General features: G+C 52.5%; 3 protein-coding genes across 3 annotated transcripts in view; 2 read left to right on the top strand and 1 right to left on the bottom strand.

Moving 5' to 3' along the window:
- Window positions 1-19,621: 19,621 nt before the first annotated feature.
- SUN5 (Sad1 and UNC84 domain containing 5) lies at window positions 19,622-40,169 on the bottom strand. Its single transcript, XM_010360607.1, has 13 exons — window positions 39,999-40,169; window positions 38,598-38,656; window positions 38,324-38,398; window positions 37,044-37,110; window positions 35,929-35,990; window positions 33,518-33,567; window positions 32,207-32,241; window positions 31,505-31,613; window positions 25,188-25,266; window positions 23,489-23,604; window positions 21,574-21,741; window positions 20,937-21,023; window positions 19,622-19,798 (listed from the first exon to the last, which is right to left on the bottom strand). Exons 1-13 carry the CDS (start codon window positions 40,073-40,075, stop codon window positions 19,643-19,645), a joined length of 1,140 nt encoding a protein of 379 aa, XP_010358909.1. The 5' UTR covers window positions 40,076-40,169; the 3' UTR covers window positions 19,622-19,642.
- Window positions 40,170-43,301: 3,132 nt separating this feature from the next.
- BPIFB2 (BPI fold containing family B member 2) lies at window positions 43,302-60,126 on the top strand. The gene is made up of 16 exons (XM_010360606.2): window positions 43,302-43,484; window positions 44,255-44,397; window positions 47,104-47,197; window positions 49,236-49,340; window positions 50,210-50,356; window positions 51,848-51,908; window positions 53,452-53,512; window positions 54,718-54,809; window positions 55,097-55,282; window positions 55,522-55,575; window positions 56,018-56,188; window positions 56,763-56,830; window positions 56,972-57,017; window positions 57,715-57,778; window positions 58,135-58,211; window positions 59,759-60,126. Exons 2-16 carry the CDS (start codon window positions 44,289-44,291, stop codon window positions 59,798-59,800), a joined length of 1,377 nt encoding a protein of 458 aa, XP_010358908.1. The 5' UTR covers window positions 43,302-43,484; window positions 44,255-44,288; the 3' UTR covers window positions 59,801-60,126.
- A 7,881-nt stretch (window positions 60,127-68,007) lies between these two features.
- BPIFB6 (BPI fold containing family B member 6) overlaps window positions 68,008-69,222 on the top strand; it is a 12,354-nt gene continuing 11,139 nt past the window's right edge. Inside the window, exon 1 of the mRNA XM_010360605.1 lies at window positions 68,008-68,104. Within this exon, the coding sequence (XP_010358907.1) occupies window positions 68,008-68,104 (97 nt within the window). The remainder of the gene's footprint in view (window positions 68,105-69,222) is intronic.

Below are 69,222 nucleotides of genomic sequence, written 5' to 3'. Positions count from 1 at the left end.
GAAGCCAACGTCCCCCAGGAGCCGGCATGAGGAAGCTGGATGGAGGCCCTGCCTCCTGGTCACCGGTCACCCTGGTGCCTCCTCGAGTGCCCATGCCCTCCTCGCCTGCTCTCTGCTTTTTGGACCAATGGTGTAAACCCCACTTGGAGTTAGCTCTTTTCTGATTCTAAAAGTAGCACAGACTGAGTATAGAACTTTAGCAAAACACAGAAAAGCATCAAAGTCAATAAAAACCGTCTGGACTCTTACCACCCAGAGATCATTTTGGTGCAATTTTCTTCTAGATTTCTTACCCCCCCCCCCCCCCCCCCAGGGTTCATTTGCCTGGCGAGCCGCAAACAGCTCTCTGCGAGCACTCGGGCTTTGGTCAGTAGGAGCTTCATTCCTTGGCACAAGTAAGGAGGGTGCTGGGTGTATTCTCCAAAGCATGGTCTCCCTGAGGGAAAGTGACGGGGGGCTTTCTGGGTGATGGAGAGGGGAGAGGGTGCGCCACAGCACATAGAGGAGCGGTCTCAGTGGCATAGATGCAGTGAGTCGTCATGCGGCACACAGGTCTCATGTGCGGGTGATGAGGCTGCAGCTCCTTCCGGGCAGGAGACTTCAGCACGGTCGTGAGAAAGTTCACTGGGGTCCATCTGTACGTTGCCAGTGTCTGCGTGGTGCCCATTTTAACCGACTAGGTGACTGCATCCCACATAGGGTTGTTTTTTTTTAGAGATACAGTCTCGCTCTTGTCACCCAGGCTGGAGTGCAATGGCGTGATCTCGGCTCACTGCAACCTCTGCCTCCTGGGTCCAAGCGGTTCTCCTGCCTCAGCCTCCTGAGTAGCTGGGATTGCAGGCGTAAGTCACCATGCCTGGCTAATTTTTGTATTTTTGGTAGAGACGGGGTTTCACCATGTTGGCCAGGTTGGTCTCGAACTCCTGACCTTGGGTGGTCCGCCCACCTCGGCCTCCCAAAGTGCTGGGATGACAGGAATGAGCCACCACACCCGGCCCCACAGAGGGTTTAGGAGGACATGGGCTGCAGAGTGGGAGGCTGTCCAACAGGTTGACTGCCAAGTTGGTCATGAAATTCCTATTGTCCCTGGAACTCTCCCTGTCTGTGTACAGAGACTTTTCTGTTTTTATGTGAATTTGTGCACACACCCACATACACACCCATGCATACCCTTACACTCACACACACGCACACTCAGACTCACACACACTCATTCACTCACTAAGATACTCACACACATGCACGACTCATAATCTTCAAACACATCATTCTTCATGTGATGAGTAAATGCCTCAGTGCTGCAATTCCTGGAGGCGTCGCCCATGATGGCTGCTCCTTGGGGGCTGAACCTTCTCCAGGATCTAGAGCCACTGCCCAGCTACTCTTGAAAGGAGCGGGCAGACGTGGGAGAAGCAATCCAAGATGGCTTCCTGGAGGAGGGGGTCTATAAGCCCAGGGCCAATCAGGACCTTTGTGTTTGGAGAACAGGGCCCTATTCTCTGCCTGAAGAGGCCTTCCCCCAGATGGAATGGCCTCTCCCTCAGGCTCTGCTTAGATATCCCCTCAGATACCCTGTCACCCCTGGCCTACTTTATCCTCTGATAAGCCCTGACTTTAGGGAGGATGGGGGTGGGGGAGGGAAGGTGGTTCATTGAAGGTGCCTGGGCACACAGGAAGTTCTCACCAGTTGCCAACAGTCCATGGGATAGGTCGGCTAGAAGCCTGGCCTTGCCTGTAACCCACAGAAAGCAGTGAGAAGGCAGGGGGCCGCCGGCTGACTCAGCCTATGCCCTGTCTCACGGCAGTCTCCTGGCCACGCATGTCCAAATCCTGGTCTCCAAAAGCATGCGGGAGCTGCTGTCCTGCCTGGTGAGCCCTGGGGCCCTTGCAGTTCCACTCATTCCCGTTGAGCCCGGAAAGGCTGAGCCATGGCCAGGGGTCATAGAGCACCCCGGAGAGTGTCCAGCAGGCCACCATGACCAGGGACACACTCCTACTTTGCCCAGGCTGGTGGTGCCGCTTGTGGGAAGAGAAACATCCCAGGACCCAGAAACTGCTCGAGGCACCCAGAGGCTGTGCTCAGTCCCCCAGAATACTGCAAGGAAGGAGGAGAATAATGCAATGGGCTGAGCTGCGCCCATTATTCAGATGAGGAAACTGAGGCTCAGGAGGTGATGAGGACCAGGTGGTCTTGGGACATGGATAGTTTGGAAAGTAGGGAAACTGAGCAGACCCAGGGGCCCAGGGACGTAGGCACAACTCTTGCTCACTTGCCCGATTCTCAGGTGGGAAGAGAGCTGTGCTTTGTGTTGGTGGCGTGGCCTAGCACCCTAACCCCGTTTCCTCAGAGTTCACAGCAACACTGCAGGTCAGGGCAGTGACCCAGAGATGGAATGGCACCAGGCAGGGGCCACACAATGAATCAATGGCAGGGCCGGGTCCAGGTCTCAGCCCCATCCTGGCTCCCCACTTCAGACGCCAGCCCTGTCTCCGGCCTCCTGAGCCCCTGGCTTGAGGCTGGGTTGGGGAGGCTTGGGGGTGGGATTCCTCTTCCACAGTGGGCTTGTCTTGGTCTGGGTGGGGCTAAAGTGCTGAGCCGCAGGGTCCAGGGGATACCAAGCCCCCTTTCCACCCTCTGGTTTTCTTGTCAGTCTTGGGGAAAGAGCTTGGGATCTGGGGCTAGCAAGGCTGGGTTCGAGTCCTGGTTATGTGACCTCAGGTCAGAGATAGCTCCTTGCTGAGCCTCATCTGCAAAACCAGGGTGACAAAACTGCCTGTCTCATGCCCGTTATGCCTGGGCATGCCGCCTGGCACACAGCAGCTACTGGGGAGAGGCCATTATGCCCGGGCATGCCACCTGGCACACAGCAGCTGCTGGGGAAGAGCTGTGAGGTGCTTTCCTTTCCTCCGAGTGCCATGGGCAGCACGGAGTGGGCCCAGCTGTGGGCTCCAGCTCCCTCTTTGAGGTGCTGTGGGACCCCTATGAGGCCCTTCCCTCCCTGAACCTGTCTCCCTAGATGGGGTACCGGCAGGCGGGGGCCTCTGTGCTCAACCGTGAACCAACATGAGCATGGGGTGGGGGTGGGAGACAAGGTGGGGGGCCCAGGGCGGGAGGTGAGGGGCTGAGGGTTCAGCTGGGACAGGGAGGCAGCCACAGGGTCTGTGGATTGCCCCCAGTGAGGCAGGAAAATAGGGTCTGAAGGCAGAGAACATAAGGCCAATTCCCACTTCAGCTAGGACAGGAAATATCCTCTCCATGGGGTGTAGGCCAAGTAAATACCTTTGTGATTTTACTTCATCCTCTCTGTTTGCATAGGGTGTACCCCAAGTCACCCATGGAATGCTCTAAAGGGTATTTAAACTCCCAAAAATTCTGTAACGGGGCCCTTGAACCCCTATGCTCGGGCTCCTCCCACACTGTGGAGTGTACTTTGATTTTCAATAAATCTCTTCATTCCTTCCTTGCTTTGTTTGTGTGTTTTGTCCAATTCTTCGTTCAAGATGCCAAGAACCTGGACACCCTCCACCATTAACGCCATCTCCCTGTCCCATTCCACTTCCTGCCTCTCTTTCCCCGTCTCTGTGTCTCTAGCTGTGACTCTGTCTTCCTGTTTCTCCGTCCATTCTCTTTCTGCTTCAGTCTCACTGCCTCCTGTCTTTGGCCTTGTGTTTTCTCTGTCTCCACCTCTCTGCTCTCTCAGGCGCTGCTTCTCACCCTTATTCTCTCTCCTCTCAGGCATCCCGAGGTTCTAGTGTTATCGTCGCCCTGGGTTCTTGTAATCTGCCAGGATAGAAATCAAGAGCAATCACCAGACATAGCAGCAAAGAGAAAGAGCTTTATTTAGCTTGTGCATGGGAGTGTGTGAGTTAGATTTCTAGGGCCTTTCTATAGGGAAGGGCTTCGGCAGGGCGTGGACAGGAGGAGGGGTTTCTCTAGCATTTGCACAGTGGCTCAACACATTTTTTCAAATATTGCATGTAACATCAGCATTTTAAATCTCCACCCTTGTGTGTGATTTGTAGCATTAAATGAAGAAGTGAAGTCTAACTGCACCTGCGGAGCCCCAGGGAAGTCCCTAGCCCCCGAAGCAGAAGCTCGTGGTTAATAGCTTCCTGGGTCTTTGGGTGCTGACTGGTTGGAAGTTAGGTGAGCTACAGCCTGATAAGGGGTTTTTGTACTTTTTCTTTAAACTACATCAAAACCAGGAAACCAGTCAGCCTACTTGTGTCACTAGCCCTTATTTCCTGTTGTAGATGGTGACCAGTTTGTCCTGGTTCGCTTGGAACTGTCCTGGTTTTCAAACGTAAGGTTCCACATCCTGGGCACACCCGAGTCCTGGGCAAACCAGAATGGTTGGCCAGACGGTTGCTGTGACTGGGGTGGGGCATATCCTGCCTGCTTTTCTCTGGGCCTTACCTGCTAAGTGGTGTCCAAGGAGAGGCCCTGGGGGTCCAGCTGTGGGATGGGCTTGTGACTCGTCCCTCCCTGCCCTTCCCACCCACTCTTGCCCTTAGTGCTGGTGCCCCTGGGCACCTGGGCATCCCGGACACTGTCCAGGGCATCCTGGTTGGATGGCCCATTTTCATGGGCCATGGTGCAGGGCTCAGGCTAGAGATGAGTGGGGGATGGGGGGTCCAAAGCCCCTGCTGTGCCTGATGTGCCTTCGGTGTGTCCCCTGTCCCCAGGTGGCTCTGCACTTGATGTCAAGGAACACAGCCATTGCCCCACAGCTTGGTCCTCTGACAGTGGCCCAGCCATGGCTCCAAGGAGGTTGTGGGGTTGTGGGGGGATGGGGTGGAGGTGCCAAGGGTGGCAAGTGAAATAAATTTTTATTAGTTGAGGAGACGACAGTTGAGTTATGCACACCTAAAAGATAAAAAAAAAAAAAGTAAACTTTGACTAGGTGACAAGCTTTTGTTTTTGGGGTTTGGCAAAGGCAAAAAATGCGCCCTCCCTGGGCATTTCCAGGCCTTGCTGTTGGCTTTGCTCTCTGTCCTGATCAACGTCCCCCGTGCAGATCCCTCCCTGCACGCAGAAGTTGGTGGTGAGGGGATGGCCCTGTGCTTCAGCCTCTAGAGTCTCCGTGCAGCAATCACAGCCCAACCACAAACTCCTCACTCATCAGGAGCTCACAATTGCTGCAACCTCAGGCTTCTAGACTTTGGCTTGGGCCATGGATCACGGCCTCTGAACTCCACAGGTCCTCATGCATGATGTAGGTGAGATGTGTTTTAAGTCCTCTCTCGGTGCCAATTTGTTCAATATGTTCACAGAGTTCTAACCACCTTGGATACGGGTTTTTCAAAGCTCAGAGCATGTTAGGCTGGTGATGTAGTATAGCTGTTAAGGACATGGACTCAGATGGCCTGAAACTGAATTTGAATTCTGCCCGGTATTATACCTTTTTTTCTAAGCCTCAGTTTTCTCATCTATAAAATGGGTTCAATGGTATTACCTATCCCATGAGATGTTGTGAGTATTCAATGAGATCGTCATAGTGCCTGGCATGGAAAAATAACAATTTTTTATTGAGTAGTTGTTTTATGCAAGGCATGACTACATTTAACCCCTGCACCCATGGGATTTGGAGAGGTCAGGTAATTGGTCCAAGGTCACACAGTTAGGAGGAAGCTACATCCCTAACCAGCAGGCTATCCTGCCTCTGCAGTAGTAATGACTAACATTTACAGACCACTTGTTATGTACCAAGCACTATTCAAAAGGTTTGATATGTTCTAAAGATTTTACTTTTAATCCTCACAATGCTAAGAGGTAGCTACTCATATTATTCCAATCAGTTAGATAAGGAAACTGAGGCATGGGTAGGTAAAGTCTCTTGCCAAAGGGTCACCTAGCTGGTTAGTGGTGAAGCTGGGATTTGAACCCAGGAAGAAGTCTAGCTACAGAGATTGTTTTTCTTTTTCCTTTTTTTTAGGTGATACTTTTAACCACACTGTTTTTTCTTTTAAAACATCCTGTGTTTTTATCTTGATCCTCTGAGGGTGCCTAATGCCCAATAATTATGAGCTGCTATTATTATTATCATTATTATAGACAAGAAGCTGGAGGAAGGTGCAGGAGGCTTTGAGGGGAGGGGCATGCTGACAGCAGAGCGTGGAAAACTAAGAGCGGAACTCAGGTGCACAGGCTGGACATGGCACCACGGCTCAGCAGGTGAAGGGGCTAACAGCTCTTCTTCATGGCTGAGGGAGCTACGTCCTTTCTGGAAAGACTTCCATCAAGACAGGGAGAACAAACAGAGATGTGACACCATCAGAGTGGGCCCGTGAGGACAAGAAATTGACACAGGGGATGTAGCCATGAAGTGGTGACTGCCAACGCCCCTCTGATGTTTGCTCAGAACTTTGTTCCTCTTTCCGTAGCCTCATGGCCGCAGTCCCATTTGATTCTCAGAATGGTCCCTGTCAGGCAAAATGACTGCTCTGTTTTATAGATTAGCAAACTGAGGCTCAGAGGGGAGCTGTGACTTGCTCAGTGGCACACTGGCTCCTGTGCTGAGCTCCAGCCCCAGGCTGGAATGCTCACACACCCAAAAGTGGGCACTGTGATCCTGGTTTCACAGGCCTGGGGTGTAGAGAGAAGTCAAACATGGCTTCCCGTGTAAACTGCAAGTATTGAGGCCGAGACAGGGTTTAACTATCAGGGCCTGGCAAGTTCAGTTTTCAGTGCTGCTGAATCTTTATCCCAATGGTAGAATTACAGGAAGAAAAGGCCCGTGGAAGCTTGCAGTTATGCCCATATGCCCATTTCTACCATAGACACGCTGTGTACCCTTAGGCAAGACCTTGCTCCTCTCTGGGCCTCTGTTTGCCACATGGGGCTTGAATTAGATCAGTGTTTCTCAACATGAGGACTCATTTTCTCAACATGAGATGTCAGGATGGGGAGGACCCTAAAACGGGTAGTGTCTCAGGGTTGAGCTGATGCTCTGCAGAACGTGGGCTCTGGACTTGAACTGACTGACTTGGGTTCAAATCCCAGCTTCTCTACTCACTCCTGGTGTGACCCTGAGGAAGTGTCTACACCTCTTAGAGCCTCAGTTTCCACATTCATAAAATGGGGATGCATGATTGGCAGCTGAATTCCCTGGTGAGGAGAAGACATGGGCTGGTGGCAGGGCCCTTGGGCTCTCATAGGGCTGAGGACAGTCGCAGGTACCCCCCAGTGCTTCTCACACTCGCCAGCAGTGACCGTGGGGCTAAAGCTGACTTGGGCGCCCCCATGGTGCTGTTGGAGGAGGCCGGTGGGTGGTAGAGATGTGCGCCCTTGTGGAGCTGCTGCTATGTGGACCCAACGGCTTGACTCACTGCCATTCCTGCTGCTTGGACTCCAAGAGGTGAGTGCTGCACCAGGCACCCTCACCCTCCAGTTCCTCCCCTCACTGTCCCTGTGCCATAGGCCCTGCCGGACTCGTCTCCACTGAGGAGTGAGTGACCAAGAGCAGCACAGACAGGGACAGAGCTTCAGGCCAAAGGCTCGTGATAGGAATGGAATTATCTCAGCAGCAGGCCCAGATCACGGTGCCGGGTGGGGGTGGGGGCCAGGGAGGGTCCTGAGGGGTGCGGTGACTCCTGGGTATCACCTGCATGAACCTTGGGGGACTGAACAAAGGATGACAAACATGGTAATAAAGATAAAGACAAAAGAGTATATTTGGAAGAAGGGGTCAGGGGCCTCCTTGCTTCTAGTGAACAAGGGCCCTGAGCTTTAGAGCCCTTTACATTTTATTGGGTAAAGGAGATAGGGAGAAGGCGGGGTGGTTGTCATTCAGTGACTTGATTTACAGCAGGCTTTCAAGACTGCATTCTTTGAACAATAGGCTCTAGATGTCCCAGTAGATAACCTCAATGAGCACAGCTCCAGGGCCCTCAGCAAACCTTCTGGCAGTAGGCGCAGTCCTGAGTTTGCCCACATCCTGCATTCGTGATAAACAGTTTGCTGTTTGATCATATAGCCTCCAGTGGAATGCTGAGTTGGTCTGGATTCCTTTGGCCTTTTTAGCTCCCAACACTTGGGAGCTCCTCTTTGCCTCAGTCCCGATCCCCTTTGCAGGATCTGGTCCTCACAGCCATGTTTGTGGTTGATGGATGCAAACTCACAGTCCCTGTGGACGTGAAGAGATGAGCAGGATGGCTGCAGGCACGGCCCAGACTTCCTGGGGAGCAGAGGTTAGGCAGCTGGCAGGCTCCGCAGTCACAGCTGCTCAGGGAGTCCTCTCATTGCTGTTGTTCCCAGGAGGCTACCTCTCTTTCTGTCCCTCTTTCCCTGTGGATCCAGGGACTGGCTCCAAACCTTGCAGGGCCAGAGCTCACTCCCTCCTTGCTCCCAGGGAGTCTGGTCACATTGGTGGAAACGGAGGCTCAGAGAGGTTGAGACTTGCCCTCAGCCACACAGCGAGTGAGCAGGGCTGAGTGCTGGATTCCTGTCCCAGGCTGTTCCAAGGCAGTCCCTCTTGGGGAGAGCCTCAGAGACGCTCTTTCTCTGCTGTGCCTCCCTCACCAGATCCTCACCTTTCAGGAGGAATGTTCCTGTAAGTGAGGCCCTTGAGGATTCAGGCACATTCCCTCTGAAGGATGAAGGGTTGGTGGTGGAGGGAGATTCCCTCTGATGCCTCCTCTTTCACCAGCCCAGGTGTCAGACCTCAGCCTATGAATTGCCCAGCTCCAGTGTGACCTCCTGGTGCCCAGCACTGATGGTCAGCTCCGACCCTGGCCTTCCTGGTGGGGTTGTGGTCGATAGCACTGCCCTGCCTGCCTGAGCCCCATGGCCGACCCCTGAGCTAGCTCCACTGGCTTCAGGACCCCACACAGTGCCCAGCAGGCCACTCAGTCATCCACACCTGAACGGAAGGGGAGGCATTGGTCTAGTCCTTCCTGAATGAACAAAGGCCCTGCGAGGGGTAGGGACTGGTGAGTGGTCACATAGCTGGGAGGTGGCCGAGCTGAGGTGTTACTTACCCAGCTTCACCCTGGCAGTGCCGGAGTGCTCATGTCCTGCAGTCCAGCAGCCTGCACGTAGCAGGGCTCTTGTGATCACCAGATCCTGCAGAGACCTCTGGACTCGGGAAAGGGGGAATGAACTAGCCTTGCCTGGTGTGGACACCGAAGGCAGAACCTGGACTCGGTGCCTCAGATACTGGCTGAGGCCCCCCAGCTCATGAGGGCAAGGGAGAGGTATTTGGAGGGTGATGAGAAGGTTGGCCAGTGTGGGTCTGATCTCAGTCTCTCTGAAGGCAGCTGGCCGGGAACCCACTGGAGACATAGCCCAAAAGAGTGCAGCAGAAGGCTCTGATTATTTTACATAGATTAGCCTGATTTTGGCCTTCTACCCCATAACATAATTTAATATGAAAACACTGCTTAACAGCTGGGCGTGGTGGCTCATGCCTGTAATCCCAGCACTTTGAGAGGCTGGGGGCAGGCAGATCGCTTGAGGTCAGGAATTCCAGACCAGCCTGTCCAACATGGTGAAATCCCGTTTCCACTAAAAAATAAAAATTAGCCAGGTGTGTTCGTGCACACGTGTAATCCCAACTACTTGGGAGGCTGAGGCAGGAGGATTGCTGGAACCCAGGAGGCAGAGGTTGCAGTGAGAAGAGATCGCACCACTGCACTCCAGCCTGGGCGACAGAGTGAGCCTCCATCTAAAAAAAAAAAAAAAAAAAGAAAGAAAACACTGCTTAAGTGCTTACAGGTCAACTTCTTTACCTTTCTCTGCGTGGGATTGCTACCCCGTGTCTTCCCAACTTGCTGGCCTGGCCAGGGCATTCCTAGATGTTTTGGGGGCCAGTGGGTGTCATGGTTTGTGGGGGTAGGTTCTAAGTCTTGATGACTTAATTTTTTTTTTCCTGAAATGGAGTCTCGCTCTGACACTTGGGCAGGAGTGCCGTGGCGTAATCTCGGCTCACTGCGAACCTCTGCTTCCCAGGTTCAAGCGATTCTCCTGCCTTAGCCTTTTGAGTAGCTAGGATTACAGGTGTGCACCACCATGCCCAGCTACTTTTTTGTGTTTTTAGCAGAGACAGGGCTTTGCCATCTTGACCAGGCTGGTCTCAAACTCCTGGCCTCAAGTGATCCGCCCGCCTCTGTCTCCCAAACTGCTGGGATTACAGGTGTGAACCACTGTGCTGGCCGACTTTACACTTTCTAACTCTGGTCAGGATTAATAGGGTTGGCCTTTTTCTTTCTTTTCTTTTCTTTTCTTTTCTTTTCTTTTTCTTTTCTCTTTCTTCTTTCTCTTCTCTTCTCTTCTCTTCTCTTCTCTTCTCTTCTCTTCCCTTCCCTTCCTTCCTTCCTTCCTTCCTTCCTCTTCCTCTCTTTCTTTCTCTTTCTTTCTTTCTTTCTTTCTTTCTTTCTTTCTTTCTTTCTTTCTTTCTTTCTTTCTTTCTTTCTTTCTTTCTTTCTTTCTTTCTTTCTTTCTTTCTTTCTTCATTTCCTTTCCTTTCCTTTCTTTTCTTTCTTCTTTTCCTTTCTTTTTTCCCCCCTCTCTCTGCCCAACATCCTGGGTGTCAGCTGGTAGGCACCATTGTGAGGCCGATAGAGTAGGAGGTGGTGTGCCCATTGTGTAGATGGGGAAACTGAGGCCCAGAGAGGGCTTTGGCTGGACCCCAGGCCTCCCACTTCTCAGCCCTTGCTTTCCTCCCCACCCATTTGTGGATGAGCCACCATGAGATTGTCACCCTGAGATTGTCTTGTCCAAGGAATGCTGCTGGTGTGCTTGTGACCCTGAACCTAGCCTCAGTGAGGACTCTCAAGGAATGTCCCTGGGGACTTGGGTGAGGGCAGGCCATGCCAGCCCCCTGCCCATCCACAGCGGGCCTTATGCTGCAAATAAACGTCACTGTTTGCTCTGGTTCCCAGAGTCTGAAGCTGTGCCATCTCCCCCGCTGGCAGCTCCGGTTCCCAGAGTCTGAAGCTGTGCCATCTCCCCCGCTGGCAGCTCCCGGCGTCGAGAGCCCTCCTGTTCACTCATCCGCTTCTATTTATGGAGCAGCTCTTGCGTGACAGGCTCTGTGCTAGGCTCTGGGGACCCCACTTATCACACAGCCAGCAAGAGCCTTTCACACCGGCATCCTGGGGGCCTCAGGCCACCTCTGGCAGGGAGAAGGTGCGGACAGGCATCTCCTGGTGCAGATGAGGAAAGTGAGGCTCAAAGACTGACTCCCCTGGGTACTCGGTGAAGGGGCACAGGCCAGGGGAAGGGCCTAGGCTCTGTCTCATCACTGAGGCCTCGTCATCGTCTGTCCAGGGCTCTCGTGCAGGGGTCTCTGAGTCTCATCACTGAGGCCTCGTCATCGTCTGTCCAGGGCTCTCGTGCAGGGGTCTCTGAGTCTCATCACTGAGGCCTCGTCATCGTCTGTCCAGGGCTCTCGTGCAGGGGTCTCTGAGTCTCATCACTGAGGGCCCTCGTCATCGTCTGTCCAGGGCTCTCGTGCAGGGGGTCTCTGAGTCTCATCACTGAGGCCTCGTCATCGTCTGTCCAGGGCTCTCGTGCAGGGGTCTCTGAGTCTCATCACTGAGGCCTCGTCATCGTCTGTCCAGGGCTCTCGTGCAGGGGTCTCTGAGTCTCATCACTGAGGCCTCGTCATCGTCTGTCCAGGGCTCTCGTGCAGGGGTCTCTGAGTCTCATCACTGAGGCCCTCGTCATCGTCTGTCCAGGGCTCTCGTGCAGGGGTCTCTGAGTCTCATCACTGAGGCCTCGTCATCGTCTGTCCAGGGCTCTCGTGCAGGGGCCTCTGAGTCTCATCACTGAGGCCTCGTCATCGTCTGTCCAGGGCTCTCGTGCAGGGGCCTCTGAGTCTCATCACTGAGGCCTCGTCATCGTCTGTCCAGGGCTCTCGTGCAGGGGTCTCTGAGTCTCATCACTGAGGCCTCGTCATCGTCTGTCCAGGGCTCTCGTGCAGGGGCCTCTGAGTCTCATCACTGAGGCCTCGTCATCGTCTGTCCAGGGCTCTCGTGCAGGGTCTCTGAGTCTCATCACTGAGGCCTCGTCATCGTCTGTCCAGGGCTCTCGTGCAGGGGTCTCTGAGTCTCATCACTGAGGCCTCGTCATCGTCTGTCCAGGGCTCTCGTGCAGGGGTCTCTGAGTCTCATCACTGAGGCCTCGTCATCGCTGTCCAGGGCTCTCGTGCAGGGGTCTCTGAGTCTCATCACTGAGGCCTCGTCATCGTCTGTCCAGGGCTCTCGTGCAGGGGTCTCTGAGTCTCATCACTGAGGCCTCGTCATCGTCTGTCCAGGGCTCTCGTGCAGGGTCTCTGAGTCTCATCACTGAGGCCTCGTCATCGTCTGTCCAGGGCTCTCGTGCAGGGGTCTCTGAGTCTCATCACTGAGGCCTCGTCATCGTCTGTCCAGGGCTCTCGTGCAGGGGCCTCTGAGTCTCATCACTGAGGCCTCGTCATCGTCTGTCCAGGGCTCTCGTGCAGGGGTCCTCTGAGTCTCATCACTGAGGCCTCGTCATCGTCTGTCCAGGGCTCTCGTGCAGGGGCCTCTGAGTCTCATCACTGAGGCCTCGTCATCGTCTGTCCAGGGCTCTCGTGCAGGGGCCTCTGAGTCTCATCACTGAGGCCTCGTCATCGTCTGTCCAGGGCTCTCGTGCAGGGGCCTCTGAGTCTCATCACTGAGGCCTCGTCATCGTCTGTCCAGGGCTCTCGTGCAGGGGCCTCTGAGTCTCATCACTGAGGCCTCGTCATCGTCTGTCCAGGGCTCTCGTGCAGGGGCCTCTGAGTCTCATCACTGAGGCCTCGTCATCGTCTGTCCAGGCTCTCGTGCAGGGTCTCTGAGTCTCATCACTGAGGCCTCGTCATCGTCTGTCCAGGGCTCTCGTGCAGGGGTCTCTGAGTCTCATCACTGAGGCCTCGTCATCGTCTGTCCAGGGCTCTCGTGCAGGGGTCTCTGAGTCTCATCACTGAGGCCTCGTCATCGTCTGTCCAGGGCTCTCGTGCAGGGGTCTCTGAGTCTCATCACTGAGGCCTCGTCATCGTCTGTCCAGGGCTCTCGTGCAGGGGTCTCTGAGTCTCATCACTGAGGCCTCGTCATCGTCTGTCCAGGGCTCTCGTGCAGGGGTCTCTGAGTCTCATCACTGAGGCCTCGTCATCGTCTGTCCAGGGCTCTCGTGCAGGGGTCTCTGAGTCTCATCACTGAGGCCTCGTCATCGTCTGTCCAGGGCTCTCGTGCAGGGGCCTCTGAGTCTCATCACTGAGGCCTCGTCATCGTCTGTCCAGGGCTCTCGTGCAGGGGCTCTGAGTCTCATCACTGAGGCCTCGTCATCGTCTGTCCAGGGCTCTCGTGCAGGGGTCTCTGAGTCTCATCACTGAGGCCTCGTCATCGTCTGTCCAGGGCTCTCGTGCAGGGGTCTCTGAGTCTCATCACTGAGGCCTCGTCATCGTCTGTCCAGGGCTCTCGTGCAGGGGTCTCTGAGTCTCATCACTGAGGCCTCGTCATCGTCTGTCAGGGCTCTCGTGCAGGGGTCTCTGAGTCTCATCACTGAGGCCTCGTCATCGTCTGTCCAGGGCTCTCGTGCAGGGGTCTCTGAGTCTCATCACTGAGGCCTCGTCATCGTCTGTCCAGGGCTCTCGTGCAGGGGGTCTCTGAGTCTCATCACTGAGGCCTCGTCATCGTCTGTCCAGGGCTCTCGTGCAGGGGCCTCTGAGTCTCATCACTGAGGCCTCGTCATCGTCTGTCCAGGGCTCTCGTGCAGGGGTCTCTGAGTCTCATCACTGAGGCCTCGTCATCGTCTGTCCCAGGGCTCTCGTGCAGGGGTCTCTGAGTCTCATCACTGAGGCCTCGTCATCGTCTGTCCAGGGCTCTCGTGCAGGGTCTCTGAGTCTCATCACTGAGGCCTCGTCATCGTCTGTCCAGGGCTCTCGTGCAGGGGTCTCTGAGTCTCATCACTGAGGCCTCGTCATCGTCTGTCCAGGGCTCTCGTGCAGGGGTCTCTGAGTCTCATCACTGAGGCCTCGTCATCGTCTGTCCAGGGCTCTCGTGCAGGGGCCTCTGAGTCTCATCACTGAGGCCTCGTCATCGTCTGTCCAGGGCTCTCGTGCAGGGGCCTCTGAGTCTCATCACTGAGGCCTCGTCATCGTCTGTCCAGGGCTCTCGTGCAGGGGCCTCTGAGTCTCATCACTGAGGCCTCGTCATCGTCTGTCCAGGGCTCTCGTGCAGGGGTCTCTGAGTCTCATCACTGAGGCCTCGTCATCGTCTGTCCAGGGCTCTCGTGCAGGGCCTCTGAGTCTCATCACTGAGGCCGTCGTCATCGTCTGTCCAGGGCTCTCGTGCAGGGGTCTCTGAGTCTCATCACTGAGGCCTCGTCATCGTCTGTCCAGGGCTCTCGTGCAGGGTCTCTGAGTCTCATCACTGAGGCCTCGTCATCGTCTGTCCAGGGCTCTCGTGCAGGGGTCTCTGAGTCTCATCACTGAGGCCTCGTCATCGTCTGTCCAGGGCTCTCGTGCAGGGGTCTCTGAGTCTCATCACTGAGGCCTCGTCATCGTCTGTCCAGGGCTCTCGTGCAGGGGTCTCTGAGTCTCATCACTGAGGCCTCGTCATCGTCTGTCCAGGGCTCTCGTGCAGGGGTCTCTGAGTCTCATCACTGAGGCCTCGTCATCGTCTGTCCAGGGCTCTCGTGCCAGGGGTCTCTGAGTCTCATCACTGAGGCCTCGTCATCGTCTGTCCAGGGCTCTCGTGCAGGGGCCTCTGAGTCTCATCACTGAGGCCTCGTCATCGTCTGTCCAGGGCTCTCGTGCAGGGGTCTCTGAGTCTCATCACTGAGGCCTCGTCATCGTCTGTCCAGGGCTCTCGTGCAGGGGTCTCTGAGTCTCATCACTGAGGCCTCGTCATCGTCTGTCCAGGGCTCTCGTGCAGGGGTCTCTGAGTCTCATCACTGAGGCCTCGTCATCGTCTGTCCAGGGCTCTCGTGCAGGGGTCTCTGAGTCTCATCACTGAGGCCTCGTCATCGTCTGTCCAGGGCTCTCGTGCAGGGGTCTCTGAGTCTCATCACTGAGGCCTCGTCATCGTCTGTCCAGGGCTCTCGTGCAGGGGTCTCTGAGTCTCATCACTGAGCCCTAGCCACTGTCTGTCCGGGGGTCTCTGAGTCTCATCACTGAGCCCTAGCCACTGTCTGTCGGGGGTCTCTGAGTCTCATCACTGAGCCCTAGCCACTGTCTGTCCGGGGGTCTCTGAGTCTCATCACTGAGCCCTAGCCACTGTCTGTCCGGGGGTCTCTGAGTCTCATCACTGAGCCCTAGCCACTGTCTGTCCGGGGGTCTCTGAGTCTCATCACTGAGCCCTAGCCACTGTCTGTTCCGGGGGCTCTGAGTCTTTCATCACTGAGCCCTAGCCACTGTCTGTCGGGGGTCTCTGAGTCTCATCACTGCGCCCTAGCCACTGTCTGTCGGGGGGGTCTCTGAGTCTCATCACTGAGCCCTAGCCCACTGTCTGTCCGTGCGGGTCTCTGAGTTCATCACTGAGCCCTAGCCACTGTCTGTCGGGGGTCTCTGAGTCTCATCACTGAGCCCTAGCCACTGTCTGTCGGGGGTCTCTGAGTCTCATCCACTGAGCCCTAGCACTGTTCTGTCCGGGGGGTCTCTGAGTCTCATCACTGAGCCCTAGCCACTGTCTGTCCGGGGGTCTCTGAGTCTCATCACTGAGCCCTAGCCACTGTCTGTCCGGGGGTCTCTGAGTCTCATCACTGAGCCCTAGCCACTGTCTGTCGGGGGTCTCTGAGTCTCATCACTGAGCCCTAGCCACTGTCTGTCCGGGGGTCTCTGAGTCTCATCACTGAGCCCTAGCCACTGTCTGTCGGGGGTCTCTGAGTCTCATCACTGAGCCCTAGCCACTGTCTGTCCGGGGGTCTCTGAGTCTCATCACTGAGCCCTAGCCACTGTCTGTCGGGGGTCTCTGAGTCTCATCACTGAGCCCTAGCCACTGTCTGTCGGGGGTCTCTGAGTCTCATCACTAGGTCCTTGCCACTGTCTGTCTGGGAGTCTCTGAGTCTCATCACTGGGCCCTTGCCACCATCTGTCCGGGGGTCTCTGAGTCTCATCATGGCCTCGTCACCATCTATCCAGGGGTCTCATCCAGGGGTCTCTGAGTCTCTTCACTGGGCTCTTGCCACCATCTGTATGGGTCTCATCACTGAGGCCCTCACCACCGTCTGTCAAGGGGTCTCTGAGTCTCAGAGAAGCAGCCTGCCCCAGCCATGCCTGGTCTAGTCTCCAGGGATTAGCGGATTAGCTAAAACCTCAGGGCTTGAACTGGGCTTAACGGAGGCGCCACTCTGGGGCCCTGTGGGTGATTGGCACTCTGCACCTCCGGTTCTTGTCTTGGTTGCCTTGGATCCCACCCTGGCTGGCAGCCGACTCCTCTGCTGTAATCCAGTGGGTGGGCTGAGTGGCGGGCAGGCGGCCAGCCTTGTGCATTGTGGACCTGGACTGGGGGTGGGTGGGAGGGAGACCTTTGTTCTGCTGCTGCCCCAGAAACGAGTCCCTGTCCCTGCTGGGCTGAATCAAGGTCCTGTTGTGGGACTTGGGTGAGACTGGGTCCCTCGCAGGGCCTCAGCCTCTTTGTCTACACAGAGGGGCTATTCGACTGCACTGTGAACTGTAATGCTCCATCCAGGGACTGCTGACCTTGGAGGACGGGAGGGATGTGGGGAAGGGGTGGGTGGATAAAGGGGACCTGATCATCTGGGCAGGGGGCTGAGCTGCACGCAGTGGGGCTCCTCAGATGTATGACAGAACTCCCATTCATCGAGCACCTGTACATTGTTTGTGTGACGGTATCAGCCATCTGGGTTGGGGGGGCACCATCTGCTCCCTGGGACATCACTGTAAGAATCAAGGTTCAACCTTCTACTCACGGCTCCACAGAGTTGGCTCAGCCAAACCCACTGGGACCTGAATGGCTGTAGGAAGGGTTGAGCAGGGACCAAGCATTCTGGGGCCTGGCAGGTCTGGATTGGGGGTCAGAGCATCACTGTGCCTGACTGTGTGACCTTGGGAAGCTGCCACATCTTTCTGTGCCTTGGTTTCCTTGTTTAGGGGAATGTTCAGTCCCTGTGGTGGGGTAGGGGGGGGAGATGTGGTGACAGGTGTGACACACTGTGGATTACGTAGTGTTTGTGTACCAGGTGTCCATCTGGGAGAATTACGTGAACCCTCAGGAGGGTGACATGGGGTTGGGGCGAGTGCCACATGAGTGTCAGGCAGCAGGAGCTTCCTCCACCACAGCCCTGACCATAGAGAATGTCACCAAGGGTAAGGATCCCATTCATCACAGCCCTAAAACTGGTAAAGTATCCAGGATTAAATCTGGCAAGAAAAGTACAGAATTCATATGAAAAAAGTGAGGACACCTGACTGAAGGATGTTGAAGGAAAATCATAAGAAATGGGAGAAGAGTCCATGTTTTGAGAAGAGCTAACGTGGCCAAGAGATTTGTTCTTCATGCATAAAACCAGTGTCAATTCAGCAGCATTTTAAAAATGCAAGTTGACAAGCTGATCCTCAGTTTGCCTGGAAAAGAAAGTGGATGAGAATGGCCAAGAAAGTTTTGAAACAGGAAGAAAGATGGGGTGCTGGCACGTACCAAATGTATTCCAAAGCTGGAGTCACAGAGCATGGTGCTGATGCAGGACCAGACAGGCCTCAATGAAACAAAAAAGAGGCCAGGCACTGCATGGAGAGTGTTTCCAAGCTCTGGGAAAAGATGAACCATTCAATGATGATCCCATATTGTGGTCTTTGGGTAGTAACATACAAAAATTAAATTGGATTCCCTACCTCACACCATGCAAAAATAAATTCCAAATGCGTTAAGGAGGTATTATACATTTATATCTTGTGTGGGTTTATGCACTAACAAGTGTATATATATTCATATATATGTATGTATAAAATATGTGTATAATCAAATTAATAGAAGACAAGCCTGGCCAACATTGTGAAACCCCGTCTCTACCAAAAAGTATAAAAATTAGCTGGGTGTGGTGGTGGGCGCATGTAGTCCCAGCTACTTAGGAGGCTGAGGCAGGAGAATTGCTTGAACCTGGGAGGCAGAGGTTGCAGGGAGCCGAGATCACACCACTGCACTCCAGCCTAGACGACAGAGTGAGATCCTGTTTCCAAAAAAAAAAAAAAAGATTAGTAGAAGAAAATACAGGAGTATATGTCTATAAACTTGGAACTGGGGATGTCCTTCCCAACAATGTACACAACTTAGATGCCATAAAGAAAAACATTGAGTTGATAATATTTTCGAGAAAATCTGTTGAACAAAAGACACTTAAAAGACAAGTGATTGGGAAAAAACACACACCAGTTAGAGGAGTGAGCCTGGGAGGGGCAGGAGGGCGTGGGGGAAGTGGGGTTTCTCAATGGATTCGCTTTTTAGCAAACCTCAGTTTGATTTGGCTTTCTAATAACAAGAATGGTTTACAGAAAAACTGCCCTAATGATACCAGGCTGGACGTGTGTGGCTTCCAGGTCCCCTGATGGCTGGGAGGAGCAGGGAGCAGCAGGGATGTGAGGTGACCCCTTGAAGCCCATTCCACTGTGAGGTCCATCAGAGATGGGCCTGGGCCAGGTGCTGGAGGAGTCCTGGGTGCTGGCATGGAGGCCTGGCAGATGGCCAGAGTGGCAGACTCTGCAGCAGGGAGGGCTGGTGCAGGGTGCCCTCCCTGGAGACAAGCATATTTCTGATCTGTCCACCCTTCTAATGCCCAGCTGGCCCTGTGCCAGCATCTCCACTTCCCTGCCCCTGCCTGCTAGGAATTCCCTCCTTCGAAGGCTCCAGTTCCTGCTGCCATTCCGGCTGGGCCAGTCTGCCCTATTCTGGAGCTCAGCCCCTCCCAGAGGACTAGGCCTCCTATCACTTGTGTGGGGCCAGAGGTTGACAATAACCTCGAGGATCATTTACCCAGCACCCATCGTGTGTCATGCTCTGTGCTGAGAGCCTTGTGCACACAGCTGCTGTAGGTACCAGGAATAGGCACTGTTTTTAGCACCTCTATAAGCTCTCAAGACAATGCTAGAGCAGGAGGGACCTCAGCTATGGCAAAGATTACACGGACAAAATATGAGTGACTGAAGTTTGCAAAACAATACTTACATACCTGGAAAAACTGAAGTCGAGAGAGGGTGTCTGACTTGCTCAATGTCACACAGTAAATTGTCAGTATGATGTTGAAACACTCCACAGTGGGTAGGGTTGGGACCTCTGATCTATCACCTTGTCTGACACAATAACCGTAATCCTGTCCATATTTTATGGGTAGGGAGACCGAGGCTCCTAGAGGGTAGGGTCTTGGCCGATGTCACACACAGTTTGGGGACAGAGCTTAACTTGAAGCAAGAAAGGCTTCTCATGTGCAGGAGTCAGACTGCTTGGGTTTGAATCCTGGAGCTGCCATTTGTTGGCTGTCACCTGCGGCAAGTCAGTTTGCTGCTTGGAGCCTTCACTGTCCTCATCTGTGAATGGGGTCTCCTGGGGCTGTTGAGAAGGTGCCTGGGCACCCAGCATGGGATCAACCATTGCTAACCATCAAATGCTCAGAGGTCAAAGGCTAGCCCACTCTCTCTCTTTGGGGCCAAAAGACACTTAGACTTGGTCTGGGGGTAAAGAATAAATTTTAATCTCTCTCAGGTAGGGGTTCTGGTGAGGCTTGCTCTCTGGGCGGGGCCACAGAGCCATGCACTCGCACGCGGTACAGGCAAGTGAAGGCTGGGTTCCCCCAGTTGCTTGAGATCTTCACCTTGACCGTACTGAAAGCCCGGGCCGGTTGGTTCTGGAAGAGAATCAGTCACGGAGACAGCTCGCCCATAGACTCCCACCGTGCCTGTCCAAAGGTGGGAACTTTCCCATTTCATAGGTGGGAAAACTAAGGCCCAGAGAGGAGGATGGACTGTCCCAAGGCCTCACAACAAGTCAATATTCAGGAGTTCTTACTGAAGATGCTGAGGCCAGAAGGACGGACACGCTGTGGGTGAGGAAATGTCCCAGCCTTGGTGCTGTGGGATCTTGGGCAAACCTCCACCCTTCCTGGGCCTCAGTCCTCCACTCCTGCCCTGCCCCCACCCACCCCCGTAAGATGGGAGTGGTAATATCTGCTTCCCAGGATTGCCGTGGGCATGAAATGAGATTTGGGGGCCAGGCGGTCTCTGGAAGCGAATCAGTCACAGAGGCAGCTCACCCATAGACTCCTGGCACATAGTAAGTGCTCTGTGAGGCCCCTCCCCGTTTTTGCCAAGCAAGAGGGGGTGGAGCCTGTGTTTATTACTCTCCCTATCTAGTGCAAAAAGTGGGGCATGCTTGGCCTTCACTGGATGGTTTCAACCTCCCAGGGAATGACAGAAGGGGAAACTGAGGCTCCAGAGAAGCAGGGCTTGGTCCAAGCTCACACATAATTTGTGGTTGGACCGAGATTCGGGTCAGTATGGGTTTGATTCCCAAGCCTGAACATTCGCCCTGTCAAGCCCCAGGGCCATTCCAGTGGTCACTCCTCCGGACCTGCTTCTGTCTCCAAATCCCTCTCCTTCAGGCCTCAGTTTCCCCACCTGTGGTTGGATCAGGTGCTGATTATGGGGCCACCCACTATGGAGACTCTGCCTTTGGAACCAGCAGCCCCTGCCCAATAGGAACCTCTTGCTCAAGGTCTGCTGTCCCTGGGAAGAAACGCAGCAAGAGGGCTCCCGGGCGCATCAGGGAAAAGGGGACACAGCCACAGGCGTTGGATCTCCCTGGAGTCCCGCTTGGTCCTGGGTAGCGGCTCCCACTCTCTGAGTCTCAGTTTCTCTGTCTGTCAAACAGGTTAGTCATGACTGGGCACCTCCTGGGGATACTGGGGGATGAAGAGGCGTCCCAGGGTACAGACTACACACTGTGCATTCAGCAGGTGTTCAGCACAGGCAGCTCTTTGCGGGTACCTGGAGTGGGAACATCTGGATGATGTTTTCTGGCTGAAACTGAAATGCCCCCAGGAACACCTCCTCTTTGGGGGAGCCCTCCATGCCCTGTGGAACCAGAACCAAGGTGATGGTGTCAGATACAAGCAGGGCCTTCAGAGGCTGTCTCCCCTCTCCAGTGGAGACTTGCACACTCCCCAGGATGCGAGCTCACTACCTCTTTGGGCACCGTTTCACGGCAGCACAGTGTAATGGACAGGAAAGAGCATTGGCCTGGGAGTCAGAGGCTGAGGGTCTATTTCTAGCTCTGCCATTGACTTGTAGGATTGGGGTGTTTCCCTGATCCTTCTCTGGACCTTATTTTACTGAGATAGTTCAGGTAATGCTTCGGACCTTCTTAGCAAAATGGGGGCTCCATGGTCTTTGAAGATTATCTTGGCTCTGAAAAGCTGGGTTTGAAATAGAGTAGCTGTTTATCCCCTACCCTTGAAGGCTAAAATTAGACCCCAGCCCTGGCCACTTCCAGCCTTAACCAAGCTGCATGCAGCCCCTCCAGGCTGCATGCGTTGTGCAGACGCTGTTTACCCCAGGCCTGGAATACCACCATTGGAAGGTTGTCCCCTTAGCTAAGCATAGCTCCCTACAGGGGAGTGCTCACATAGATGACGAAGTCCTTGGGGGCAGTGTCCAGGCTGCCTGATGGCGAGATGGTCTTGGGGATGTGCTGCAGTGTGAGGTTGGACAGGTAGACCTTCTGAGCCAATTGGATGGTCACCTGGCCGCGGTTACCCTCAAAGGCCCAGCAGTTGCCAGGTGTCACGTTGGGCTAGAAGAGGCAAGTACAATAAGGGATATGCTGGGTGGGTGGGGGGGGTCATCCCACCTTTGATCCCCTGCACTTCCTGGGCCCTCCTGGGTAAGCCAGTCCTTTCTTGTCTCCAAAGCTTGGCTCAAGTGCCACCTCCTTCAGGAAGCTCTCCTGACTGCCCATGCAGGGGTAAGCCTTACCTCAGTTCAATGCAGTAAGGGAGGGGCCTGCTTGGGGCCTCCCAGCCTCCACCCGCTCCCCATTGGCACCCATTCATTCATTAATTTACGCACTCACTCATTCATTCATTCATCCCTCCCATTATTCTTTACATGGTCTCACAATCAGCCCATGACTTAGGCACCATCACTATCCCCATTTTGAAGGTGAGGAAACTGAGTTGGGGGAGCAGGACAATGACTGGTCCAGGGCCATGCAGAGCTGGAAGTGCAGCCCAGGGAATCTGACCTTGGAACTTGCCATTAACTACCACAATCTCCTGCCCCACAGGAGGGGAAACAGGCCCAGGGAGAGAAAGAGGTTTGACGGAAATCATCCAGGAAAGGAGATTACTCGGTGGGTTCTGAGCTTTTGGAGCCATGGCATGGACAGTCCTTATCTGAACAGTAGATGCTAGCCCAGGGGTGCAGGGGGCTGTGGGCGTCAGGGAAGGCCTCCTGAGGAGCTGGGGCCAAGGGAGTTGAGGAGCCAGCTGGGAAAGGGAGCTGAGGGAACAGCACGGGGAAGGACCAGGGGCGAACCAGGCTTGATGATGTGGGGACCTGGAGAGCTCAGTCAGGCCGGAGCTGGGAGAGGGCCCAGGAGGGGCAGAGTCTTGCCTGGGCTGCCTTTCACTACTGCTCCAAACCTGACTGTAGCCAGCGCTTTGCAACCCAGTCACTGCCCCCCATGCCCCCTGCCCCAGCCTGGATGTGGGCACCACCCTGCACTCCCGGGCCCTGTGCTTGGCCTGTGCCCCTAGGTTCTCTCTGCCTGCGGATCTGCTAGTCCTTGGCTGCCTCCATCAGGAAGCCCTTCACCCCGTCCAAGCTGAGCAAGGTCAATACCCCAGCTTGACCTCGAGTGCCAAGATCTTGGAGCTCCTTAAGGTAGAACCCACGGATGAGTGGCCTGGGACCTTCTGGCATCACCCAGGGTCGGCCACTGGGATGAGACTCTCAGCTGGTGTTCACTGAATGAAGGCACCTGCTTTGTGACCAGGACAAGCCCTTTCCTTCTCTGGGCCTCATTTTCCTCATCTGTGAGGCAGGATCCTGGAAGGGTGAGGAGTTCAGGTTTGAACTGTGGCTCTGCTACATATTAGTGACCAGCTGTGTGGCCGCAGTCAAGTGACCTGGTTCTTTGAGCCTCAGTTTCCTCTTCTGCAAAATGAGTCTATGATGGGTCCATGCCCAGTGTAGTCCCGAGGTTTCTCTGATCCTCAAGTCTTGAGGGCTGAGTGGTGGGGTCTCTTCCAATGCCAAAGCAAGCTGTCCCTCTGCTTCACTCCTACCCTAGCCCCAGCAGCCCCTGCTGTCTGTTCTCACCTCCTGCCCCCGGCCTTCTCCCCAGCCCCCGCCTTGTCAATAGCCCCCTCCTTCTGTTCCCTGCCTTTGCCCCTGCATGTCTCCTGCTCCTACCTCTAACCCCGCCCCTGCCCCAACTCCCTTTGCTCCCACCCCCTACCTCTTCTGCCAGCTCCTGTCCCCAAACCCTGCCCGGACCACTTCCCTGCCGCTGTCCCATCTCCCGCCATCCCCCCTGCCTCGAGGATCACGTCTGGGGGCTGTGCGTAGTTCCACAGCTGGATCCAGTTCCAGTAGGAGTGGGCCTTCTCATGGTTATAGGTGGCTGATGTGTGCTCAAAGTCAATGCTGGCCCCTGTATAGGAGAAGGGGGTCTCAGTCAAGCAGCCGGGCTTCTGCCTGGTGGAGGGGACCCCACTGACGGGCCCTCACTATGTGCTGGGTGAGCACTTTGGATGAGTCACTGGTCCTGTTCTCCTCTAGGAAATGGGATTACAGCCATGTTAATAATGGTAATCATGGTGGCTAATTTTTTTTTTTTTTTTTTTTTTTTTTTTTTTTGAGACAGAGTCTTGCTCTGTCCCCAGGCTGGAGTGCAGTGGTGCGATCTCGGCTCACTGCAACCTCTGCCTCCCAGGTTCAAGCAGTTCTCATGGTGGCTATTATTAGCAGAGCCATAGCAGTGGCAATGGCCCCCACGTCATAGGGCTGCTGTGGCGCTGAGATGAGCCATCAGAGCACATTTCCCAAAGTGCCTGGCACAGGGTGAGCGCTCCCCATGTAACAGTCTTGTGATGACGACTGATACCCATTGTGCAGAGGAGGAAATGTGCACATTTCCCAGAGGAGGAACCTCTGGGAGGTTAAGTGAGGCCCCGCACCACTCGGGCTGGGCTGACACTATCTGACCCCACGTCTCACTGATCCTGGGGTGCCCGAGTTGGCGGTGCTGCCTGGTAGGGGTCTGTGCCCCAAGCCTGCAGCCCATACTTCGCCTCCTCCTGGCTGTCCCTGAATGGCTCTCACCCATCTTCTCACAGCCTCCCTTGGTCTGGAATACTTTCTCTCCTCACCAAGTCTCAGCCCAAATGTTCTCCCGAGTGGGAGGCCTCTCTGCCCAGGTCCCCTCCCTCCTTGCCACCTGCCTTATTCTTCTGGAAGCACTGATTCTTTTTTTTTTTTTTTTTTTATTGAGACAGTCTGGCTCTGTTGCCCAGGCTGGAGTGCAGTGGTGCGATCTCGGCTCACGGCAACCTCCGCCCCACGGGTTCAAGCAATTTTCCTGCCTCAGCCTCCCGAGTAGCTGGGATAACAGGTGCCCACAGCCACGCCTGGCTAACTTTTGTATTTTTCGTAGAGATGGGGTTTTACCATGTTGGCCAGGGTGGTTTTGAACTCCTGACCTCAGGTGATCCGCCTGCCTCGGCCTCCCAAAGTGCTGGGATTACAGGCGTGAGTCACCACACCCGGCTGAAGCACTGATTCTTGACTGCGGGGTGGGGATGGCTTTGTCCTGCTGACCTGTGTGCCCAGCACCGGGTTTGGAGAAGAGTGGTGGGTGGGGGTGGTGGAGAGGTAAAGCCGAGAACAGCCCGAGCACATAGTAGGGGCTTTATAGATCTTCTGTAATATGGAGGGTCTATGGATTCCTGTGCTCGCTCCCACCCCACCCCACCCTATCCCCCAGACCCTACTCCTATCCCTCATACCCCACCCTATCCCCCAGACCCCACCCCCATCCCCCATACCCCACCCCGTCCCAGACCCGCTTGAGAAAAAACAAAATTGTAGCAAGAAAACCAGCTTGGAGCTGAGGTCAGCTCTGAGGATGAACTTCCCAGTGGCAGATGGAGTACCACACCAGAACTGAAACCCACCCTTTGTAGAGCTTCTGAGGACACTTGAGGCAGTCAGATGGTGGGGAAGAGGGTCACCTACCTGTAGACTTCAGGGCAAAGTCTGGCTTTTCGATGTAATCGCCATGTATCATCTTCATTATTTTCTGGGCCACTTTTTGCTGAGAAGACAGAAAACACAAGTTGTCCCCTGGTGTGTCGTCACGGACTGTGATCTCCACGTGTCCACGGGAGGTAACGGGGCTGCAGGATGCTGTCCTCTCCCTAACAGCCTGCCCCTGCCTGTGGAAGCCTGTGGCTCTGTGAAAGCCCAGGAGACACAAAGCCATCCCGACCCCACCCGTGGGTTCACTGGGTGCTTTCAAGTCCATGTGAGCGGATGTCATACGGGTGTCCCGGAGTCTCAGTGCGGTTCAGACAGGGGCTCCGACATCAGGCCAACCTTTACTGTTGTGGGGCCTTGGGCAAGTTACTGCCCCTCTGAGACTCGATTTTCTTGCCTGTAAGACGGGGACAATAATCGTGTCTGCCTTCCACTGTAGGTCTATAAAGCCCCTACTATGTGCCAGGGCTGTTCTCGGCTTCACATATGCTCACCCTTTCCTCTCCCAGCACCCCTAAGAAGTATCACTATTATCATCCTTGTATTAAAGATGAGAATACTGAGGCACAAAGGTGTAGCTTGTTCAAGATCACCCAGCTGGTATGAGGCAGAGCAATCACTGTGGTTCCAGAGTTCAGGCCCTTAACCATTCCACTCTGCTGCTGGATGCAGATGGCAAAGCACTTAGCACAGTAGGTGCACAATAAATACCAGCTGTTATTTTTATTAGACTCTTCCCAGTGGTGGAAGATTCTGTTTTCCAAAAACGACTGCAACAGGGTCTCCCATTTCAGGCTCTTCTTTCAGTGTGACCTCCCACTGAGAGCTGGGGTCTCAGCCCACCAGTCTGGGCTTATGACTACGGCAGAAGTGATGCTGTATGACTTCTGGGGCTAAGATACAGCACTGCTTGGTTCTCTGGGCACACTCACTCCTGGAGGCCAGCCGCCATGTTGAGAGGAAGCTCAGGTCACACGGAGAGGCCACAGATGGGTGCTTTGATCAATAGCCCTGAGTCCCAGTGGACAGCCGGCATCAATCTCCAGTCACGTGAGTGAATCCAGATGATTCCAGCCCCAGATGTAGAGTCACCTCCAGCTTTCAAGTCTTCCCAGCTGAGGCCCCAGATACCATGGAACACAGACAAGCCATCTCCACTGTGTCCTGTCTGAATTCCTAACCCACAGAATCTCTGAGCACAAGTGGTTGTTTTACACCACTAAGTTTTGGGATGGTTTGCTACGCAATGGTAACCAGAACAATAGCCAGGGTGTTACAAGGCAGTGATTATGATTCTATTTTGTTGATGTGCAAACTGGAGGCTCAGAGAGGTTGATGACCTGCCTGAGGTTACACAGCTCCAAAAGGCAAAAAATCCCCAACTCCTCCCTTCGTTGGCTGGGGACAATAATCTCACCTATTACTTTTCAAAACTGGGTCGCCAACCCCAGGGAATTTCCCTGATGGCCCCCACCCTCTCTCTGCCCCAAGGCTGGGTGCAGTCTTCTTCTCTGGGATCCACAGGTTCTGGGACTGCCTTGAGGGCAAGAACGAGCTCTAGTTGATCCCCGATCCTGGATTCCCAGCACGCAGCAGGTGCTTAATGATTGCACACTGCATGTCTTTGGATTCTACCTTTGTTTAAAGGCAACAAACATTTAGGGAGCACTTACCATATGACAGACATTAGTCTAAGTTTACATGAATTACCATGTCTAATCCTTACAACTCATCTTCTAGATGAAGAAACTGAGGCACAAAGATGGTAAGTAAATTGATCAGAGTCACACAGCTTATAGGTGGTGGGGATGAAATTCAAAGCCTAGCAACCTGACTCTAGAGCCAGTCCTTTTAATCACTATGCCTTACTGCCTTTGTAAGTCGTAGCGGGGCCTCCCTCCCCACTGCAGAGGAAACACCTGCCAAGAGCCTCACTTGATAGTGAGAGACTGACACGGTCTCTCCTCCTGGGTCTGTCTGAACAGAGCTTAGAGGGGAGATTCAGGGGCACTGGAGACCTAGGACTTTGGGACAATAAAAGATAAAGATGAGTTTTAGCAAAGTTTTCCTGAATCTTCCACAATGGAATCCTTTGTGAACTCTTTTAAAAATTCAGCTTCTAGGTAGAGATGATGGATTAAAGACATCATCTAATTTTACTTTCTCCTAACGCCCCATTACAGCTTCAGTAAAGGGATTTAAAAAGACCCAAACCCATATGAACAGGAAGCATAGGAGAGGAGAAAACCAGCCTGCTGCATATGGTTGTGCATGTTGTGCACTGCAGAAAGGTTCCCAGTTAAGGGGCCCTGTGTGTGGGCTGAAACCCAGCTCTTCACCTGTTCTTTGATTTGGAGGAAGGTGCGTTTTGCAAATTCGTCTGCCCAGCACAGGTAGCTTTTTCCAATCTGCAAAAAGGCACCATGTGTCCCAGCAGTGGCCCTGGAGACAGCAGTAATATTCTAGAAGTTGTCCTACACATTGTAGGATGTTTAGCAGCATCCCTGGCTACCCACTAGGTGCCAGTAGCATCTCCTCCTCACATTGTAACAACCCAAAACATCTCCAGACATTGCTAACTGTTCCCCAGGGGGCAAAATAATCCCCAATTGAGAACCACTGATTTAGCAAAAATGAGAAATCTGAATCTGAAACTGGCCATCCTCAAAAAGCTCAGGATTGGTGGCCTTAGGTGCCTCTGAAATTGGGGTGGAGGACTGGGTGTTAAGTCATTTAAGAAGAATCTCCAGATTCCCTGGGGACTCCCTCTTATTCTGAGAAGCTGAGTGGACTTCTCTGTTCCCCAGTAGAAGACTAGAAGTTATTCTCCCGAGAGGGTAAAACAGAGGGGTTCTGTTGGGACAGGTGAAGGTTTCTTAAATAGGACACCCAAAGCACTGCACATAAAAGGTAGATGCACTTGACTTAATTAAAATTAGACATTTTTGTTTGTCACCATTGAGAGTGAAAAGCCACACTATAGCCTAGGAGAAGATATTTGCAATATGTACACCCAATAAAATACGTTTACCCAGAACACACAAGAACTCCTACATATCAATAAGAAACGACACTCTCCCCCAAAAGGCAACAGACAAAATCCAAATGGCACTGGATACATGAAAAGACACTCCACATTATTAACAACCAGAAATGCAAATTAAAGCCATAGTGAGATACCACTTCTCACCCTACAGAATAAAGTAAAAAAGACTTGGCCGGGTGCGGTGGCTCACGCCTGTAATCCCAGCACTTTGGGAGGCCGAGGCAGGTGGATCATGAGGTCAGGAGATAGAGACCATGGTCTCTACTAGAGACGGAAACCCCATTTCTACTAAAAATACAAAAATAATTAGCTGGGCGTGATGGCGGGCACCTGTAGTCCCAGCTACTCGGGAGGCTGAGGCAGAAGAATGGCATAAACCTGGGAGGCGGAGCTTGCAGTGAGCTGAGACGGAGCCTGGGCGACAGAGCAAGGCTCCGTCTCAAAAAATATAAAATAAAATAAATAAATAAAGTAAAAAAGACTTATGATACCAATTGGTGAGGATGTGGGACAACTGGAATTTACATATACTTTTCACAGGAGTGTAAATTGAAAAACTATTTGGCAGCATCTAATAACATGAACACTCATACCATATGATCCAGCATTTCCACTCCTAGTTATATCTACTCCCAAGATCAATAAGTATATATGTTCACCCAGTGATAGGAAAAAAAATTAGAATTGTTCAGGCGCTGACATTCAAATAACAGGAGCTTCAAAAATGAGAATAGAGCAGATGGTGCTGGAGAAATCACCAATTTAGTCACATGAATAAATAACATTTCTTAGGCCCGAAGGCCAGGAGTTTCCAGATTGACGGGTTCCAAAGGGTGGCCAGCCCATAGGCACATCTGTGGAAGCAACAAGGACCAGATGAACTAAAATTCTACAGAGCAGAATTTTATTCTTACAATCAGCGGAGTGATTATAAGGACTGGCTCATTTTTTTGTCTGTTTTAAATTTCTGGGGGCATTTGACAATTCTAGGCATGGGCTAAGAATCTGGGCTTAGGCCAGACAATGGGCTGCTGCTACTGGTGAAAGAGAAAGAAGCAAAGTTTTTAATGGTGACAAAGAGCTAAAGTAACAAAATTGGGGACTTGAGGAGCCTCAAATATGGCCAGTTTTCTTCACAAGGTGCTAACTGAATTTCAAGACTACAGGAGGCTATAGGCCACTTCAAATGTTTCTGAAAGGCAGAATAAAACTTCACATCTTCACAGTGCTTCGGAAACAAAGTCCCTTTGAGGGAGGGCACCCCAAAACACAAGCAAGAGATCAAAGTCTTAGAACGGTGATTCTCTCTGGTATGTGTCAGAACCACCTGGAAGGCTTGCTGGATCACAGATGATTGGCTCTCATCTTCAGAGCCTCTGATTCAGAAGGTCTGAGTGAGGCCTATTAATTGGAATTGCTAACATTTTCCCAGGTGATACTGGTGATGCAGGCACGTGGGCCGTACTTGGCGCTCCATTGCCCTAGAAGGGGTGGTAGTGAGTCAATACTGTGCTTCAGCTGCATTTCACCTGGAGGCACTAAACCAATTCTGGGCACAATTAGCAACCAAGAATCCACGTTTGCCCCTGGCAGAGAAGGCTGCCACCGGGTCCGGAGATTTTTGTGTTCATGCAGGGGTGAGAGACACATTTGGAGACTTGTGAGGCCTCAAACATATGGCAAGTCTTTGCCACTAAGACAGTTGCCAAATTTTTGAAGCTGCATGGGAAGGAGTCTAAAGAATGAAGCTTAAAACCTCTGGATAAATCTTTTAAGAACTGTGATCCAGGTCTGTCTGAACTAGCTTAACACATGTCTAGACGGAAGTGACCAGTCTATTTCATCTTCCTTATAAAGAAAAGGGGAACTTTCTCTAGTGGAATTATAATTATTCGGAACAGCTACAGTTCTTTCGTATACAATGTTCAGAAACCATAAAAGTTACTAGACTTGAAGAGACAAGACCATATGATTGATACCCCAAGATAAAAAGCAGAAAACAGAGGGAGGCCACAGATGATCCAGATATTAGAGTTAGCAGACAAGGATTTTTAAAATAACTGTTGTTAATGTGTTAATTAAAATAAAGGAAAAGATGGACAACATAGGTGAAATGTTGGAGAATTTCACCACAGAATTAAAGTCTGTGAAAAAAAATCAAATGTATATCCTAGAACTAAACAATGCAGTATCTGAAATTAATAACTAAGGCTGGATGTGGTGGCTTAAGCTGTAATCTCAGTACTTTAGGAGGCTGAGGCAGATGGATCACTTGAGGTCAGGAGTTCAAGACCTGCCAAGTCAACAGGTGAAACCCTGTCTCCACTAAAAGTACAAAAATTAGCTGAGCGTGGTAACACGCACCTGTAATCCCAGCTACTCAGGAGGCTGAGGCGTAGGATTCACTTGAACCCAGGAGGCAGAGTTTGCAGTGAGCCGAGATTGCGCCACTGCACTCCAGCCTGGGTGACACAGGGGAGACTCCATTAAGGAAAAAAAAAAAAAAAGAAAGAACTAAATGCATGGATTTAATAGTAAATTGGAGAGACAGAATGATGCAAGATTATTAGTAAACCTGAAGAAAAGTTAATAGGAAAATATCAAAACATAAGCACATACAGAAAAAGAATGAAAAAACAAACCAGGTAATATCATAGGAATCACATGAAGCACTCTAAAGGCCTTCAAAGCATAGGCCTAGCATACGTGTAATTAGAATCCAAGGAAAAGAGACAGATAATGGAAAGAAGAAATATTTTAGGAGATAAAAGGTAAAAGTTTCCCAAAGCTATTGAAAAATATCAACCCACAGATTCGGTAAGCTCAGCAAACCCCAAACCAGTTTATATGAGGAACATTAGAGACAAAAAAGAGCGTTCTACAAGCTCCCAGGGATAAAAAATAGATCAGACTCAAGGGATCAATAATAAGACTGACATTAGACTTCTCAATAGCAACAGTATAAACTGTAATACAGTGGTGGGCTTCCTTCTGAATTCTCAGGATAAATTATTTCATATTTAGAATTCTATACCCAGCCAAACTATCAACCAAGTGCAAGTATAGAAAAAGATGCTTTTAAAAATACAAGCACTAAAAAATATACTTCTTTCACTCTTTTCCTGGAAGTCACTGGGAGGTGTGCTCCATCAAAATAAGAGATAAAACCAAGAAAGAAGACTTGAGGTATAGGAAACAGGACATCAAACAGAGAAATTAGATGTTTGGGGCAGAACGGCCAGTGTCTCACCTCATCGGACATGGCTTCCATCTTCTGGAGCTTGGCAATGAGCAGGTTCATGCTACCTCGGAGGTCCTGGATTTCCCCACTGTGATGTCTCACCTTCTCCTGGTACAACCTTATCAGGAAGGAGTGATAACAAGAACAGGTTGATTTGTGATACTGTTGTTGTTACCCTCAGATTTTCCCTTTGCTAGTTGGCTCTCAAAGAATGAGTTTCAGATTTTCCTACTCTCTTGGTTCCATCCCTCGACCCATTCACCAGGTTATTATCTCTAAAACATTACTCATTCTCTTCTTTCTGCTTGGAATATCCTTATGCCCAGCTCATTCCTTCCAAATATTCCTATTTTGTCTGCAATTAAGGATGCTGCCATCATGTGGTGTCTTGGTTAAAATTTCTTCTCAGCTACCATTTGCCGAGTACTGACTATGGGTCAGGAACTAATCAAGACACTTCACATCTTCTTTAATGCCCATAGTTGCCAAGAGCAAGATGGGTGTTATGCTTCATCTCATAATTGAGGAGTCAAAGGCCCAGACAGAAGAGGTGACTTGCCTAAGGTCAGCCATGTAGAAGATATGGGAGTTAGGATTTAAACCCAGGTTGGTCTGATTGCAGAGCCTACATTTGTAGCCAATACACCTCAGATTCTGGCTACAGCTCTGCTTTTTAGGTAATAATATGGTTACTCAGAAGATTCCTCTTACCTCAAGCTCTGCAGTGGACCATTTATGCTGTCATCCTGGTGGAGTATTGAGAAAAGTAAGGGGTCTCCTTCAGATGGCTTAATCTGGCCCCAGGAGAATTTCATCCATCTGTTCTCCCACAATTATAAACCCATACATTCATCCACTTTCCTGTTGACTCTTCCATCCATCTACCCACCTATCATTTATCCAAACTCTAATTTACTGTCTTTTTTATTCATCCATCCACACTTTTATCCATCTAACCACACCTTCATCCATCCACCCTTCTACCCAACCACCCTCCCTTATCAATCTATTCTTCCAACTCCCCAACCTCCCCAATCTATTTACACTCCAACCCATATACCACTATCCATCTACCCACTCTTTCATCCATCCATCTATCCACCAACCTACCCATCCACTCATCTATCCCATCTGCTCTTCCATCCACCCATCATTTCATCCATCTATTCACCTATTCATGTATTCATCTAGCCTCCTATCTCTTTCCCCCAGTCCTACATCCATCAAATCCAACCTTCCATCCGTCCATCCTCCCATCCATTCTCTCTCCATGCACACTCCCATCTGGCCATCCAGTCATCCAACATTGACAGTGGCAACCCTCTTGCTGGCACCAAACTAAACATTGCTGGAGTAAATAGGACCTGGCTCCTTCTTTTAAGAAGCTGCCAGTACAGTTGGAGAGACAGTCATGACCACAGAAAATTATAGGAGGAAAGAGGAATGTGACCACTTCTGCCTGGGTGTTTCTAGAGGAGGTGACATTTTAGCTGGACCTTGATGGATATGAAGGGGTTCAGAAGGAGGAAAAGAGGAGAGGGAGGTACAGGCCTTTCGGATCCCCTTTCTGAGGTCCTCTGAGACTTTTTGCAGACCTCAAGTAGGAGTTTTGCCACTTATTTCCTCCTCCTTCCTCCTCAGAAACCCAAAAGCAAATGAGTATTATTGCTGTTAAGCAGAATGGCAAGCTGCCTTAAGTACAGAAATGTGTTCCCTGTTATCACCACCCTACTTTAAGTGGGGCCTTGAGAAAGGAGAAATGGGTCATCTCTGAGAGTAAAAGACAGGAGAGCCATCTTGGAGGAGGGACTATCGCATCCAATCTTTGAAAGTCACCTCTGGCAGAGGAGATGGGTTCTAGGTGGGTGGCACGATGAAGACAGAGATTTGGATCTGCATCCGGGTTAAGTCAGGAACTGATTAGGGGCCTGATTTGGTGAGAATGAGTGGAGCTATGGAGGTGATATTGACTGGTTAGGGTGAGACCAGTCAGCCGTGGGGCCTGAGGGGGTGCACACTTACCTGCCAGACTTTCATTTTCGATGGTAAGTGAATAGAAAACATCCAGAATCCTGTGAGGCCATGAGAATAAGAATGAGCCATTTAACATGCAAGATGAAGAGCTTAGGCACTGGAGTTAAGGCGTCTGGGTTCAAATCCCAGCTATGCCACTTGCCAGCATTGTGCAACACTGGGAGAATTACTGAATGCTCTATGCCTCAGTTCCCTCCTCTGTAAAAATATGAATAACAATAATATCCACTTTGTGATCAAATGATATCAAATGTGTAATATGTGGCACATCAACCAAGTCATCTGTGGCTCCCCCTTCCCTGTTCCAACTCTACTGGGGACAATTGGCAAAGAGAAGAAGGCACTCTGCATTTTATGATCTCCATGCTGGCTGAAAAGCCACCATTCAAGCCATTATTTAAAAGTCTTGATGGGCACAGTGGCTCATGCCCATAATCCTAGCACTTTGGAAGGCCGAGGCAGGCAAATCACTTGAGCCCAGGAGTTCAAGACCAGCCTGGCCAATGTGGTGAAACCTGGTCTCTACAAAAAAATTCAAAAATTAGTCAGGTGTGGTGGTGCACGTCTGTAGTCCCAGCTACCTGGAGGCTGAAGTGGGAGGATCACTTGTGCCAGGAAGTTGAGGCTGCAGTGAGCTGTGATCCACTGCACTCCAGCCTGGGCAATAGAGTGAGACCCCGCCTAAAAAACCCAGCTTTTACTGAGGCAGGAGAATCACTTGAACCTGGGAGGCAGAGGTTGCAGTGAGCAGAGATCATGCCGCTGCACTCCAGCCTGGGCGACAGAGACTCTGTCTCAAAAAACCCCAAAAACCAAAAACCAAAAACAGCCTTTAAAATTTATTTGTTGTTCTTGATAAAACGTTCAACGAACTAGGAATAGAAGGGAACCTCCTCACCGTGATAAAGACCATCTATGAAGAACTCACAGCTCATATCCTCTTTAATGGTGAAAGACTGGGTGCTTTTCCCCTAAGATCAGGGATGAGACCGGGATGCTTGTTCTTGCTAATTCTATTTAACACAGTACTGGAGGTTCTAGCCTGGCCAATTAGTCAAGAAAAAGAAGTAGGCCAGGCATGGTGTCTCACACCTGTAATCCTAGCACTTTGGGAGGCTGAGGTACGCTGGTTTGAGGCTGGGAGTTCTAGACCAAACTGGGCAACACAAGACTCCATCTCTACAAAAAAAAAAAAAAAAATTAAACAAAAATAAAAAAATTAGCTGGGGGTGGTGGTGCATGCTCGTAGTTCTAGTTACTCAGGAGGCTGAGGCGGGAGGATCACTTGAACCCAGGAGTTCGAGGCTGCAGTGAGCTATCAATGCACCACTGCACTCCAGCCTAGGTGACAGAGGGAGACCCTGTCTTAAAAAACAAAAAAGAAGTAAAGCTCGTCCAGATTATCATGCAGGAAAGAGTTAAACTACCACTATTTGCAAATGACATGATCTTGCATTAGAATTCTAAGGGATCCGAGATTAGGTGTCTTGCCTTGTGTTGTAACTAAAAATTGGGTTCAGCAAAGTTGCAGGATATAAGATCAAGGTACAAAAAGTCAGCTGTATACACTAGCAATAGATAACCTGAAAACAAAATTAAGAAACCCATTTCTAATAGCATCACAATAAAGGTGTTATTTAGGCCGGGCGCAGTGGCTCACACCTGTAATCCCAGCACTTTGGGAGGCCGAGGCGGGTGGATCATGAGGTCAGGAATTCAAGAGCAGCCTGGCCAAGATGATGAAACCCCGTCTCTACCAAAAATACAAATATTAGCAGGGAGTGGTGGTGCGCACCTGTAATCCCAGCTACTCAGGAGACTGAGGCAGAGAATTGCTTGAACCCGGGAGATGGAGGTTGCAGTGAGCTGAGATTGTGCCACTGTACTCCAGCTTGGCAACAGAGTGAGACTCTGTCTCAAAAAAAAGGTGTTATTTATCGAAGTCCTAGTTGTTGGATTTTAAAGCAAGGCAATTCTCTAGGATTCACTGTTCATTTTCCCATGGGAAGCTGATTCTCCCTCCTTCCCCCAACCCCAGCCTCCACTCCAAAGCCAGTATATTTCAGTGGAGGGAGGAGATTTCTTTGCTTGGGAAAGCTAAGCTGTGTAGTAGGAGGTTGGGGGCGGGTGGCTGGAAAGAAGCCATGGAAACCCAGAAAGCGGGAGTAACAATGTTTATAACACGGTTTGGGGAGAGCTTTATAATTTCCGAAGCATTTCTTGGCTTCCAAAATATTTTCATGGTCATCATTTAATTTCATAATTTTCACAGCAACACCCATCAGGCAGATGGGGAAACTGAGTCATGTGGAGGGGTAGTGTCTTGCCCAGTGTCCTATAATCAGTGCCAGGGCCCAGGAATACCTCGACCTGGGACTGGGGAGGGCCCTGGGACGCACCGAAAGCACAGAGGAGCAGAATGCCTGTCTTCTCCACGAGCTTCTGGCACAGCAGCTTGCATCTGGAAGGCAGGGAGTGGTGGTCAAGGTCAGGTGAGCGAGGCCCTGCCAAGTGTTCACCCTCCTCTTTGTCACTCTCTTTCTCCGTAGGCATGCTGTTTGCCCTATCCCTGGTAAACGTGTCCTTCAGGATTCAGCTCAAACGGCCCCTCCTCCAAAGACCTCCACAGGCAACACTCCCAACCCTCCAAGCTTGGCATGTTTTGGTGCCTGCCTTTCCCACCTGAGTGGGAGCTCATGAGTGGCAGGGCTGAGCTAGGCTCAGAATTGATGTTAAGAAAACATTTAAAATTTAAACTTCAAATGAGTGAATGAATGAGGTGGCTATCTCTGCTGCAGCTGGGAAGAATTTCCAAGGACAGGAAAGGAAAAGGGAAAGAATGGGGCAGGCCGTCGGGGCAGGAAGAACAGCATGTGGTGGGCCGGGTGCAGTGGCTCATGCCTGTAATCCCAGCACTTCGGGAGGCTGAGGTGGGAGGATCACTGGGGTTTGAGACCAGCCTGGGCAACATGGTGAAACTCTGTCTCTACAAAAAATACAAAAATTAGCCAGATGTGGTGGTGTGTGCCTGTAGTCCCAGCTACTTGGGAGGCTGAGGTGGGACGATTGCTTGCACTTGAAAAGTAGAGGCTGCAGTGAGCCGTGATGGCAACACTGTACTCCAGCTCTGGTGTACAGTGAAACCCTGTCTAAAAAAAAAAAAAAAAACTTAACAGCATGTGCAAGTGTGTGGAGGTGGGAATAGGAATAGGAATGGTGTGTCCAGGGAGTGAGAACCCCGGCCTTGCTGCCCAGTGGGTCCCTGGCAGGAAGCCAAGTGAGAGCAGCTTGGAAAGGAAGGGTGGGACAGGATTCCAGGGCACTGCAGGCTGAGGGGCTGGAGCAATGGGGGGCCACAGTGGTTCTGGGGTGGGGGTGTTTGATAACAGCCAGGTTTGGGATAGCTTTTCTGGTCTGGCTACCAAAGGGAGATCCAAACTGGTGGAGGGGCTGTTATGGTCCCCAGCTGCCATTTCCCACTCCCCATCACCCTCCCACTGCCTTCCCTGCTCACCTGCACGTGTTGAACAGAACCTGCTGGGCCTGAGTTCTCAGGGAGCAAGCAAAACAGGTGAACCAGGCTGCACAGGAGACAGAAAAGCAGTGAGTCACTGTGCCCTCATCTTTGTTCCGCTACAAAGACCTGCTGACCTTTCTGGGGCTGGGGGAGGCCCTGGAGCTGGGCGACCCTCTCGACTTGTTGGCTGAGCCCAGGACAGCACTGGGCTCTGCTTATGGGTACGCACTATCCTGGAGTGAGTACAGGTCACTACAGGTGGACACTGCTTGCCACTGGCAGTTAACAGATGTTTTCTTTCTTCTCTCTTCCTTCCTTCCTTCCTTCCTTCTTTTCTTTTCTTTTCTCTTCTTTTTTTTTCTTTTTTGATAGAGTCTCACTTTGTCACCCAGGCTGGAGTGCAGAGGCGTGACCTTGGCCCACTGCAACCTCCATCTCCCGAGTTCAACCAATGATCTTGCCTCAGCCTCCTGAGTAGCTGGGACTGCAGGTACGAGCCACCATGCCCGGCTAATTTTTGTATTTTTTAGTAGAGATGGGGTTTCACCATTTTGGCCAGGTTGGTCTCAAACTCCTGACCTCATGATCTGCCCACCTCGGCTTCCCAAAGTGCTGGGATTACAGGCTTGAGCCACCGTGCCTGGCCGATAGACAATAGTGACTCAGGAGCATAAAAGGCCTGGAAGGTAACAATGCCCATTTCTAGACACTGGGAGCTTGGCAAGAGTGGGGGCCTTGTCTGGTTTATCCCAGAATGCCCACTATGGAGCTAGGCAAAAAGTACGGACACAGAATGGACAGAAACGTGAGAGGACATGGGGTGGATTGAAGAAGGAAGAAGGGAATGGCTGTCTGGCTTGGAAGATGGATGAATTGGGAGATAAACGAGAGAATGGGAGGCTGAGAGGGTGGGTGGATGAACAGAAAGAGGGACGATTGGGTGGATGTGCCTATGAAAATAAGGTCTGGGTGAATTGATGAACTCAACAGGTGGATAGATGAGTGAAACCAGCAGCCAGACTGGTGGTAGAGGAGGGTTGGCAGTTAACCCCTCCTCCAGACAGTAAGCTTCCCTCCCAGTTCCCCTCTCCAACCACCAAGGACATTGGCAGGAATGACACCTCCGATGGGTGGAACTCCAGAGTTCAACCTGCAGCTCCCCACCAGCCCTGCAGCCCAGAGCAGGCCTTGCCACCCCCAGGTCAGCCTGGGCTGAGGCTGGACCCTCTCCCCAGGCCCATGTTGATGACCAAGGCAATTATTCAGTATATACGTACACACACATCCCAGCATGCACTGAGTCAGGCCTAGGGCTTGGGCATTGATGCGGACAGGCAACAGGAAGTTGTCATCTGCAGAGAGCACAGAACTGTCATGTCACTGCCAGCCTCTGGATTTGGTGCTTGCAGAGACCTGGGGAGCACCCAGAGCTTGGTGCAAACATCCCTGCCCCCTGCCCCTTCCTGGGTAGCCCCAGGTTGCCCGTTTGACATCCCTGAGCCTCAGCCCCTCAGCTGCCCATGAGAATACCAGGGCACTGTCCTTGCTCACTCATGTTTGAGGAGGTGTCCTCTACCATTCTGCTGGGGTTCCGGCCTCGCTGGGCAATCCTGCGGATGATAAGATTCACGGTTGCATTTTACAATTATGAGGAACGTAGTGTCCTTGGAATGTGCATACCGCATTCCAGATTGGGGAGCTGAGGGGCAGAGAAGGTTTCCCAACACCACCAGCCTGGGATTCAGGGACAGACCCAGGTCTGGCTGACCCCAAATCCAGGTATCCATCAAGGAAAAGACCCAGGTTGCAGTGGCAGTCACAGGTGGTTGTCGCCATGTCCCAGAGGTTGGCAGAAGCCTGGTTTTGTTCCTTTGTCTGCTCCTACCCCATGTGATTTTAGGCCATTTTGATTGGTTGAAGCCTGCTGTCGTGCTCCCATTCCCTGTGCTGTGATTGGTTCAAGTGTGAGGAAGTCTGCAGGGGTGAGGCGGGGTGGAGTAGGGGAGTGGTTATGAGGTAAGGGACTTGGGGGAAAAGTTAGGTTTAGGATTAGCTAAATGAGAACCACAGAAAACAATACTTATTCTCCTTCCCCTAGACAGCCACATTTCTGTGTGATACCTGAAACTGTGGTGGCCATCTTGTGATCATGAGAGGGGACTAAAAGAGCAAAATGATGACAGGAACCTGGGTCTTGGTGGCAGAACAGAGGAATTAATGCACTCCTGAGCCCCCTGCACCTTGGGACCTCTTGATATGTGAGATTTAAAATTTTCCCTTATTAAGTCAAAGCTCTCTAAACATTTTTGTTTATCATACCCTCAGTGTATTTATATTGGTTTATTAATAAATTATATATACACCCAATTATACTAACACATTATTTACCCTTCCCAAATGTGCAGATTTAGTGATCACATTCCTGAAGAATACAAATTAAAAGAGGATGAAAGACATACGTTCTAGCATGGCCATTTCTTTTCTCACCTTTGCGGATTGTTTGGTGTACTCTCTTGGGATATACACCCAGATTTGTGTGCCCAGAGATAGGCATCATTTTGAGTTGGAATTTCTGTCACCTGCAGCCAGAGGTCTTCTGACAAATAAAGACGGCAAAACACTTGTTTCCTTGTTTCATATCAGTCTCCTGCACTAGACTATGCACTCCACCAGGGAAGGGAGCACATCAGGCTGATGCCAAACCGTGTTCCCCATCCTCTGTGCATTGCCCGGCACACAGTAGACGCTCAATAAATACATGCTGAAAGGATGGCTGCCTCGCCACTTCCTGGCTGGGAGACTTTGGGAATACCACTGCCAAACCTTTCTGGTCTTGGTGGCTGCCTCTGTGCAGTACAGTTGACAATGCTGCTCACCTCCAAGGACAGGGTGGAGGGGCAGCATTTTGTAAACTGTAAAGGGCTGGGCAAAGGGAGGGGATGCCATCCTCACCTCCGGGGTCTGGGATGGTGGGCCACATCTTCGAGTGGGGCACCTGGGTCCCCAGGGCTCCTTGAGGACCGTGGCATCGATATCCTTCTCTAGGACTGGGGATAGAGGCGGGGATCTCTGGGAGCTGGTGAGAAGGAAGTGGCTGATGCCTCTGAATGTCCTCTGAAAAGTGCCAGTGGAATCTACCAGGATCAGTGGAGCAGTTGGCACTGTGACCTCACAGAGCAGGTGAGTGAAGGGACAGGGGGTGGGGGCTGGTCTGCAGCTTGGCTCTAGAACCTCCCCCAGAGGAAGCCATTGTGACCCACTTTCCTTTTATAAGATGGGGAAATTGAGGCATCAAGACAGGAAGGGCCATGCCGGGGTCTCAGGAGCTAGACAGGGGCGAGAGCTGAAGCTGCAGTAACCCAATCATGCTTTTCCGTGTTCCCTAGACCCCTTCCTGCCCCAAGCTTCCCAGGTTTTTCACCTTCTTAGGTTGCCTGTGAATGCATTTTGTAATGCTGAGCTTCTCACTGGTGGACATTGTGCATAACACAAAATACATGGCATGTGTTGTTGCTTTAATAAAGTTCTACTTTTTGGCTGGGCGTGGTGGTTGATGCCTGTAATCCTAGTACTTTGGGAGGCCGAGGCGGGTGGATTGCCTGAGCTCAGGAATTTGAGACCTGCCTAGGCAACACGGCAAAACCCCTTCTCTACTAAAAATACAAAAAATTGGCTGGGTGTGGTGGTGTGTGCCTGTAATCCCAGCTACTCAGGAGGGAGGCATGAGAATTGCTTGAACTCGGGAGGCGGCAGAGGTTGCCATGAGCCGAAATTGCGCCACTGCACTCCAGCCTGGGCTACAGAGTGAGACTGTCTCCAAAAAAAAAAAAAAAAAAAAAAAGAAAGTTCTACTTTTTTACTGGGGAAAATAAAAGCATAACCAAATGGAAATGTCAGGCTAAGTTTTTTCTGTTAGCCCTGCCTGTAGGGAGCTTGACTCTTTGGACAGCAAAACTAAAATGAATTCACTTTTACCCCCTGGTGGCAATTGCTTAAAATTGCAGGCTAATGACCAATGGGAAGTGGTCCACATACTAAAACTTGAAATGTAAATATGTTAAGTCACAAGGCAAAGGGGAGCTAAAGCTAGAAGAGGAATTTAAGTTGCTAATCAGTCAATCTTGAGATGGGGAGAATATCCTAGATTACCTATGTGGGTGCAATGTAATTGCAGGGGTCCTTATAAGTAGAAGAGGGAGGCAGGGAGATGGCCACACAAGAAGCACTCAGCTCAACATACTAGCTTTGAAGATGGAGGAAGGGACCAGGAGCCAAGGAATAAGGGTGGCTTCTAGAAGCTGGAAAAGGCAGGTGGACAGTTCCTCTCCTACAGCCTCCAGCAAGGAACGCAGCTCTGCCAATACTTCCTTGATTTTAGCCCAGGGAGACCCATCTGGGACTTCAGACCTCCAGAATGGTAACATGATAAATTGTGTCTTAAGTCACTAAGTTTGTGATAATACATTACTGCAGCAAGAGGACACCAATGCAAACCCCCTGAGAATATTCAGTGAAGGGGAAACTCTGAAATGCCACCACTACAATTGTTACAAGGGTCTTTCAAATGTATACTCATTCATTTATTCATTCAACAAATATTTATGCATCTAGTATGGTCCAGGTGCTGGAAACAGGGCTGAGCAGAACCAGCTCCCATCCCTGCAGATGCAGGCACAGTGGTTGGCAGAACATTCTGCATATGGCAGGTGCTCACCAAATGGTGCTTACCATTGCTGTAGGGAGCTGGTTGAGATCTGGGATGGGCTGGTGAGAGTCTCCCTCTTTTATGTCTACTGGCTGTCACCCAGATGGCTCCTGTGCTGGAAATATTTAGGAAAAGGAAGTATCCAGGCCAAGAGCAAACACCAAGAGCAGCTTTGGTCAATATTTGCACCTCTGTCCACCGAGTCTGCTGTTTGCATTAGCTATGGTGAGGGTGCAGGAGGGCCCTGTCTTATGCACTGGCGGACAGAGCAAGGCCAGGAGCAGGGTGTCAGGGAGCTCACAGCAGGCTCTTCTCATTCCTCTTTGCCTCTAGATTAGGGGCAGGGGAGCACTGGTTGGGAGGCAGGGCTGGTTCAAGTGAGCTCCAGCTGCCCAGGGGAGGGCTTGATGGTGTCTGTGGTCAGCTTTGTAGGCACTGGTGGGGGCCTAGCACAGGGTGGGCCTAGGAGCTGGGCCTGATATTTGAGCTGGTGTGGGGTCAGTGGGAGTCAAGGAGTGCCCTGGAGTTGGGAAAAGGCCCCAAGGCATCCTGTGCCAATGAAGAAAAATGGCAAGGCCATCACCTGCTGTGCACAGGTGTATGCACAGCCACATATGTACCTCCCCATCCCAGGAAACAGTCCACTTACGTACACACATGCACCTAACACCACACACTCACAGACCCACAAACACTCAGTAGGCCAAGCCCACACATGCATGCATGTGCACAGAACTCCCCACTTTTGTGGTCCTGTTGGATTGTGTGAATAGACACGCAACACCATAAACCAAGACGCCAACGCGCCCATTTCACGTCCACACCCACACATAAGAGCACACGTTTTCCCTGCACATGTGTGCATGTGACTATGCACACACAGCCACACACACGTATCAACACACACAACCCTCATCCACACATGTGCATGTGCAAATTCCTTCATGTGCACACACAGTTCCTTGGGTCCCATATAGTCAAGGCAGAGGCTGGCGTTTGTAATGTGGAAAGAGACAGTGGACGAATCCTTTGTGAGTGGAATGTGCATTTGGAGAGAGGCTGGGGTGTTAAGCTGTGGGGATGGGTCACGCACACTTTCTCTTCTGTTCCCTACTGAGTTAGGGCTCAGTTTGTCACTGGGATCAGGGCTCAGCATGTGATCAGGGTCAGAGCTTGGTAACTGGGGTCAGCACTCAGTGTGTGAATATGTGACAGGGTCAGGGCTCAGTCAGTGACTGAGGATGGGGCTCAGGTAACCTTCTGCCCCTCCGAAAAGGGTCATGTTTCTGAGAGAGCTTGGAGGTACCAGCCTTGAGGGGTCATTGCAGCCATCCCCCTGCCTATGGAGGGGAGATAGGGTCCTCATAGGCCCCATCCTCCCAGGCCTTGGCTGGGCATAAGGGTACCCTCCTAGAAGCAGTTTCCCTTCCAGAGATCTCCTGGCCCCTAAGGCCATAGCTGCGTAGCCCCAGGGGCTTGTAGTGGTTGGGAGCTGGGCCCGGCTACTGGCTACGTGGCAGCCCCAGCACACATGTGGGATGAGACACTTTGGCAAAGGCCATGTTTGCAGGGAAAACACTTGCAACCACAAGCAAACTTGCCGCTCCCTGGGTCCCTTCCCAGTGGACCTTGCACATTGGGAGCCTTATAAAGTAGCCTCTGCATCTGCCTGCCTGGGGCAGAGGAGGGCTACCCTGGGGCTGAGAGTTCACCTGTCTCAGGAACCACCTGAGGTAAGCATGGGGTTGGGCTGGTACTCCACCTCCGAGGAGTCTTGGCTTCTTTATCTGTTCAATGGGGATGCTACCTCCAGCCACCCTCTGCAGAAGGGTCCTTCCATCCCTGGCCTTGCTGCAGGACCTGGGCAAGTGCCACCATCCTGGGTCTCAGCTGACCCACCTGAGCAGCAGTCCCTCATTCCTGCCTGGCTCCCTCTCCCTGAGTCAGACACAGATCTGCCTACTTGGCCAGACTGCGTCAGGAGTGGATGGGGGCCATGTGAGAGGCCTACTCTTAGGCCATTTCTCACCTGGCCAGGAGGGGATGAGGACAGGAGCCACCCCGGGTCTTCCCCTGGCTGAGTTTGGATAGCTGGACACCAGGCTGGGCTGTCACACTGGGCGGCATCAGGTGACACAGTCCTGGGCCTCTTCTTAGGACAGGAAACTACCCTCAGTCTCCCCATTTGGGAGGCTCACCATCCTTCTCTGCCATGGCTTGGGTCCTGCACCTCGTCCCAGCCCACTGTGTGGCCCTAGGCAAGACTGTTTCTTCTCTGGGCATTTGGGGTCATTTCCAGAAGAGACTCCCCCATGATTCCTGATGAAGCAAGCAAGGCAGGGTGATGGTTACCAACGCAGAGATGCAAAAATGGATGTCTGTGGGCCTGGGGTAGGGCTGGGGTCACCAGTCAGGGCTTGTTCCCTCCAGGCTGGAGCGGGCTTCGGGCGGCTCAGGGGTGGGCTGTTCTGGCTGAGCTCCCTGATGCTTGTTTCTAACCCAGCCCACAGATCCTGTGGCCAGCAGCCAGGGCAGCCATGGCTTGGGCACATAGGCTGGGCCTGCTGCTGGCACTGCTGCTGCCCATGGTCAGTGCCTCCACACCAGGCACCGTGGTCCGACTCAACAAAGCAGCATTGAGCTATGGTAAGGGGTGTGCCACCCAGCGAATGCCTGCGAGCCTGCACATGCGTGCGCAGTCCTAAGTGTGTGTGCGCATCTGTGAACTCAAAAGCCCCATGAGGACCCAGATTTTAATCGGAAATTGTGTCCCTGGCACCCAGACAGTGCCAGACACACGGCGCTGCTCAACAAATGCTTATTACATAAATGCGTGAGGGGGAGTACGTCACGTGGCCAGTGTGCAAGTGTGCACACATGATTTGCTCACGTGCTTTAGTGATGTGGGCATAGGTCAGTTTGAGGGGCTGTTTTTACCTGTGTGTGTCTACTTATGAGTTTGAAATTTCATAGAGCTGTGCCCACGTGTGTACTTAAGTGCCGGGGAGGGTGCAAACCCATGACGCTGCCTGGATGTGTGTGCACAGGTATGGCTGTGCACCCTGGGTGTACAGGTTTGTGTATGCGGCGTGTGCACGCACCTGTGTGCTTGGGAGAGACCTGTCCAGCACCGTGATGCAGGCAGTGTTCTAAAGTTATAGCCCTTCTGAGCTCCGTGTGAGAGAACTATCTGCTCGCTGGGTCCCACTGGTGCGAGGGCTCTGTCTTATGGCTTTGCTGCTAGATCCCTCCAAGACTTACCCCAATCCCCCACGGAGGGCACAATGAGGAAACTTAGGCCCAGGGAGGCACAGACATTGCCAAGGTCCAGGACACCAGCACAAACATGTTTATTCACCTCGAGCTGCCTCTCAGTGAGAATTTGGTTTCCCACCAAACCTGGGAGATCAGAAGCTGTTTTCCCCAAGGCCAAACTCAGATGATAGTGTGAGAAAGTCAGGTCAGACAGTAGATGGGACTTTCAGTGGCCCAGGACACGAAGCAGGGGCTCAGGGAAGTAGCAGGGTTCCCCCACCCCTGGGTACACGCAGCCTTCCGGGACCTTGTATCCGGGCTGATGGGCAGGCAATGAAAGGGGTCAGTGATCCGTGCCAGAGCGTGACATGGAGCCATTCATGGTAGGGCCATGAGGTCCTACCATGAGGTCCGCGCCCTCTGCTGGTAGGGCCATGAGGTCCGCGCCCTCTGCTGGTAGGGCCATGAGGTCCGCGCCCTCTGCTGCCTTCCTGCCCTCTGCCTGTCCTGCGCAAGCCTCCTGTGTTCCCAGGGAGCCCTCCCCCGCTTGCCTGCCTGTGTTTGTTCTTGGCAGAAATCCGGCTGGAGGCCCACGCTGGACGCGTTGCTCCCCAGGCTGGGCTTAGTGGCTACTTCCAGTGTCCTCCCCATCCCATCCTGCAAGCCCCAGAGTTCAAACCCTGTGTCAAAGGAGCACTGTAGATGGAGTCTGAGGTCTGGGTGTGAGTCCCAGCTCAGCTGCAGATGGTTAGGTGGGAGAGGGGTGCTGGGAAACATGGAAACCGCCGCCTTTATGCTTCTTGTTGGGGGAGACTAAGACCCAGAGAGGTGCAGGGACTTCCCAAGTTCCCACAGTGAGTCTGAGCAGTGGGCAGGCCTCTTGACTCCTCATCTGAAGCTCACTTCCAGCACCATTACCTCCTATTTTAATTCAACTCCCGTTTAATTAAAACCTCTTGGCCGGGCGCGGTGGCTCAAGCCTGTAATCCCAGCACTTTGGGAGGCCGAGACGGGCGGATCACGATGTCAGGAGATCAAGACCATCCTGGCTAACACGGTGAAACCCCGTCTCTACTAAAAATACAAAAACTAGCCGGGCGAGGTGGCGGGCGCCTGTAGTCCCAGCTACTCGGGAGGCTGAGGCAGGAGAATGGTGTGAACCCGGGAGGCGGAGCTTGCAGTGAGCTGAGATCTAGCCACTGCACTCCAGTCCAGGCGACAGAGCGAGACTCCGCCTCAAAAAAAAAAAAAAAAAAAACCTCTCTGGGGCCCAGCAGCACAGGTGAGTGAGGATGCCCAGAGGCTCGGGAACCAGGTCCCTTGTCCAAAGCCAGCTTCTCCCGTCCAGGTGCCCTCACCTCTCTGTAAACTGGGCATGATAGTAGGAAAAGTAGAGCACTCAGAACAGGGCCTGGCACTACAGGATCATGACATAAGTGATCGCTGCTATTATTACAAAAATAAATAGCAATGGTAGTAGCTAGCATTTGCTGTGCACTGAGTGTTTACAATGATCCTACGTGACAGATAACATTAGAATCATTGCAAATGTATAGATGGGGAAACTGAGGCACAGAGTAGCCACAGAGGCAGTGAGTAACAGTGAGCACTGGGGTTGGAACCCAGGATCTAAGAGACTCTTGAGTCCTCAGCCTCCAGGTGAGGCTGTTCCCTCCCCTCCCAAGGGATGTCCCCTCTGCTCCCATGGGTGCCTCCGCAGCAGGCCAGGAATGACTGGGAGATGCTCCTTCTGCTTGGGAACTTAGGGAAGGCTCCCAGAGGAGGTGGGATCTGGTTGGAACCTTGCAAGAGGGCAAAGGATTTTGTTGCTTTTGAAGGATGGGAAGAATCAGCAGGATTTTGAGAGGCAGAGTGGGGGAAGGAGGTCATGCCAAGGGGGAGAAGGCCTGGTGCGAGTGGTGCACCCAAGGTGGGCTTGTGGGGAGTCAGCTGCCCTCCACACATGCTTGGAGCAAGTCTACCCCTTCCAGTCTGAGTACCCTCTGCCCAAGGTGCAGGGTAGATGGCAGGCAGTGTGTTCTTGCTACTTGGTGGTTCTCGAGGGTACCCTGACCTCAGTCTACCCTGGCCCCACAGTGTCTGAAATTGGGAAAGCCCCTCTACAGCGGGCCCTGCAGGTCACTGTCCCTCATTTCCTGGACTGGAGTGGAGAGGTGCTTCAGCCTACCAGGTGAGTGCTCCCCTTGTCCAGAGAAGGTGCTCCTGCCACCAAGTGGAGTGTTCCTGCTTGCCAGGTGGGTGCTTCAGTCCACTGGGTGTGTGCTCCTGCCTGCTGGGCAGGTGCTCCTATCCACCAAGCAAAGTGTTCCAGTCCACCAGATGAGCACTCTTCACTAAAGGTGAGTGCTCCCTCCCACCAGGTGAGTGGTCACAAGATGATTTGAGAGACGGACTCAAGGTGGAGATGCTGGTGCCTGGTGCCTCTGAATTAGTGAATTTCTGCCCTCAGAGGCTAAGACTGGCTCCTGGGTCCCCAGGGCTGGCAGGACCCTCTGTTTCTAGAAACTGGACACTGAATTTAGACACGAATCTGAGCCTCCCTTACCTCCACGCCACCCTGCTTAATGCAGAGACTAAAGGCATAGGGAGGTGGAGCATCCCAAACTTAGACACCCCCAGGGCTGGTCAATAGCTGCCTTCCACATAGGAACTCAGGCTCACTACTGTCGGATCTTTGGGTTTCCAAGAGAAAATATACATCTAGAATCCATCAAATTTGGAATGATAGCAACTAATTAAAAAACATTTAAAGGCCAGGCTTGGTGGCCCACACCTGTAATCCCAGCACTTTGGGAGGCTGAGGCGGATCACCTGAGGTCAGGAGTTCAAGACCAGCCTGGCTAACATGGTGAAACCCCATCTCAACTAAAAATACAAAAATTAGCTGGGCATGGTGGCAGGTGCCTGTAATCCCAGCTACTTGGGAGGCTGAGGTGGGAGAATCTCTTGAACCTGGAAGGCAGAGGTTACAGTGAGCCGAGATCGTGCCATTGCACTCCAGCCTGGGCGACAAGAGTGAAACTCCATCTCAAAACAAACAAACACAAACAAACAAACAAAAAACATTTAAGACTTTAAGACCCTGGAACAATGGGTGGGTGGTTAAAACAAACAAACAAACAAACAAAAAATCTGGCTTGGGGGCCACCAGTTTGAGATCTCTTAGGTAGAGCTGAAATGCAGTTCATGGCACGGTTAATAAAGGTAGAGAACTGGACATAAATACCCAATGACCAAAGATGCCTAAATCACTTGTGGTCTGGCCACACAATGGACACCACATGGCTGTTTTTTTTTTTTTTTTTTTTTTTTTTTTAATTTATTTATTTATTTAATTTTTTGAGACGGAGTCTCGCTCTGTCGCCCGGGCTGGAGTGCAGTGGCCGGATCTCAGCTCACTGCAAGCTCCGCCTCCCGGGTTCACGCCATTCTCCTGCCTCAGCCTCCCGAGTAGCTGGGACTACAGGCGCCCGCCACCTCGCCCGGCTCATTTTTTTGTATTTTTTAGTAGAGACGGGGTTTCACCGTGTTAGCCAGGATGGTCTCGATCTCCTGACCTCGTGATCCGCCCGTCTCGGCCTCCCAAAGTGCTGGGATTACAGGCTTGAGCCACCGCGCCCGGCCCACATGGCTGTTTGAAAACAGCACCCATGGTTCTCATTTGTAGACACAGGATCGAACCGAGGATTGTTGCGTGCACAGAAGCAGCTTCTGTACAGGGGACCTGAACTGTACTGTGCAGAAATGACTTTCATTTAGGAAATAAAAGACATCACAGGTTAGCTGGAGAGTGCTTGGAGATTTGAAGTGGGGGAGTTTCTGTTGCTGTAGGCTGCGAGCTGCAGACATTGACTAGGATACCAGAGAGAGGATTTCTGCCTTCTGTGGTTCCTGAAGTTTTTCTTTTCCAACCTTTCCAATTTTCCAGGCAGGTGTCAGAAACTGTCAAAAACCTGAGCAATCATCTCATCCAAGTCCTACCCAAAGCGGGGGCCCCCTCTGCATGTTCTCCCTACCAGCTGGTGTCCAACCTTGGTTGCCTGCCCCGTGGTGATGGAGAACTCACCACCTCCCCCTCACCTAATGGTTCCAATTGTCAGAAAGCCCTTCTTCATAACATCGTGTGGGTATGACTCAGAGCACCCACCTCAGAGTTGATCTCATGGTTTAATGGGGGCCATCCTGTCATCTTGATTACTACCCTGCAGGATCCGGATTCTGAATGTCCATGTGCCCCGCCTCCACCTGAAATTCATTGCTGGTTTTGGAGTGCGTCTGCTGGCAGCAGCTAATTTTACTTTCAAGGTGTTTCGGTGAGCAGATCTCCTTGTTAGGGGGTGAGAAGGGTTTCGGGGATGCTCCGAGGGGACACAGTGAGGGGATGGGGGGTAGCAACTCCTCTAGGACTCTCATCCAGGCCTCTTGACTCCCTGTCCAGTGCTCTGTCTGGCCTCACCCTTGGAGGGGAGCAAGATAGTGAGAGCATTTCTGAGAACCCTGCTCAACAGCTCTGCAACCGGGCAGAGTCACTTCACTTGTTTAGCCCTCAGCTTCCTCATCTGTAAAATGGGATGAACTTCTGCAGAGTGCCAATGGGTTCATTGCTGTGATTATAATGACTGTCCTCCCTTTCCCAGGGCAAGGCATGTGAGAGACGCTCAATAAGCATAATGGTCAGAGTTATTTTTGTGTGCCTGGCATCTTACATGTTACCGCATTGAATTTTCACACCATGAGCCGTGCAGTCAGAGGGGTGTTTTATCTTGCTCCTCTACCCTGACACTATGATTTTATGCATGCTTCCTGTGGGCCAGGCTCTGTGATTATCTCACAGGAAACTCAGCACAGCCCTGCGACATAGGTCCCACCAACCTTATGTCCATTTTGCAGAAGAGGAAACTGAGGCTCAGCAGGGTAAATGGCTGGCCCAAGGTCTCACAGTGAGAGGCTCCGGACAGCCAGTGCTCCCACCCACTGCTGCAACGTCCATGACCCCAAGTGGAGTCTTGGGACCGGGGGCTGTGGGCCTGCCCCAGGTAGGGCCATCTCACTCTGGGAGCGGGGGGCCTGCCTGGGCCAAGTGGAGGGCAGGCAGGGGCTGGGGAGTTTGTAAGATCTCTTGTCAGTCACCGTAGGCTCTGCTGGGCGGTGCTGCTCGGACTCAGGACTGTCCTCCCTGCAGCGCTGCAGAGCCCCTGGAGCTGACGCTGCCTGTGGAACTGCTGGCTGACACCCGTGTGACCCAGAGCTCCATCAGGACCCCCGTGGTCAGCATCTCTACCTGTTCTTCATTCTCAGGCCACGCCAACGAGTTTGATGGCAGTAACAGGTGGGTGTCTGGTGAGGGCAGGGCCACAGGAATCCCAGATGCCAAAGCTGTGCTGCTGTTTTCTGAGCTGCCCACTCAGGACTTTAACCAATGGCCACAAGGGCCTGAGAGGCCCCCATTATTGTGTTTGTTTTATGATGGAGTACACTGAGGCTCAGAGAGGGGGAGAGGCATGCCTGAGGTCACACAGTAAGTGAGCAGCCAGAACCTGGGATCTTTCCAACCCCTTGACAATACACTTTCCATTCCCTTTTCACCACTTGACAATACACACTAGCTATTAGCACACTCTTTGGGGAGAGATTTTGGGTGGATCAGACTGGCTGTTAGGACCTTGGAGACCCACCGCTCCTTACAGAGATGTAAGCCAGGGAGGGGCGCGACCCGCCAAGAGCGAGTTCTCGCAGGTGGCGGCTCCCTTCTGCATAAAGGCTGACTGCAGCTCCGGCCTCCAGAGCACCTGTGTGTGCTGAGCACTGTTCCAGGCCCTTTCGGTGGATCATTTCATTTGATCCTCACACTATCCTACCAGGTAGGTGTTAAGTATTTCCTGCATTTTACAGGAGAGCAAACGGAGGCCCAGAGCAGTTAAGTGACTTGCCTAAGACTACCAGCTGACAAATGGTGTAGCCAGATTCAAGCCCAGGCAGCCTGACTAATCCCATGGCTTGCAAATCCCCCTAGATGACGTCTGTACCTTCCCAATGTGAGCAGGGCTTGCTGAGGTGTTGAGCATCTTGGAGGCTTAGAAGAATGCAATGTTTGCATCAAGACTGAGCTTTTTCCCCAGAGAGGGGTGTGGCTGTATAAACCCATTCACACTTGTGTCCCGAGATCATCACGTGTGACTCGTGACCCCTCGCTGTCCTCACAGGCGAGGGATGCTCACAGCTGATTGAAGGGGAGATGGAAGCCAAGAGGCTTTGGAAACACAGATGCCACCCTCCTACCTCCCCAGGGAACTGGTTCAGCAAGGTTGGGCTGTGGCTTGGATCACCATTTTTGCAAATCAAGGAACCATTGGTGCCTATGGAGCATTGTTGAGTTGTTTAAAGGGGAAATGGAGGCCCAGAGCCAGGAAGGTATTTTATTAGGTGTGTCACAGAAAATTGGACCCAAAGCATGAAGCAGACCCAGGATCCCAGCTCGAGCCCCTAACCCAACCTTCACTAGGCTTAGAGTGGCCACGAAGCCAGCTGGCCGAGGTCATGGCCACGTCTGGCTTTTGCAACGCCCTCTCGGTCTCACTTGCCACATTCTTGGCCATTTCCAAACCTTGAGATAAATGACCCTCTCTTTTGAGGCTCAATTTCCTTATCTATGGGGCCAATTATGCCAGCACCGTGTGTGGCAGGTGGCAGGGCATCGAATGGGATTGATAGACCTCCTGGCTGAGGACAGAGACTTCTCTTCCCAGACGCGCAACTGTGCTGAGCGACGGGACCTAATGTGTTTGGCAGCCCAGGAACTCTTTCTCTGTTTCTCCCTCAGCACCCCCCATGCACTGCTGGTCCTGCTGCAGAAGCACATTAAAGCTGTCTTGAGTAACAAGGTAAAGGGCTTGCAGATTTCTCAGAAAGGAGGGCATGGCTTCACCAAGAAGGCACAGTGAAGAAAGAGTGGGATTTCAGGCAGCGGGTACTTTGCTTGGGATTAAAAAAAAAGAAGCCCCTTCATGGTCCCCATGAAGGCAGGGAGGAGGCTGTTGCCAGGGTCCAGGGGAGTGATGGGGAGATACAAATGAGGGCAGAGTTTATGGGGTTGGAGAGGAGGGAGGTTCATCCTCTTGGGACAGCCCCAATTTCATGCCAGAGGGTGGATGGAGTGCGGTTCGTGGGCCTGTGGTGTGTGAAAAGAAGACAGAACGAGAGTGAAAGAGGGTGTGGGCATGGGGCCAGCTGTAGCCTGGATGGGTCTCGGTCCTTTCCAGATGTGCACGGTCTCTGCTTCTGGTTCCGCATCTGTACTGAAGGAGACAAAGCCCCTCCTTCGTGGGGCGATTGCAGGCACAAAATGCATTAATATTTCAGAAGAGTTCGGGACAGTGGTGGACAGAGTGGGTGCTGCTATTATTATTGCTGTTTTAGCTCTTGTCATTGTCTGCATGGAGCTGACTTGGTGAGAGAGGGTAGCCCAGGCAGGGGCTAGGGTCCCCCTGCCCGGGGGAGCTCATTTTCTCCCTGCCCTATCCCATCCCAACCCCACTACAGCTTTAAGGGGCAGTAGTAGAGACGAAGTCAACCTCCCGCATGCCACCCCACGCCCCCCAGAGGGCGACTGCAGCATGCCCACCTTACAGATGAGAAACCCGAGGCTCAAGGGGTGAAGGTGGGACAGCTCCTCTTGAGAGTCCTGCGGGATGCCCAAGTGGATGGCTTGACTTTGCCTGTTGGTCCAGCCTCTTCCTCTCCTTGTAGTCCCCCTGCTGCCCTCATAGCCAGCCTCTTCTGGGCAAGGGGCTTCAGGCAGCACTGCAGGAAAGAAGACCCACCCTCTCCTCTTCCTCTTGACCTCGCCCTGCACAGCCTCGCCAGCTCTTGCCTGGTCAAGGCTGTGAGTGCCCCTGGCCTTGCAGTTCCTCCTCTGCCCCCATCTTCTATCGCATGGATCCCAGCATAATATACTTATCTGGCTGCCCATGGTGCCCAGGGGAAACCTCTGTAGCTCCCTGGCCTGGCATCTGAAGCTTGGCTGGTCTGGCTTGCTGATCACTGTCTGCCCCTGCGTGGGCACCACCCTCCCACCAGCTGAGCTTCAAGAGTGAGCTCTGAGCCCCATTGCAGCAGACTCCCTGCCTCAGTTGCTCAAGCCCAGCTGTGACCACCTCTGCTGGGCTCCACGGCCCCTGTTCTTTCTTCCGTGCCTGGCGACCTATGCTTACACTGCCATCAGGCTTTGGGCTGCTTCTCCTCTGTTTCTTTGGTGCCTGGAAGGGGTCCTAGGAGATGCCCACTGGCCGGTGGAGGAAGGGGTTCCAGGCATGGCGTACAGGTTGGGGAGGCTTCTAGACAGGGACTCTAGACCCCTCCCAGCCTTATGCCCTCCAGCCTGAGGGCTGCCCTAACCCCAGCCTCCTTCTCTCTGTCTTACCACAGCTGTGCCTGAGCATCTCCAACCTGGTGCAGGGCGTCAATGTCCACCTGGGCACTTTAATTGGTAAGATCTGGGAGCCAGGGGAGGGGGGTGGGGTCTCTGGGACCCCCTGGAGCCCCTAGGACCCTCCAAAGGTTCCAGTCTGGATCACGATCGAACTCTAGGAGGGTCAGTTGTAGGGTGACTGAATTGTGAGCTTCCAAAACAGTATTATTATTCATGAAATCTGGGAATCTCCAAATTCTAGAACCAAAACCAAGTCTTTGATTCTAGAATCTGCATATCTTAGATCAAAAAAGCTGAAAAAAATTACAATTTTGAAATCATGAGTCTTAACATTGGAGAATCCAAGGACCAATGACACTTAGAATCTAGAATCATTCTAGAATCTAGAATCCTCATTCCAAAGACCAGCTCTTGCCTCGGCCTCCCAAAGTGCTGGGATCACAGGCGTGAGCCACCGTGCCTGGCCTCGCCCTTTGAAACTTCCCCGCAAGAGTATTCTGAGGCTCAGAGGAGTTGGGCTCTGAGCTGTGCCTCCCTGAAGGCTGCTCTGAGCTGTGCCTCCCTGAAGGCTGCTCTGAGCTGTGCCTCCCTGAAGGCTGCTCAGAGGGTCTGTCAGGGAAGCTGGACTTCTGTGATCTTGCATAACTGGCTCCAGTGGGGTGTGCCCTTAGAGTTCCCACAGAAGACAGTGTGATGGGGTGGGGAGAGCATAGCTTGGGGTCAGACTGACCAGGTATTACACTCCTGGGTAAGACTGAACCTCACCAGACTGTGTGTGCGTGTGTGTATGTGTGTGTGCGCATGTGTGCATGCATGTGTATAAAATAACCCTACAGGACTGTAACGAGGATTGAATGAGATACTGTAAGTCCAATGTCTGGACCTTGATAAGTGAGAGCTCTCTTCTTTTTCTGTGGTTGCTTCTCACCTTTGTCCGGGGATATTTGTGCCTGAACTGGGCCCTTCTCCTTCCTTCTAACTTGGAGTCACTAGTCTTCCACCGAGGGGGAAAGCAGAAACCATACCTGTTAGAATTGTGTCTAAACTAAGAGTCAGCAGGCTGTGAGCAGTTTAATCCTGGCCGTGTGCACTTTGCCACTTAAATTTGCTTATTCAGAGGCTTGCTCTGCCTCTTTTGTTTTGTGGCCTGGCTCTGGCTAATCAGGATAATCAGACAATAAATAAACTTTTCTGGATAGGTGAAACGTTGGTGAGCAGTGCTAAATATGTCATCTTTTCTTCTCCACCCTGGTTTCATGAAGGCCTCAACCCTGTGGGTCCTGAGTCCCAGATCCGCTATTCCATGGTCAGTGTGCCCACTGTCACCAGTGACTACATTTCCCTGGAAGTCAATGTAAGTGCCTCCTGGCCAGCCCAGAGCTGGGGGCTTGCTGCCCCTGGAGTCCTTGGTGTTCCAGAAGATTCCTAAAGGAGTGGGGGAGTGGGAAATGAGAGGAGGAGCCAGAACAGTGTCCCAGCCGGGGGCACGCCACACGGGCAAAAGTGTGAGCTAGACATATGGCATCTTGCAGGGGGTGGGGGGGCAGGGAGTGGCATCTAGGAGCCCAGGTTCTGCCATGGAGCCACCTCCCTGCTGAGGCCCTGCCGCTTTTCTCCCATTTCCCCCTCCTACCCCCACAGGCTGTTCTCTTCCTGCTGGGCAAGCCCATCGTCCTGCCCACGGATGCCACCCATTTTGTGTTGCCAAGGCATGTGGGCACTGAGGGCTCCATGGCCACTGTGGGCCTCTCCCAGCACCTGTTTGACTCTGCGCTCCTGCTGCTGCAGAAGTCCGGCGCCCTCAACCTGGACATCACAGGGCAGCTGGTGAGGGCCCGACCTGCAGCCCAGGGCCTGTGGGGCAAGAGCTCCCTGTGGCCCAGCCTAGGGAGACCCCCCAGAGGCCATATTGTGGGGAGATGGGACTGCTAGAGTTGGCGCCACAGGGTGGCTGTTGGAAGGATTAAACAGGGGCTATGGGGAGCGATTGCTTGGGAGAGACAGTGGTGATCTATCTTGGGAGCAGCTGCCCTAAAACCTGTTGTGGCCTGGGGGGCTGATTTCAGAGGTCGGATGACAACCTGCTGAACACCTCTGCACTGGGCTGGCTCATCCCGGAGGTCGGTGATGTTTCTGATCATTCCAGGGGTTGAGATAGGGGACGGGGGTGGGGATTCTCCGGGTCGTGGGATCTCTGCTGGCTCTTATCTGTCCCCAAGTGAAGTTCAGCATCTGTCCTTAAACCTACTGCTCCATCTTGGGGAGGCTCCACCTTCTGCCCAGACATCACACTCTGTCTCTCCGTGCCTTCACTTGAGCAGTGTCTGCTGTTTGGAAGGTCTTTCTCCTCCCTTTCCCTTATCCTTCTTCAAGACCAAGCTCAGGGTCACCTCCTTGGGGAGACCCAACCCCCTCGTCTGGTCCAGCGGCCTGTGGGGGACCCACCTCTATGCCCAGTCACATGCGGCACCATGGTGGCCCAATCAGCATTGGAGGAGTGACTGACCAGAGAGCCTGCCAGCCGCTGCCCCAGCAGGGCCTCCTCCGCCTCTGCCTCCCCAGGTGGCCCGCCAGTTCCCCGAGCCCATGCCCGTGGTGCTCAAGGTGCGGCTGGGTGCCACACCTGTGGCCATGCTCCATACCAACAACGCCACCCTGCGGCTGCAGCCCTTCGTGGAGGTCCTGGCCGCAGCCTCCAACTCGGCTTTCCAGTCCCTCTTCTCCCTGGATGTGGTGAGTGCGGTGGGGCTGGCCGGAAGGCGGGTAACTGTCACGGAGACCTCCCTCCCTGCTGTGCTGTCCCCTCTTTGCTCTGCTCACACTAGTGTCTTCGCTGTTCCTTGAACATGTCAGGACACTCCTGCCCCGGGACCTTTGCATGTGCTGAGCCCTTGGCCTAGGACTCTCCCACCCTGGCTCTTGGCATGGCCAGCTCCCCCTCCTCTTCCAGGTCTCAGCTTAAATGTTGCAGCCTTTCTGGCCCACCCTGAGTAAGAAGGTCCCTGTCAGCCTTCTCAGCACCTCCTCTCTGTGTTTGTGGCCCCTGCCACTCTCTGAAAGGATGGCTTCTGGTTACTGTGGTTACAGTCCCTGTCTCCCACAGCTGGAGGCTCGTTCCCAGGGCAGGGAGCTGGTTTGTCTTGTTCACACTGTGTTGTTCCCAGCGTTCAGCGTGGGTCCTGGCGCATAGAGGGGACTTCACAGCCACCTGCTGCCTGAATGAGTCGGGGGATGGGTGGGAGGCTGGGTAGCTGGTGCCCCCCTTGTGCCTCTGTGCCCTCTGACCCTGCTCTCCCCATATGCCCAGGTAGTGAACTTGAGCCTCCAGCTCTCTGTGTCCAAGGTGAAGCTTCAGGGGACCACATCTGTGCTGGGGTAAGCGAGCCCACCTGGACCCAGCAGCCTCAGTGTGTTCTTGTGTGCAATGGGTCCACCACTACCCCGGGTCACGGTGTCAGCCAGGGAGCCTGGAGGTGGGGAGGTGCCAGACCCTGAATTCTCCTGCTTCTCTTTCAGGGATGTCCAGCTCACGGTGGCCTCCTCCAACGTGGGCTTCATTGATGTGAGTGTGCGGCTGTGGCCTCTAGAGACCCCCCTCCTGGGTGGGGCATGTCTTGAGCCTGGGGAAGCCATGTCTGTGTACGTGTGCGGACCCGTGTGCTTCTGTCTGCCACTATAGTCAGGCTTCCCTGGGCTGCTTGGGGACAGTGGCCAGTCAGTCAGTCTGCCTGATACTCTGCCTGGCAGTCGATGGTCTGTCACCCAACCCTCAACCCAAGAGTCCATCGGTTGGTTGGACAATGAATGTTAGCTGTCCTTTCAGCCAGGTGATGTGACTGGGTCATCGGCCACCATACATCCACTTGTCAGCTGGCATGCCATCAACATGCCCCCCTTCTGCCCAGCTGTCAGTCTGTCTGTCTGTCGGTCATCTGTGTCAGGCAGTCTGCTGGCCAGTCCACCTGTGGGTCACACAGTGCGTGAGTGTCCACAGTCAGTGCCTGTCCCTCAGCCTCCCCTCCGGTGAGCACTGCCACTGGGTGTGATCCTGAGGAGGCAGAGCCAGCCCTGGGAGTGTTGCTGGGCCCCACTTGAACCCAGGACATGGGTGATCTGCCCTCCTCCCTCTGCCTCAGCCTTTGCCACCCATCCGTTGTCTATCTGTCTGTCTCTGTGTGTATTTATGTATGCACCTTACTGTCCATCTCTCCTGGCCCCTCGGCTGGGACTGGCTCATCTCCCTGGCTCCGTGGCCACAGACAGATCGGGTGCGTGCACTGATGGGCACCGTTTTTGAGAAGCCCCTGCTGGACCATCTCAATGGTAAGCCCTGCCCTCCACCCCAGCAGGGCCCCTCTGGCCCCCTCAGTACCCCACATCTGCTCAGTGCTCAATCCCAGCCCCCTTCCCACTTTCCAGACTCAGAGGGTGAGAGGGGGCCTCTGAAGTCTAGCAGCCCATGTGTGCATGCCCGTTGGCACACATCTGTGTAGCAGCTGTGTGATCTTCACCAAGTTCCTTTTTCTCTCTGAGCCCCAGCTTCCCCTTCTGTAAAACGGGTATAATAATAATGGCATCCATCTCCCAGGTGCCTGTGAGGACTCAGTGCTGTGATGCATATGAGGGCTTCAGCACAGGCTGGCTCCAGGGGACGATCCTTTCTTCTTTCTCGCCTGCAGCTCTCTTGGCCATGGGAATTGCCCTCCCCGGCGTGGTCAGCCTCCAATATGTTGCCCCTGAGATCTTTGTCTATGAGGTGAGAGCCTTTGGGTGTGACCAGAGGGGCCTTCTTCACTCAGAGGGACTGAGTGACGTGGGGGTCACCTCTCTCCCTCCCCACCTGCTGCCGCAAAGACCGGGCCATGAATCCTTAACTACAATGAAATGAAAAGTCCAGGATGCCAAGAGACGCTGGGTCGAAGGTTTCATTCTTCCTTTAGTCCTCATAAAATATCATCCCAGGCCACACTCGGGGAATTGGGGCTTTCACTTATCCCATGATCCTGTGCCCTGGGATGGGCACGATCCCTTTGGCATCTGGGGCAGATGACAGTGAGACTCCTTCTGCTTTGTAGACAAACTGTGCAGGCTGGGTGGGAGTAGGGAACTTCCTGAACTTTCTAAAATTGCTTTCCCTGGATCTGAAATCATGGGCCCAGGGTGAGATTCAATCACAACACTGCCCAGGGAGAGATCCTACCTGGGATATAAAAGGAAATTCACTCAACAAGACATGCCTAAGACAGAAAGCTGAACCCAGGTCTCTCAAGCCCAGTGTCTCCTGTGCTGTTCATACCCCATGAGTGTGGCCTGCTGATGTAATTCCAGGGAGGATGCCCTTGCTCCTTAAGAACTACTGTCTCAAGGCACTTGGGTGATCCGCCCCCACGAGAAGGAACAATTGGTACCCAGAGGAGCAGGGCTATGTGGGAATTTCCCTAGAACTTCCCAGAACAGGCACGGTTAGTGGCTGACCCACCTTGGCCGTTGACCCAGCCCCTGGGTCAGAGGCGACAAGTCCCTAGTCCAGTACCATCTGATGGAACTTTCTGCAAGGATGGAAGTTTGTACTGTCCAAAGCAGCAACCATGATCAGTCACGGGTGCGTGTGGCCACTGAGCACTGAAGTGTGGCTAGTGCAACTGTGGACCTGAATTTTTTATTTTATTTCATTTTAATGAATTTCAATTTAATTAGCCATAGGACTAATTAGCCATGGCCACCAATGTGGTTGCCTTATTGGGCTACATAGTCCTAGGCTATGAGCTGCATTGTGGCAGGAACTGGGTCTGGCTTCTTCTCTGCTGGTCCCCAGCACCTGCCACAGAACTTGGCTTGTAGTAGAGGCTTGATGAAGATTTACTGAATGAATGAATGAATGAATGAATGAATGAATGAATGATCGGCAGCCCTCCAGAATGCTCCTGCAGCGGAGTGTAGCATAGGGGAGCTATCGGGGGGGCGTGCCTGACTCTGCTGGAGAGATTTGGACTTGGAGAAGATGCTCCATGGTTCTGGGCTCCCATTCACAAAGCATCAATGGTATCCACCGTCGGAACAGCAACCAGTGCCTTCCTGGGGGGTCTCACTGCCTCCTCACAGTGGCCTTGTGAGGTGGAGCCTGTTACTACCCCCAAAGTGATAGACTGGGAAACTGAGGCCCAGAGAGGCAAAGGACTCTCCTCACAAACCAAAACAAGAATGGCAGAGCAGAACTCAGAGCCAGGCTATGGGGGCGGCTGGGGTCCTGCCTGTGCCTCCTCTGACCCTCTGACCTGGTCCATCATTTCCTTTGCCCTTCAGGGCTACGTGGTGATATCCAGTGAACTCTTCTACCAGAGCTGAGGCAGGACCACTGGGAGGCCTGAAAGTGGGCCAGCTCCCTGCTCAGGCGAACTTCTTATCTCAAGTCACTGGGGAAACTGAGGCAAAACCATACTTAGTAATCACCAACAAGCTGGACTGCCCAGCTGGGCTGTTTTATCTTCCCTGAGTGCCTGGGTCTCCCTCCCTCACTTCTGCCCTATCCCTTCCTCCTCCTCTCCTCCTCCCTCTTCCCTCACCTCCCCCCTCCTTCCTCTGTCCAATCCCCAGGGGGAGCAGACTGCTCCTACAGGCTGTATAGAACTGCCCTCTTGCATTAAACAACTTCTCTTGAGCTGCAACTTTCAGCCAAGCACAGCAAACTCTTTGTGTACCTAAGGCCAGTTCCCTACAGTCTCCAGGTTCTGTCTGTCCCTGGAGCCACAAACGCTGCCTGGGAGAAGAAGAAGACATAACCACATCTCTGTTGATGACATCTCTGTTGACTGTATCACCTCTTTGCCTGGGGGCGCTCCTATTTTGAAAAAGGACCCTGGAGAGCTGCACGGATGAGTCTGAAGTTAGAGCACCATGGTGGCACTTTGGGCACGGTGCTCCTTGCCTGGCGGCTTGCCCCATCTTGTAACTAGAACCTTATAGGAGCCCCATGACTCAGGCAGGCAGAGACTGGAGTTCCATTTTATGGATGTGGGGACTAAGGTCCACTGAGGAGGGGAATGCATGGTGTCTGAGAGCTGGGTGGTGACACAACCTTCCTGCAATCCAGACATGAGCTGTCTGTTTCCCTCTCCCGTTCTCCAGCTCCCAGAACTGGACCTTGTCCCTGAGCCACGAACTTCAGGTGATGGGGAGTTCATTGCTCTTCTAGGCAGCTTCCCCGTCTTTGGTTTACTCCAGTTACAAGCAAGATTTTTGTCCTAAGGAGGCAGCATCTGCTTCCCAGGCCTCTGCCCTTCTGGTCACACTGAACATGTCTAACCCCTTTTCCCTCTGAATGCCCTTCACACCCAGTGAATCACACAGGACAAGATGACCTAAGAAACACCCAGGGATGTAAATGCCAGCAAGTTAAAGTCATGTAATTTTCTAACCCTGATAAGTTAATCTCTTAGCCAGAGACAGGATTCCTTCCTGCCTAGATACATGGGATTTATGTTCTGTTTATGTTTCCCTTGGGGAGTAAAAGTGCCTCAATTTTTACCACCAGTGAGCAAAGCCTGTGGTGCAGTGTGACCCTAGTCACTCTTCCTGTGAGGGTTCAGGTAAAGTGCCTCAATTTTTACCACCAGTGAGCAAAGCCTGTGGTGCAGTGTGACCCTAGTCACTCTTCCTGTGAGGGTTCAGGTAAAGTGCCTCAATTTTTACCACCAGTGAGCAAAGCCTGTGGTGCAGTGTGACCCTAGTCACTCTTCCTGTGAGGGTTCAGGTAAAGTGCCTCAATTTTTACCACCAGTGAGCAAAGCCTGTGGTGCAGTGTGACCCTAGTCACTCTTCCTGTGAGGGTTCAGGTTCAGGTTCATTCCTAGAGTTTCCAGTGTGAGAGACTGAAGGGACTGGACCAAGCCAGGAGGCTTGGTGGTGGAGAACAGGTTGGGGGTGGTACTGAGAGAGTGGCAAGGGGCAGGTTGGAAAATCCACCCCCATGAGTTTGCTCAGGAGAATGTGACTTGTATTTCATTTGGTTATTTGGTTAATTAAGTCATTCATCCTACTTTTATTGAGGGTTAAAATAGGCTCAGTTCTAGAAGTGAGGAAGGGAGATCCAGGCACTCAGAGTGGTCTGGAGTATGAAAGAGACAAAAATCTTAAGATAGAGCCATAGTCTATAAAGTTAATAACCTAGGGAAAGATTATGAGCTCAATATGTCAGTCCAGTTATCTATCTATCTATCTATCTATCTATCTATCTATCTATCTATCTATCATCTATCTATCCATCCATCCACCCACTCATCAATCCATATAACCATCCATCCATTTGTTCATCCATCCATTCATCCATCCACCCACCCATCAATCTATATAACCATCCCTCCATTTGTCTATCATCCATCCATCCATACATCCACCTACTCACTATCCATCAATCCATATAACCATCCATACATTTGGTCATCCATCCATCCACCCAGCCATCAATCTATATAACCGTCCATCCATTTGTCCATCATCCAACCATCCATCCATCCACTCACTACCCATCAGACCATATAACCATTCATCCATTTGTTCATCACCCATCCATCTGTCCATCCATCCATCCATCCATCCATCCACCCATTTATTCAATCATTTTTTCCAACCAGCCAGGCTTTGTTTGTACTCATGATATACCTATTTCAATAATACATATTCTTTTAGGAGAAGGGGGGATGAAAATGCCTGAGTCAAGCTCCCTGCCCTGAAGGAAGCTGGTGGTCTGTCCAAAGAGAGTTGCCCTAATCCTAAGGGACGCCCTTTGGTCATTCAGTTAGGTTCCTGATGGGCTCTGGCTGCTGAGAGGGACAAATGGGTGTAGCAGTCTGAGTCCAGTTAGAGGATAGAAATCACACAGGAGCTCAAACAGGGGAAGTTTAACATGAAGAGTTATTATCTATGACAAAAGAGTCACTGCAAGACGTAAGGAAACTCTATATGGTCCTCTAGGGCTGAGGGAGAGTACCCAAGGAAAGACAAACTCGGAAGGGCTTCAGGCCTCATTAGAGAAGGCATTGCTCAGCCTGCTGGATAGCACAGATGTTGGCTGGTGTGGCCAGGCTGGAGATGGCCTGAGCTGGCCTAGAGTTTCTGGGCAAACAACAGGCAACTAAGACCTTGGAACCAGTGTGCAAGCAGCATGGGGGGATGAAAGAGGGGAGCGCTGGGGTGTGACTTGCATGTGGAACAGCTCAGGGTGTGGCTCTCTGGGCTACAGGTGACTGGATAGAGGTAACATGGGGCTACTTACAGAGGAGTCTGGGCACTGGCATGGGCAGGAGGCCTTCAGAGGGGCTGGGCAAGATGGGTGAGGGTATGGGGAGTAGCTCTAATTTCTGTTTGGAAGGGCTGGCCCCAGGCTGAAGCTGCAAGTTTGCAGAGGGATTGAGTTCTGGACCCATGGCTGGGACAGGCTTCACCTGCACACACTCACATAGCCAACCACAACCCACACTGGAAATTGTAGGAAGCCTCTTCCTCATGCACTGCCCTCTCCTGAGAAAGGTTGACATCATGCTCACTGTAAAGGAGAAATGCTTAAATGAGTCCCATTGCTTATCATGGAACATACACTGAAATGTGCTTTCAGAGCTGAGGGGCGGTAATAAATTGCTAACTGACACAATGGGGCAGAGGAGAAAAGGTCTGTGTTTTCCCAGCTCAGGTTCCTTTGCAAATCTCTCACTTGTCCACTTGCATGGCCCACTCTTCGCCCTGAATGTCTACCCTGCATATTTCCTTGCTAGGCTCTTTGCCCAACATGGGATGTCTTTACTGGAGCCTGCTACCCCCACGCAGCGGCTCAGATGCAGTCTCCTCTGGCCACAGTGTGGGGTGACCTGCCTGCCTTGCTTCAGTCTTCAAACCCCTCCTCCCCAATCACTCTGATGCCCTTTGATTGCACACCATGGTTATTGGTGTCCATGGCTTCCTTCTCCACCGTGCCTCCCTGACCCCTCCCAGAGCCCAGCACACAAGTGCATCATAAATGTGCAGCGAGTGAGCTGTTTGCACACATAGACAGTGGAGCTCAACCCTAAGCCCTGGGCAGGCCATGTGGAGAGCCCTATCCTCATAGGCAGGTGAGGGCTGCTAGACTTGGAGTCCCCTGTGTTGGGTCCCCGGCGGGTCAGTGGGGAAGGGAAAAGATGACACTGAGCTTCAGGACCAGCCCAGTCTCCAGAGTCTGAGAGTTAGAGGGAGGAAAGGAGGATAGGGAAGGCTCCCTGGAGGAAGGAGCCTCGGCTGGTCCTGGAAGCATGACTGAATTTAGAGCTGGAGGCAGGGAGGGCGTTATAAGGAACCAGGCAGGGCGATTCTGGGGCCCGGGAGAAGAGAGGAGCCCTGTTGGGTATACCTTGGAAGGTGTTGGCCTGGGCTCTGGAGCCCTTGGATCCACATTGAACCCCCAGCTGTGCCATTCACTCGCTGTATGACCTTGAGCAAATGACTTGACTTCTCTGAGCCTTAGTTTCTGTAGCTATAAAATGGAGAAAATTGCTGAAGTGCCCGCCTCATAGGGTAGTTCTGAGGATTAAGTAGGTGAGTGTAAATAAACACTTAGCGTGATGCCTGGTACAGGGGAATGCACAGTACATGGGTCCTACTGTTATTGGCAGCAGTATAGAGTTCTACTCCCTCATCCATCATAAAGAGGATTAAACAAAAGTGGCCCAGAGAGGTTGAGGGAGCTGCCCAAGGCCACACAGCTTGCAAGGGCAGTGGCTGGGACTGGGTCAGGTCCCTGAATTCATTCAAGGGGTTTCTGCTGTTTCTCCCGCCCCATGTCCTTTCTGCTGTCCACCCCAAATACGCTCCTTAATACCCAGATGGCCCTGGTGGGAGGCAGGGAGAGCCAGGAAACTGCAGTCAAGACACACCAGGGTGGATTTGTGGGCAGTAAGAGGATTTAAGTCCTGTCTGTCTGTCTGTCGGGGGCGGGTCAACAGGGATAAGACGATGCTATCTGTGGACCTGGCTCCTGCAGCTCAGGGCCTGGATCAGGGTAGAGACCGTCTGGCCACCCTGGGTCCTGCTCTCATCCTTCCCAGCCTGGCTTCAGCCACGGCTTGTGACCTCAGGCAGGCCCTCACTCGCTTCGCCTCAGTGGCCCCACGTGCACACGAGCACAGTGGCTTCCTTCATCTTCCTGGACCTGTGGAGTCCGTGTGGGGTGGGAAAGGAAAACTCCAGGCCCCCAGCAGCCTCCTGGGGACTGTTCCTCAAGCACAAAAGCCCTCAAGGGGCCTCCGAGCCAAGCCTCCCCAAGAAGCTCATGATGGGCAGAACAGAGGCTGAAAACCCCCAGGCCTGCCTGGTCCCAGGTCTGTGACTGGTTCCCCCTGTGCCTCTGAAGTCACCCCTGCGTTCAGTTCTCCCAGGTTTGGATCTTGAGGGAAAGCACCCCCCCACCTGGTCCTGCATGATAGCATCTTCAGGGGGTCCCTTTGAAGACACCTCACTTAGCCATTAGCTCCTTGTGCCCCCTGTGAATGAACCTTGGGGGACACAAACCCCAGTGGGCTCAGCCAGCATCTCCTAAGCCTTGTGCACTTGCTGGCCCCTGTCTGAAACACCTTTGCCCCTGTCTTGCAGAGCTGTCTTTGCTCACCCACTGGCATCAGCTCCAACAACCCTTGCTCATGGGTCTCCGGGTTCTGATGATCACCTTGTTCTTCCATCTCTGTCCCATCTCTCTGGTTTAGTAGCTTTCATCACCCTTGCCTCCCTTGGGAACAATAGGCTTTGCGGTTGTTGACTTGCACAGTGCCTGTCTCCCCCTTTGGCCACCAGAAACTCTCTCAGGACAGGAAGCCCAACTGCCTACTCACTGAGATAAACCCAGTGCCCTGCACAGGCATGGCACACAGTAGGTGCTCAATAAATGTTTCTCGAAGAAACAAATGCATGCCCTCTGTGTGCCCAGACTTGTGGGAGGTGCTGGGTCTAGGAGAGGGAACAGTGTGATCACTGATGGCCGCTTGCGCAGCCACATCCTGCCCCTGGTACCCGCTCTTATGCAGCCACCAGGATTCCCAGCCACTCTTGTCTTCCACGCTATTTACATTGGAACAGACTGAAACGTCACGTGAGCAATGGGGCTCCTGTTCTTCAAGCCTCTAGATAATTATCTGGGCCTTATTAAGCCTTTAATTATTCCAAGCCATTCATCAGGCTCCCGAATATAAGGGCTTCCTCAGCTCAGGGTCAGGAAGAAGGGGTCAGTCATCTGCAGAACTTCCCTGAGCTCAGCAAGGTAAGGACAGTCCCCTACCTGTGGAGCTCTCCCCAGAGACTGTCTTATCCAGCTTTGTCATTTTACAGATGAGAAAACTGAGACCCAGAGAGGGGAAGAGACTGGCCTGAAGTCACACAGCAAATGGATGGCAGGGTCAGGGCTTGGATCTATGTCCTCACCTCCAACCAGTGCTCCCCACCTCACAGGTGACCACTGGGCATTGCAATTTTCCGATGCTGTGGGAGTAAGAAAAGATCAAGGAGACAGCAGATGAAATGGGTCTCCCTTGGGCTCCATCTGAGGTTGAAGGGAGACTAGGGAGGGGAACCCCAGGCTCTGCTTTGTAGGCGCTCAGAGCCGAGCTGGGCACCCAGGAGTGGGAGGGCATCTAGGAGTATGTGCCAGGCAGAGAAAGGGAGGAAGGGTCTTCTGGTGGGAGAAACCATGAGCAAAGGATGAGGGTGGTTGGGGTAGCAGGAAACGCTCATCACAGGTAGGGTGGATTATTTGCACGGTCGGGTTCAATTTGTGATTTTTGAGGACAGGGGCAGTAAGGGGTTGAGGGAGGCTTCGTGGTAGATAAGGTAAGGGCTGAAATTAGGACTTGAGGGTTGAGCCGGTGATAGATGGATGGAGGGAAGGCATTCTAAAAGGGAGGGACAGCTTAGGACATGCACATTCAGAAACAAAACCCTAGCATTAGCCATTTGTCCCAGAGACACCTGTATGACCACGTTACCTGAAGCCACTTATTATTCTGAGAGGGCAAAAAAAAAAAAAAAAAAACACCCTGTGCCGAGTGACCATAACGCCTGGCATCAGTTCTGGCCTGGGCATGGGAGACTGGGGTGAGGCTCAGTCACCCCATCTGTGAGATGGGGCTGGGGCTGGAAGAGACCTTCACCAAGCCCCTCCCAGCTCTGTTGCCTGGCTCAGAATTTCACAGCCCCTTTGGGGATGATTTTCAAAAAGATTTGACATGGGGTGTGCAGGGACGTGAGCATATGTCATGGCACACGCCTGTGCATTCATGGGGGTCGAGAAGCGCTACTGTGGGTCATTTTAAACCCAGATATATCTTCCATTTAGTGAATATTGACTACTGGCTTGAACGCTTCTTGATACTTAAGTTCCTTTTCATCCCTCAGGTCTCAGCCTAAATGTCTCCTCCGTAGAGAGTCTGTTCCTGACCCCTTTATCCCACATCCCACACTATTGCTTCTCATTCCCTGCCAGACTTTAGGATTTAGGAGGAGCAGGGCTGTCTCTGCCACAGAGACAAAAAAGACAAGCTGGGTCTGCTTGGCACATAGAAGACACTCAATAGATGTGAGCCGAATGAATGAATGAGTGAATGAGTGAATGAGTGAATGAATGCAGGCATCGGCTCAGACTGGGAAGGGAGGCCCATGGTAAGGGCCCATCTTAGTTTGTGCATTAGGGGAGCCCGCAGTGACTTAGCCCGCTGAGAGCAAGAGAGTCTGGCCGGTACCTCCCCTCTCCGGGTGGAAACAGGTCCTGCTCCCAGGGGCCCTGCCTTCATTCTTTTCAGCCAAACCTCAAAACCGAAATATACGCTTGGTCCCTGGTTGGGAGAGTTTCAGGTCTTGGTAAGTAAGAGGGAGAGATTTCTATGGGCCCAGGGTTGGGGTAGGACTTTCCTGGAAACCTGAAAAGGTCTGGGGTGGGAGGTCCTTACTCAGTTCACTGTTCACTGGCCATGACACCTAATGTCTGTGCCTCAGTTTCTCTATCGGTGAGGTGATGTCTCAAGGGGCCTTTCAGAGCTCTGAGTTGAGCTTTCTGAGTTCCACATGGAAGTGAGCTGAGCTGGAAGAGATCGGGGTTGGGCACTGGTTGTAGGAGCAAGGTGGGAACACAGGACTCCCCACTCCCACAACACAGTGTGAGGCTCAGGGAAGGTCTGGAATTCTCTCTGTGGCTCCGGCATTGAGCTGCCCTTGAACCCATGAAAAACTGCAGTTGAACCTTCCTCTAACCCCATCTTGCAGGCTGGTCAGAACACATCATGCCCATGAGGAAACTGAGGCTTACAGAGGGAAATGAGCTACCTGGGCGTGGCTCCAGAGGCCCTGTGATTAATCTGGGGGTTCCTCAATCCCTTGGGAGAGGGCAGTGCTTATGTTTGCTGAACTGGCTGGAGTCCAAAGCCTCTTGGACCCCAGAAACATCCAGGGGGCTCAATCTGTTCAGAGACAGGAGGTCCCCAAGGGAGCCAGGGTCTGGTCTGGTGGGCTGCATCCAATTCAGGCCCCTCGGGACAGGTGGCGCCATGCTGCGGATCCTGTGCCTGGCACTCTGCAGCCTGCTGACCTGCACGCGAACTGACCCTGGGGCCCTGCTGCGGTTGGGCATGGACATCATGAACCGCGGTGAGATTGTGGGCCCGGGCGTGCGGCTGGGAGGCGGTGCTTGGGGTAGATGGTAGGTAGTCGCTGCTCATGGTTGCGCATCCTGGGGCATCCTGTGAGCTCAAAGTAAACTTATAAGCAAGAGTTATTATTATTCTCCCACTTTACAGAGGGGAGAAACCAAGGACCAGAGAAAATGGGGTGATTTTCCCATGCTCCCTCTTCAAGTTAGAGGCAGAGCTGGAAATCCTGCTCCTTTGGAGTCTCTCCTTGGCCCTGATGGCAGGGGTGTTTAGCCACAAGTGGGCTGTGGGAGTGACAGACAAGCGTCAAATCCCAGCAACAACTTGCTGTGTGACCTCAGGCAAGTTACTTGGCCTCTCTGTGTTGCTGTTTGTTCATCTGTAAAGGTGAAATAAATGTAAAGAAATGTAAAATAGGGTGACCAGTTTGTCCCTAGCAGGACAGAATAAAATGTGAGATTAAAATCTCTTGGAGGAGACTTTAGTAAAATGTACTTTCCGCCTCCACCTGCCACTCCACTAGCACAAGGGAAAGGGAGTCCCATCCAGGTACAAAAGGCTAATGACTGTTCTACCAACTCAGTGTTTGCCCCCTCTCTGGAATTAGCTTGTGGCCATAATGGAGGGGTTTCTGGTGGGGTGTTACTTGGGGTTGGGGCCTCTAGGTTTGGGGAATCAGAATTTCTCTGCTTCAGGCCCAAAATCTGCATTCAAGTCCCCGGAGGAGTCCCCTAATCACCTAGGCCTGGGAGTGGCTGGTCCACAGGACAAAATCAGTACCCTAGGGTTCAAGAGCTTCACTTCATGCCCGCTACAAACTGCTCCAGTTTCTCTGTCATGTCTGTCCTCACCCTCCAGCCATGCTGAATCTGTCCTCTTCCTCTCACTGTGCCATCTTCTCTCCCAACCACCTCTGCACTTTGCTGTGACCTCTGCCCAGACTGATACCTTTTATCCCTTTGCTTCCTGCTGAAAATTACTATTCCCCCTTCAAGGACGAACTAATCTGTCGCTTCCTCCTGGAAGCCTTCCCCAGCTCTTCTCTTCCTGCCTAAACGCTCGTATGGCTCCTACAGCTTGTCACTGCCATTGCTGGTGACTCCATCTTCCCCC

This window comes from Rhinopithecus roxellana, chromosome 13, assembly GCF_007565055.1.
Source record: "Rhinopithecus roxellana isolate Shanxi Qingling chromosome 13, ASM756505v1, whole genome shotgun sequence".
NCBI lineage: Eukaryota > Metazoa > Chordata > Mammalia > Primates > Cercopithecidae > Rhinopithecus > Rhinopithecus roxellana.
Note: the sequence above shows the minus strand (reverse complement) of the source record. Positions and strands in the feature narration are given on the sequence as shown.

Excerpts from the sequence above, each read along its gene's own strand:
- SUN5 (XM_010360607.1), bottom strand. The coding sequence starts at position 40,075 with ATGCCACGGTCCTCAAGGAGCCCTGGGGACCCAGGTGCCCCACTCGAA. Across the intron at positions 38,399-38,597 it reads GGACACCTCCTCAAACATGA|ATGACAACTTCCTGTTGCCT; the intron begins GTGAGCAAGGAC and ends TGCTCTCTGCAG. Across the intron at positions 21,024-21,573 it reads CCAAGGACTTCGTCATCTAT|GGCATGGAGGGCTCCCCCAA; the intron begins GTGAGCACTCCC and ends CTGGTTCCACAG.
- BPIFB2 (XM_010360606.2), top strand. The coding sequence starts at position 44,289 with ATGGCTTGGGCACATAGGCTGGGCCTGCTGCTGGCACTGCTGCTGCCC. Across the intron at positions 50,357-51,847 it reads GAGTTTGATGGCAGTAACAG|CACCCCCCATGCACTGCTGG; the intron begins GTGGGTGTCTGG and ends TTTCTCCCTCAG. Across the intron at positions 55,576-56,017 it reads TGGGCTGGCTCATCCCGGAG|GTGGCCCGCCAGTTCCCCGA; the intron begins GTCGGTGATGTT and ends CTGCCTCCCCAG.